At 35.4% G+C, this 51,511-nt stretch overlaps 7 protein-coding genes and 2 pseudogenes across 7 annotated transcripts; 5 read left to right on the top strand and 4 right to left on the bottom strand.

The window, feature by feature from the left end:
* Positions 1-760: 760 nt before the first annotated feature.
* On the bottom strand, positions 761-1,633 carry LOC118035650 (uncharacterized). The gene has a single exon (XM_035041259.1). It carries the CDS (start codon positions 1,631-1,633, stop codon positions 761-763), a length of 873 nt encoding a protein of 290 aa, XP_034897150.1.
* Positions 1,634-2,477: 844 nt separating this feature from the next.
* Positions 2,478-3,365, bottom strand: LOC118035648 (uncharacterized). The gene has a single exon (XM_035041258.1). The coding sequence runs from the start codon at positions 3,363-3,365 to the stop codon at positions 2,478-2,480; it is 888 nt and encodes a 295-aa protein (XP_034897149.1).
* An 11,569-nt stretch (positions 3,366-14,934) lies between these two features.
* LOC118035674 (uncharacterized) lies at positions 14,935-15,807 on the top strand. Its single transcript, XM_035041285.1, has one exon. It carries the CDS (start codon positions 14,935-14,937, stop codon positions 15,805-15,807), a length of 873 nt encoding a protein of 290 aa, XP_034897176.1.
* Positions 15,808-18,908: 3,101 nt separating this feature from the next.
* LOC118035659 (acidic endochitinase WIN6) lies at positions 18,909-20,426 on the top strand. The gene is made up of 3 exons (XM_035041265.2): positions 18,909-19,363; positions 19,539-19,692; positions 19,875-20,426. The coding sequence occupies exons 1-3, from the start codon at positions 18,937-18,939 to the stop codon at positions 20,275-20,277; spliced, it is 984 nt and encodes a 327-aa protein (XP_034897156.1). The 5' UTR covers positions 18,909-18,936; the 3' UTR covers positions 20,278-20,426.
* Positions 20,427-21,959: 1,533 nt separating this feature from the next.
* Positions 21,960-23,362, top strand: LOC118035660 (probable inactive chitinase-like protein LaCIC; annotated as a pseudogene).
* A 4,073-nt stretch (positions 23,363-27,435) lies between these two features.
* Positions 27,436-28,943, top strand: LOC118035658 (acidic endochitinase WIN6.2B-like). The gene is made up of 3 exons (XM_035041264.2): positions 27,436-27,911; positions 28,088-28,241; positions 28,398-28,943. Exons 1-3 carry the CDS (start codon positions 27,473-27,475, stop codon positions 28,798-28,800), a joined length of 996 nt encoding a protein of 331 aa, XP_034897155.1. The 5' UTR covers positions 27,436-27,472; the 3' UTR covers positions 28,801-28,943.
* Positions 28,944-34,657: 5,714 nt separating this feature from the next.
* LOC118035656 (acidic endochitinase WIN6-like) lies at positions 34,658-36,168 on the top strand. The gene is made up of 3 exons (XM_035041263.2): positions 34,658-35,117; positions 35,294-35,444; positions 35,623-36,168. The coding sequence occupies exons 1-3, from the start codon at positions 34,673-34,675 to the stop codon at positions 36,020-36,022; spliced, it is 996 nt and encodes a 331-aa protein (XP_034897154.1). The 5' UTR covers positions 34,658-34,672; the 3' UTR covers positions 36,023-36,168.
* Positions 36,169-40,105: 3,937 nt separating this feature from the next.
* On the bottom strand, positions 40,106-42,108 carry LOC118035676 (NAC domain-containing protein 6-like). Its single transcript, XM_035041286.2, has 3 exons — positions 41,764-42,108; positions 41,336-41,607; positions 40,106-40,737 (listed from the first exon to the last, which is right to left on the bottom strand). The coding sequence occupies exons 1-3, from the start codon at positions 41,927-41,929 to the stop codon at positions 40,321-40,323; spliced, it is 855 nt and encodes a 284-aa protein (XP_034897177.1). The 5' UTR covers positions 41,930-42,108; the 3' UTR covers positions 40,106-40,320.
* A 5,757-nt stretch (positions 42,109-47,865) lies between these two features.
* On the bottom strand, positions 47,866-49,727 carry LOC118035669 (cytokinin riboside 5'-monophosphate phosphoribohydrolase LOG5-like; annotated as a pseudogene).
* Between the last annotated feature and the right edge of the window lie 1,784 nt (positions 49,728-51,511).

The raw sequence follows: 51,511 nt of genomic DNA, 5'->3' as shown, positions 1-51,511 counted from the left end.
GGTGCTGAATGATTAAGATTAAACAATATTTATGAGCTAAGAGAGCAAAATTTGATGTTAGATTAACAGACTTATTTACGAGTCTACCATGTTAATCTTGCTGTATGAATCTTGACCAGACCTTGTCATCTTTCAGCACCCTTATGTTCTTAAAACATTTAATTAATTAGAATTTACATCTGTTTTTGTCCCTTGCCATCAGCATAGAGGCAATCCTATTGAAAATTGCACTTTCATTCAACTTCTACAAAAAGAGGCTGTGTTAAATGCAAGAAAATGTTGTCAGAATAATGAGATTTTTTTCTAAATACTCTGCAATATATGTTTAGTATGTGGACTGTTGTGTGCATGCAGGTAGTATGTACTGATATTCTGGGGCCTCATCTGATATGTATGGAGTATGGTCTGAAATTGCAGGAGATATGATTTTGCACAAGCTGCTAAGTAAAGGCTAGAAGTCCGTCAGATTAGGTATCGACTTCCATGTGTAGAACTGTCTCTTCCTAGCTTTCTCTATGTATTATCAGTTATGTAACCTGCGAGTGGTAGAACAGAAATGAAAGACTAGAAAATTTTGACTCAACGTTTCTCTTTAGTTTCTGTCTTTCTTGTTCAAAAAACCAACCAAGATAAAAAAAGAAATATAGAACACACCGGGACAAAATTTGAGCAACTGAGTATATGATCTTTTCATTATCTATGGAATAATACATGTGTAATTCTACAATGTACAAGTATGACTATATCAAGATTGTTCCGGTTAATGGTTTAGGATGTTTAGAAAAGAGACTCTAGTTTTGATCAGAGTCCTGGAAAGGTATTCAAGACCTTCTTCAATATCTTGAATGCACAATTCTAAGCTCTCGAGTTGGGTTTGAACACCCTTGATGTTATCGGATTTGCTTGTGTTCTGATCTACCAACGCTGATAATGCCGCATCTGCTTTAGCAAACTCATTTATATCAGCTTCTTCATCTGCAGATGCTACTTTTTTATGGTGCACCAGCTTGGAGACTAATGACCAACCAGTAGTCCTTGCCTCTGGTCCAGAGATGAAGGAGAGAAGGGAATCGAACGCTTTGAGAGAAACTACTTCAACCTCTTTCAACATGTTAAACATAATTGTAGTTTCACGGTCACCATTAAAGGCAGTGAAGGTGCAGTTTTTTTTAATAACCTTCAAGGCCTTGTGAATTGCCCTTTTCCCTACCTTCCTAGAGGTTAGATATTTCTTAACCTCACTTGTAAGACTAGTTTCAACACAACCTCTCCTGCGCAAAATCGATTGAAGTTCATGTACGCTTTCTTTTGTTTGCAACAAGGCATCTTTTGCAGTATTACACAAATCCAGGACCTGAAGAGATCCATCTAATAGCTCTTCAATCAATTTACCATTATTCTCTTGGGCTATTGCTTGTTGGTTCAGCGGTAGAAAAAGTAACTTGTTGACACAATCATGCAAATCCTGAAGGCTGCTTAGTTTGCCACCCAAGGATGATGAGGTACAGGCACCTTCAGAAGCCCTTGATCTGCATAAATGCTCATCAAGCTGAGTGATGACTGGGTTTAATCTAGAGGGAAAGCTGTTAGAACGAGCATGGAAGCCGGTTTTTTGGTTAGAAGGTGAAGCCATTTTTCTTTCTCAAAGGGTAGAGACTAAAGCTGGCGAATGCGAATTATCAATCCTTGAATTTTCCTTTCTTACGTTGCAATTGCCAAAAATATATATCAAGAGGTGAGGCAGACAAGAGGAATCTCAATAACATGATTCTGATTTGGATATTCAATTATTATCAGCTATGTCTGTCAATGTCTCATCCTTAGCCACATCTCCAACTCATTAGGCAACAACTATTGCTAATCTAATTATCACACACGAATGGCGTTGACACCAATTTTCTAGATAGAGTTGGCCTGGAAATGTCCATATTTCAAGACATTTCTGCACGAGGGGACTAATTGTTTTGTCTGCTTTCGACCACAGGGTTATATCATAAATCCTGATAACATGCAAATTGTTAATAAAATTTTTAAATGATAAACCTGATTGTTGCTCAACAAGCAGGCAAGATCCGCATACTTGATTTATCAGCTTCGCGCGGTGTTTGACTTTAGAAATTACCGTGAGGACAGTGAGTGAACGTGGTGGATGGTTCGAATGTCTCTGTGCAGCTTAGAGCATGATAAATAACCTTGCGAATAGAAGTGTGTGAATTTAAAGTTTTAAGTACATAAAATATTTTCCGTTCTGAGATTACAACCACAAGATAACTTTTGGAAGAAGAGAATGATTTCTTTGTGATTCTGGACGTGATAAACATTGGAACTGTAAATTGGCTATCATTCTATATTATTTTCACTTTCAAAAAATTAAATGATAAAAAAATTAGAGGAAAGGCATAAGCAAAAAGAGACAAGATTTGCTGAAAAGTTCATGTATTTGTCTATACTGCTTTCATGTACAAAGATATTTACATCTAGTTTACAAAGGTGTTGAGAAGCGAGACTCTAGTTTTGATCAAACGCCTGTAAAGGTTTTCGAGTCCTTCTTGAAGTTCTTGATTGCACAAGTCGAAATCTTTGAGCTGCTGCTGCACATTCTCAAGAGACCCCGTGTTATCAGATTTGCTGGTCTTCTGATAAATGAGAGTGTGCAGTGCAGAGTCCAGTTTTTCAAATTCATTCACTTCTGTTTCCTCTGCCTCACAAGCTATTCTTTTGTGATGCATTAGCTTGGACACCAAGGACCATCCACTTAGCTTTGATTGTGCTTTTGCCCCACCTGAGATGAGAGTCATGAGAGATTCAAGCACAGTGAGAGTGACTGCTTCCACCTCTTTTAGCATACTAACTACAGCTACAGCTTCATGGTCTTTGTTGAAGGGAGAGAGTGAGGATTTATTCTCCAAATATTTCAAACCCCTCAAGGCCTTGTGGATTGTATATTTCACCACCTTCCTAGAGGTCAAGTATTTCTTAATCTCACTTGAGACTCCAATTTCATTTCTCCTTCTTCTCCTCATGATTGATTGAAGTTCCTGAGCACATTCCTTTGTTTGCAACAAGGCATCTTTAGCCACGCTACAGACATCCAAGATTCTAAGGGATCCGTCCAATACGTCATCGACACATTTCTCATTCTGTTCTCGGGCTAAAGATTTTTGAGTGAGGGGAAGCAGAATCAACTTATCAACATAATCATGCAAATCTTGAAGGCAACTTAGTTTGTGGCATATAGATGATGATGAAGAGGAGGAGGAGATTAATTGAGAAGCATTCAATCTGCTGAAATGCTCATCGATTTGTGAAGATAGAGGATGTGGCCTAGAAGGCAAGCTGTTAGAGCGAGCATGGTGGAGAGCCATTTGTTTTCTTTAGAAAAGAGAAGGCCAAGAAGTTGAATTGCTGTCCTTACACATATCAGCTTGAATATATATTCCAAGGCGAGGGAGACATGACGAATCTCGAAAGCTTCGTATAATGAACCAGTAGTCATGTGATTCAGATTCAGATCTAACACCATCAGCAATGTTTATGCAGTGTCTCCCTCCAGCCTGATCACCAACTCATAATACACATTTGGTAATGATTTTTATATAATCTGCAACACACGAATGGTTTCGACTCCATTTTCTATAATACAACCGCACGTAAACAGGAACTTATTTTAAGTGACTGCATTAATTATGATCTTAACAGCTAATTTTAATTTATCGTAGAAGAGATCCGTAATCGCCATCAAGGCCATGTTTTATATCACTGCCTCCTCCCCACCATCTCTCCAACTCATAGTGCCGAATATTTTAACTCACAAATCACACAATTTCGTTGGCATCAGTGGTAATGTTGTATGATATAAGTGATGGAAATGAATTAAACTTAAACAATACAGTTTACGTAAAGAAAAAGGAAACAGATTTAAGATGGCAGAGTTGATTAGAAAGATCAATATATTTCATTAACTTCAAATGCCTATATATAGGCTTACATAGAACTTGAAATGCATTAGAACTCTCAACAAACTTGAGAGATTATTGGAATTGAAATCCTAGACTAAGCAGAATGTTTCTGCTGCAAATCCTGAAGGAGATAAACTGTTACAGAATTCAAATATGAAAAACTGATCTTAATTCTATCTTTCTAAAGGCAAAATCTCATAATTCTAACACTCCTCCTTGAGACTTGCCTTAGACAAACCAAGTTTCATCCTTAGAAATTCCAGTCTTGATCTAGGAAGAGCTTTAGACATTATATCAGCAAGTTGAACATCTGTTGGACAGTAGTGTAGCTTTATAAGCTTGTTCTTCTCAGCTTCTCTTATAGAATGAAACTTCACATTGATGTGCTTGGTTCTGCCATGTTGAACCGGATTTAGAGCAATAGCAATGGCAGATTTATTGTCACAATGAAGCTCAGTTTGTGAGCTTTGTTCTTGACCCAAATCAGCAAGCAATTTGTTCAACCAAATTGCTTGATTTGCAGCAGCTGCCATGGAGATATACTCTGCTTCAGCTGTTTGATTGTGCCACCACCTCTTGCTTCTTTGCATTCCAACAGATTGCACCTGAACCAATATTAAAAACATATCCAGAGGTGCTCTTCATGTCATCTACACTCCCTGCCCAGTCACTGTCTGCATAACCAATCAGATTTACTCCTCCTGTCTTCAAATACCAGATGCCAAGATCAGTTGTTCCTCTGATGTACTTCAACACTCTTTTAGCAATTCCCATGTGAATGTTGCTAGGTGAGTTCATAAACCTTGACAGCAAACCAGCTGGAAACATTAAGTCAGGTCTAGTTGCTGTCAAGTATAGCAAACTGCCCACTAGGCTTCTAAATCCAGAGGGATCTTCAAGTTTCTCACCATCATTCTTTGAAACTTTCTCATTTTGTGCTAAAGGAGTTGCTATTTCTTTGCATGACTCAAGCTTGAACTTCTTGAGTAAATCAACAGCATACTTCCTTTGTGAAACAAAAATACCCGAACTACATTGATGTATTTCCATTCCAAGAAAGTAGTTCATAATGCCAAGATCAGACATTTCAAAAACATCTTGCATTTCAGTTTTGAACTCTTCCAGCAACTTTGCATTGCTTCCAGTAACTAGCATGTCATCTACATAGAGTGATATCACCAGCTGCAAACCATCTTCATCTTGTTTCAGATATAGGGTAGCTTCATTTTCACTTCTTTTGAATCCTAGTTGAATCAAATGAGTATCAATCCTGCTGTACCAAGCCCTTGGTGCTTGTTTCAAACCATAAAGAGCTTTGTGTAGTTTGTAAACTTTGTGTTCATCACCAGCAAACAACAAAGCCTTCTGGTTGCTGAACATAAATTTCCTCAAGTAGTATACCATTTAGAAAAGCAGACTTCACATCTAAATGATAAACTTTCCATCCTTTTTGTCCCGCAAGAGCAAGTAGGAGTCTTATAGTGTCATGCCTAGCTACTGGTGCAAAAGTATCTCCATAATCCACTCCAGCAACTTGAGCAAAACCTTTAACAACCAATCTAGCCTTGTGTTTGAAGATTGAACCATCTGGATTGAATTTGGTTCTGAAAACCCACTTCACTCCAATTGCCTTTTTATCTCCAGGAATTTCAGTCAATCTCCAAGTCCCATTTCTTTCAATGGAATCAATTTCTGATTTCATTGCTTCAATCCAAGCTGGATCTCCTGCAGCTTCAGAGTAATTTGTAGGCTCAGCATGTATAAGGTTACATCTTTCATACACATCAGACAGTTGTCTAACCTTAAGTACTGTTGTATCTGAAGTTGCTTCAATGGCTTGTTGATCTTCATCATCAATACTTTGTACTGGTGATTCAAGGGCAGCTGTGATAGTCTGTTGAACTTCTTTTAAGTCCCAATTCCAGCAGGCATTTTCATCAAATTGCACATCTCTGCTGACCTGAATTTTGGCTGAATTCAGATTGAAAACTCTATAACCTTTTGATTCTGTTGCATATCCCACAAGAATCCCTTTTTCTGCTCTAGCATCCAGTTTTCCTCTTTTGGCAGATGGAACATGAAAATAGCACAATGATCCAAACACTTTTAAATGTTTGGCAGTAGGCCGGACTCCAGACCATGCCTCCAATGGTGTTTTGTTTTGAACAGACTTGGTTGGAAGTCTATTAAGCAGGTATACTGAAGTATTTACTGCTTCAGCCCATAGAAACCTTGGCAACTTCTTTTCAAATAATATACATCTGGACATCTCCATCACTGTTCTATTCTTCCTTTCAGAAACTCCATTCTGCTGTGGAGAGTAAGGAGTCGTCAGCTGGTGCACAATTCCAGCTTCTGAACAAAAGGCATTAAACTCCTTCGAAATATACTCTCCACCATTATCAGTTCTCAACACTTTGATCTTCTGACCACTTTGAGTTTCAGCCATGCTTTTGAAGTTTTTGAACATAGATAAAGCTTGTGACTTGTTTTCCAGAAAATAAACCCAAGTCATTCTGCTATAGTCATCAATGAATAATATAAAATACACATTATTATTCAAAAAAGCTGTGCTCATAGGTCCACATATGTCTGAGTGAACCAGCTCCAGCATGTGTGTTGCCCTTTTGGATATACCTTTAGGAAATGGTTGTCGATGCTGCTTTCCCAGTTCACAACTTCCACATGTATGAGCAGTAACATGTATTGCAGACATGTTTTCTACCATTCCAGTATCATACAGCAACTTTAATGAATTAAGATTGTAATGACCGAATCTTTTGTGCCAAAGAATGCTTTCATCAATCTTTGCACTAAACACATGTCCATTAACAGCATCAAGCTTCAAATAGAAGCTATTACCATCCATCTTAATTTTTGCTATCTCTGAATTATGTGTATCAGTGATAAAACAAAATTTCTCTTTAAAAGAGACTTCATAACCATTCTTAAGCATTTGTGCAACACTAAGGAGATTTTGATCTAGTTCAGGAATGTAAAGAACATTTGTGATGGTTTTAATACCTCTATTTGTGCTGACTGCAATAGTTCCTTTCCCCTTAGCTTGCACAATATCTCCATTTCCCAGCTTAATCTTCGGTTGAACTGATCTGTCAATAGAGGAGAAAATTGACAGAAATTTGGACATGTGACTTGTGCAGCCACTGTCTATAAGCCATGTATTCTGTTCAGAGGTATTGCTAGCTTGTGTTGCAACAAACAAATGCTCCTCCTCATCTTTGCTTTCTTCAGAAACATTTGCTTGTTGTTGTATTTGTTGCTGAGGTTGCTTCTTCTTGATTCTGCAATATTTCTCACTGTGACCGAGATTATTACAGAATAAACATTGAAGAGAAGCTTTCCCCTTAAACCAGCAATCTTTCTCAGTATGGTTAGTTCTTCTGCAATAAGAACATGGTGAGAAAGTCTGTCTTTTTGAAGGTATACTTGATTTCCTTTTAGCATACTTGACAGGTTTGTTTCTTGGTAGATTACCAACACTCCTTTCCCTGTTGTTTGCTTGGAAAGCCCCTTCAACTGCCTCATCATCTCTCATATGAACTCTTTGCTCCTGAATATGAAGTTTGCTAATTAACTCAGCAATAGTCAGACTTTGCAGATCGCAAGATTCTTCTATTGCTGAGATTTTAGCTTTAAACTTTTGAGGAACAGACATCATAAGTTTTTCTACTACCTTATGATCTTCAAATGTGTTTCCAAGAAGCCTCATTTGATTTACAACATCCATTAATCTGCCAGAATAATCTTTGACAGATTCATTGTCTTTCATCTTCATCAACTCAAATTCCCTCTTAAATGCAAGAAGTTTAACTGCTTTGACTCTGCTGCTGCCTTCAAATTCAACTTGAAGCTTATCCCATACCTGTTTTGGTGTTTCCAGATTCATAATTTTTGTGAAAATATGATCTGCAAGACCAGAATGAAGACAGGTAATGGCTTTGTCCTTCTTGAGTTTTTCTTCTTCATGTGCTTTCATTTGAGCAATTGTAGGATTTGCATTCAATGGTGGAGGATCAGAATCGGTTGCCACAACATTCCATAAGCCATGAGATCTTAGATAAAATCTCATTTTGACAGCCCAAATATGATAGAGTTCTCCACTAAAAATTGGAATTGCAGATACAATATTGTTTGAAGAAGACATTGACAAAAAACAGAAAGAAAATAACTCTCAAGTGTTTCGCTCACCCTCTCTGTGTTTGCCTCACCTTCTCTTATTGTTATCACTCAAAAGAAAGAAAAATTTGTTTGCCCCACAGCCCGTAGGATCTATTTGCTCTGATACCACTGATGGAAATGAATTAAACTTAAACAATACAGTTTACGTAAAGAAAAAGGAAACAGATTTAAGATGGCAGAGTTGATTAGAAAGATCAATATATTTCATTAACTTCAAATGCCTATATATAGGCTTACATAGAACTTGAAATGCATTAGAACTCTCAACAAACTTGAGAGATTATTGGAATTGAAATCCTAGACTAAGCAGAATGTTTCTGCTGCAAATCCTGAAGGAGATAAACTGTTACAGAATTCAAATATGAAAAACTGATCTTAATTCTATCTTTCTAAAGGCAAAATCTCATAATTCTAACAATAAGGAACTTCAATCTAAAATATGTAGACACACGAGTGGGCTTCGCATATCAATTAATGATAACATGGTCTTGTTTTATGTTCAAGTGGTATCCCGGCAATATTCAGGCAATGTCTTGTCTCCTCCCCACCAGCTCCAACTCATGAATTGAACATTTACAGGTGAATGATGCACGAGTGGATTTGAAATTGCCAAAATGTATGACAAGAGTGTAGAATTGACATACTCGTATGGTGACAAGTCAGGTCCTGTAATTATGGTTAGTAGTACTCGGTGTATTGTTTATCCTCAGAACAGTCGTAGGATTAATGAGCTCTATCCGCTCCAAAACTTGCTTAATTTACAGAAGAATACAGAACATTCATTGTTAGATAAAAAAGTTTAAATGATATACCTAGGAACTAAACGAGTGTATGTCTTGTAATTAAGAAATCTGAAGGGGTGTACAATCAAAGAATGTGGAGTACAGGAGAAGATGCAAAAGGGATTTGACTTTCTTCTGAATGAATAGATGATCAATCGATTCCATCAGGGGCATCATCTGATTTCCTCAAAAACGAGTTCCTATAATCATACATGAAAATCATCAACATTTTGAGCATTCCTAGTTCACATCAATGCCGAAGGAGATTCCTTCCTACATCGTCCACGCTTCCATATGATCTGGGTCATACAATAGCAACCAAGCCACGCACCCATTGCTAGCGATGATAATCTCATTTTAGCTGTCCAATATCATCTGATGCAGTTGGATTGGATTCTAATTCAATTCAGTTTGTTTCAATTCCTCAGTGCGACGAGCATGTGTCTAGATTGTCGTTTTTTTTTGTCAGAGTTGATATAGTTACTGTAGTAGCTAAAGTGTCAGGTGTCACGATCTTCAATTGATTTGGCAGCTGGCTCGGTTCCAGGTTATGCTCTGCTAAAGTTAAATCACCACTCACCAGCTTGTGCTTGTGTCTCTGATCCAATACTGCAGCAGGGACAGTCGGACCATATCCAGTACATTTACTTACTGGCCTCAAAGTAAAATCTTTACTACTTGGACGTTTACATGGATTTTTTAATATGACTATTTGATCTCCAACAAATGAAATAAATAGTCCCCTCTTGCAGATATGCAGCAAGAGATGGACATTGCCAAGCCACTTAAATTAAGGGAATTGGTGTCAATGCCACTCGTGTGCAATAATTAGGCTAGTGCTTTACATTGTCTATTCTGTTGGTTGTCTTATGAGTGTTGAATAAACTCAATCTAGAAGCACCTAGATGGTCAAGGAAGGCAACCACCCACCAGCCGCAGCCGCCAGCCACCAGCCGCCAGCCACCTTCACACTTGAAGGTTGAATTTTCTTGTTTTAAGTTCGTGTATAAATAGAGTGCCCAGCTTCTGTTTATTTGTGTGGAGAGAATTGAGAGGAACACTTGTAAGAGAAAGAGAGAGAGAGAGAGGGCGTGTAATTGTAAGCTTTTGTGTTGTAATTGTAAGCTTCGGTTTTGTGTAATAAAACAGTGTGTTTTATCCCCTCTGAGTGTTTCAAAGCCACCACCAGTGGCTCCTCCCACCAACAATTGGTATCAGAGCCCCGTTCATCGGAAAACAGAAGAGTTTTGGGGTATATCCGAATTTTCAAAATTGTCAAAAACAAGTTTTGATCATTCCAAAGTGTAGAGCTCATCAAGACGAACTCACTGCCGCAAAAATCAGCCAAATCGGAGTTCGGGGTAGCCCACACGCGCCTCCTGAATATTCAGCCAGATCGCCCACGCGCATCCCACGCGCCCCGAGCTTGAAGACGACTGAGCCACACGCGGGCCATATTTGAGCCGCGCCGAGCCGTATAAGCCGCATCCTAGCCGAGCCACAAGCCGAGCCGTACCTCACGCCGAGCCGAGCCGCTTTCAAGCCTCAGCCGAGCCGAAGGAATATTCCCCAGAATATTCCCGGTTCAACCCAGCGAACCGCCCGCCGTACAGAATTGGTTTTCGGACCGGTTCACCCATTTTCTGACCCGATTTCTACAAAGTCAGACAGGTTCCCTACTATTTGGACCATTCCGGATCGATCTACAGTGTACGATTTTCTAAATTCGGCTTCAAAAGAGGTGATATAGTCATTCCAAGAGTAAAATGACTACAGAAGGTACACATACACTCATCCCTAAGCTGACCAAAGACAACTATGATAGTTGGTGCATCAGATTGAAGGCATTTCTTGGGTCACAAGAGTGTTTGGATATTGTACAAACTGGTTATGATGAACCAGAGTCCAAAGAAAGAGAAGATGCTTTACAAGAGGCTCAGAAGCAAGCCTTGAAAGTCAACAGAAAGAAGGACAACAAAGCCAAGACCATCATCTACCAAGGTCTTGATGAAGACACATTCGAGATAATAGCTTCCGCTGAAACATCACATGATATATGGGAGGCTCTCCAACAGAAATACAAAGGTGCTGACAGAATCAAGAAGATTCGTCTTCAATCTTTGCGAGGTGAATTTGAGTTATTGCAAATGAAGTCCTCGGAGTCTATTTCTGATTATCACACAAGGATTATGGTGATAGTCAACCAGATGAGGAGAAATGGAGAAGCCCTCATCGATTCTCGAATCACTGAGAAAATTTTGAGATCCCTAGATCCAAAATTCAATTTTGTTGTTGTCGCAATTGAAGAGTCCAAGGAAGTGGACAAGTTGATAGTGGATGAGCTTATGAGTTCTTTGCAAGCTCATGAGCAGAAGATCGTAAAGCGAAATGGAGATAAGGCAATTGAGCATGCCTTACAAGTAAAGCTGTCTCTCAAGGACATATATGAGCAAGGGGAGACTTCATCAAGTGGCTACACCACTCAAGGAGGAAGTCAACAATCCAGAGGAGGATTCCAGAGATTCCAAGGAAGAGGTTCTTGGAATACAAGCTTTAGAGGAAGAGGTGGTAGAAACACCACCAGAGGAGGCCGAGGACAACAAACATTCACTCCCAGAGGAAGAGGAGGCGGTTACAATAACCGTGACAAGAGGAATATCCAATGTTATAGTTGCAATCAATTTGGGCACTATAGCACTGAATGCAGAAGGAAAGCTCCGTTGGAGATACGTGAGCAAGCTAACTATGTAGAGAAGGATGACAGAGAAGAAACTGCATTTCTTGTCCAACAAGGACTTGATAAGAAAAAGGAGGACATATGGTATCTAGATACTAGAGCCAGCAATCACATGTGCGGCTACCGAGAGTTATTTAGTAATCTAGATGAGACCAAGCAAGGTCTAGTTACTTTTAGAGATACCACAAAGGTTCCATTCAAAGGTAAAGGCAACATCCCAGTCAAGATGAAGAATGGCGATTCCAGCTACATCGCTGATGTCTATTATGTCCCAGCCATAAAACAGAACCTAATCAGCTTAGGTCAACTTTTGGAGAGAGGCTATACTTTTTACTCGGAGCATTGTCATCTAGCAATTAGAGACAACAATTGGAGATTAATGGCCTACGTGAAAATGTCCAAGAATAGGATGTTTCCTTTGAACATCCAGTATGATGCAGCAAGGTGCTTGAGTGCCATCACCAACAGTGAAGAATGGCTTTGGCACGTGAGGCTTGGACATCTGAATTTCACAAGTTTGAAGATGCTAGCAAGCAAAAAGATGGTCAAAGGTTTGCCTCACATTGATCATCCAGATGAAGTCTGTGAGAGTTGTGTCCTCAGCAAACATCACAGATCCAGTTTTGCTAAAGAAGTCAACTGGAGAGCAAAAAGGCCACTGGAGTTAGTACACACAGATGTGTGTGGTCCAATCAAGCCTATGTCGACTGGACAAAATAGGTACTTCCTCACTTTTATTGATGATTTTAGCAGGAAAACGTGGATATACTTTCTGAAGAGGAAGTCAGAAGTATTCAATTGTTTTAAAGATTTTAAAGCAATTGTGGAGAAGCAAACTGGTTATACGATCAGAACAGTGAGATCTGATCAAGGAGGAGAATATACAGCCAACGACTTTGAAGCCTTTTGTACACAACAAGGCATCCGACATCAGACGACACCAGCCTATACACCACAGCTGAATGGTGTAGCAGAAAGGAAGAATCACACTATTCTTGACATGGCAAGAAGTCTGCTCAAAGCAAAGAAGTTGCCCAAGCAATACTGGGCTGAAGCTGTATCATGTGCAGTGTATCTGTTGAATCGCTGCCCAACCAGAAGTTTGCAAGGAGTCATTCCAGAAGAAGCATGGAGTGGTCACAAACCAAGTGTTACTCATCTACGAGTCTTTGGTTGTGTGGCATATGCAAAGATCCCAAATGCAAGAAGAAGAAAGCTCGATGATAAGAGCGAGAAATGCATCTTTGTCGGATATGGTGAAAGAAGGATGGGATATAGACTGTATAATCCCATCACGAAGAAGGTGATTACGAGTAGAGATGTTATCTTTGAAGAAGATAAATCTTGGGAATGGAATGGTGATCAAGAAGCAGTCAAATGGATCACCACTGATTTGATCCTTGAAGGTGAAGAAGTACCAACAGTACTTGTCGAAGAACCGATTGTGCCAGCAGCTGAACCACAAAGTCCGGTGTTTATACCAGTAGCTGAACCACAAAGTCCGGTGCACAGATTCCCTGTATTCAACAGGAGGAACACACCAGGAGCATCATCATCAACACCACCATCAACATCCTCGTCAGAAGGACCAAGAAAGATGCGAAATCTTGAAGAGTTGTATGATACCACTCAGGTCATGGAAGATACAACTTTGTTTTGTTTCCATGCAGATAAGGACCCACCAGAAAAGAAGAAGGCAATAGGTGTCCAATGGGTCTACAAGATGAAAGCCAAATTAGTGGATAAAGGCTACAAGCAAAGAGAAGGCAATGAAGATTAAAGTTCATGCTTGGCATGACATCCCTCGATTGAGTTTAAGGGGGAGATTTGTTGAATAAACTCAATCCAGAAGCTCCCAGATGGTCAAGGAAGGCAACCACCAGCTGCCACCGACCAGCCACCAGCCGCAGCCGCCAGCCACCAACTGCCACAGCAGCCAGCCGCCTTCACACTTGAAGGTTGAATTTTCTTGTTTTAAGTTCGTGTATAAATAAAGTGCCCAGCTTCTGTTTATTTGTGTGGAGAGAATTGAGAGGAACACTTGTAAGAGAAAAAGAGAGAGAGAGAGGGCGTGTAATTGTAAGCTTTTGTGTTGTAATTGTAAGCTTCGGTTTTGTGTAATAAAACAGTGTGTTTTATCCCCTCTGAGTGTTTCAAAGCCACCACCAGTGGCTCCTCCCACCAACAATGAGTTGGAGCACTGCGAAAGGAGACATTGACAAACATAGCAGATATGATCTTTTGAAGAAAATCGAAATCATGTTAATGAGATTCCTCCTGTCTTTGGCACCCCATGATATATATTTAGGCAGCCAACACACGAAAGGCAAATCAAAAGATGCCTTGTTGCAAACAAAATAATGCATACAAGAACTTCAGTCGAGAGGTTGTGGTGAAATTGGTCTTACAAGCGAGGTTAAGAACTTTTTAACCTCTAGGAAGGTATTGAAGAAGGCAATTTACAAGGCCTTGGAGGATATGAAAAATAAATGCACCTTCTCTATCTCTAATGGAGATCATGAAACTACAACCATGCTTTGCATGCTAAAAGAGGTTGAAGCAATCTCTTTCAATGTGTTTGAATCCTTGATCACCTTCTCTGGACCAAGGACAAAGGACTCCTGGTTGGTCATTAGTCTCCAAGCTGGTGCACCAGAATCTTTAAAGGGAAAATATCTCTGATCAATCTGAACTTAAATTTTAAACTCCATGTCTAAGCTGCACAGAGACAGTAGAACGTCAAGCATATTTACTTACCCGCCTCAGTAATTTCTAAACTCTAACTTAGCACGAAGGCTGATGAATCACGTATACATATCTTACCTGCTTGTTGAGCAACAACCAGGCCCTGTCATTTAAGAATTTTATAAACAACTTGCACTTTTACATGAATTTTTCTGTGAACATTTGATCGCAAGCAGATAAAACAAATAGTCCCCTCGTGCAGAAATATCTAGAAAGATGGACTTTTCCAGGCCAATTCTATCTAGAAAATTGGTGTCAACGCCATTCGTGTGAGATAATTAGATTAACAATAGTTGTTGCCTAATGAGTTGGAGATGTGGCTGGGGATGAGACATTGACAGACATAGCTGATGATAATTGACTATCCAAATCAGAATCATGTTATTGAGATTCCTCTTGTCTGCCTCACCTCTTGATATATATTTTTGGCAATTGCAACGTAAGTAAGGAAAATTCAAGGATTGATAATTCGCATTCACCAGCTTTAGTCTCTCCCCTTTGAGAAAGAAAAATGGCTTCATCTTCTAACCAAAAAACCGGCTTCCATGCTCGTTCTAACAGCTTTCCCTCCAGATTAAACCCAGTCATCACTCAGCTTGATGAGCATTTATGCAGATCAAGGGCTTCAGAAGGTGCCTGTACCTCATCATCCTTGGGTGGCAAACTAAGCAGCCTTCAGGATTTGCATGATTGTGTCAACAAGTTACTTTTTCTACCACTGAACCAACAAGCAATAGTCCAAGAGAATAATGGTAAATTGATTGAAGAGCTATTAGATGGATCTCTTCAGGTCCTGGATTTGTGTAACACTGCAAAAGATGCCTTGTTGCAAACAAAAGAAAGCGTACATGAACTTCAATCGATTTTGCGTAGGAGAGGTTGTGTTGAAACTGGTCTTACAAGCGAGGTTAAGAAATACTTAACCTCTAGGAAGGTAGCGAAAAGGGCAATTCACAAAGCCTTGAAGGTTATTAAAAAAAACTGCTCCTTCACTGCCTTTAATGGTGACCGTGAAAATACAATCATGTTTAACATGTTGAAAGAGGTTGAAGTAGTTTCTCTCAAAGCGTTCGATTCCCTTCTCTCCTTCATCTCTGGACCAGAGGCAACGACTACTGGTTGGTCATTAGTCTCCAAGCTGGTGCACCATAAAAAAGTAGCATCTGCAGATGAAGAAGCTGATATAAATGAGTTTGCTAAAGCAGATGCGGCATTATCAGCGTTGGTAGATCACAACACAAGCAAATCCGATAACATCAAGGGTGTTCAAACCCAACTCGAGAGCTTAGAATTGTGCATTCAAGATATTGAAGGTGGTCTTGAATCCCTTTCCAGGAATCTGATCAAAACTAGAGTCTCTTTTCTAAACATCCTAAACCATTAACCGGAACAATCTTGATCTAGTCATACTTGTACATTGTAGAAATACACATGTATTATTCCATAGATAATGAAATGATCATATACTCAGTTGCTCAAATTGTGTCCCGGTGTGTTCTATATTTCTTTTTCTTTTTTTATCTTGGTTGGTTTTTTGAACAAGAAAGACAGTCACTAAAGAGAAACGTTGAGTCAAAATTTTCTAGTCTTTCATTTCTGTTCTACCACTTGCAGGTTACATAACTGATAATACATAGAGAAAGCTAGGAAGAGACAGTTGTACACATGGAAGTCGATACCTAATCTGACGGACTTCTAGCCTTTACTTAGCAGCTTGTGCAAAATCATATCTCCTGCAATTTCAGACCAAACTCCATACATATCAGATTAGGTCCCAAAATATCAGCACATACTACCTGCATGCACACAGTCCACATACTAAACATATATTGCATTGACCACAGCCTCTTTTTTGTAGAAGTTGAATGAAAGTGCAATTCTCAATAGGATTACCTCTATATATGTTGATGGTAAGGGACAAAAACAGATGTAAATCCAAATTAATTAAATGTTTTAAGAACATAAGGGTGCTGAAAGATGACAGGGTCTGGTCAAGATTAACACGGCAAAATTAACATGGTAGACTCGTAAATAAATCGGTTTTTCTAACATCAAATCTTGCTCTCTTAGCTCATGAATATTGTTTAATCTTAATCATTCAGCACCAAATGAAATTTAATGGAACTCACATGTTGACTGCAATTCCTGCGTATCGAAAGCAATGAAAAATTAGATGGATGCCTTTTGGTTAGGGAGAAAGTGGAATCATCCAGCAAAGTTATCCAGTCACTACCTGCAGTTCTTATCGTTATGCTACAACCCTGGCTAGAGATACTGAAGCCACTGATGTGGATCTTGTCTTCCTGTTTACCGACAGAGATTTCAGGACCTAGCATTGTCTGCATTAATAAATGACCACTCGTGTGTTGCAGATGAAATGCTAGTCAGATTAAAAATAAATGCACCTTCTCTATCTCTAATGGAGATCATGACTCAAGTTCCAGGACATTGAAAGCAATGAAAAATTATAGTAGCATTTATTTTTTAAAATATTTTTTATCTTATATTAAAATAATATATATTTTTTTATTTTTTAGAATTTATATTTAACATTAACACATCAAAACTAAAATTATCAAAAAAAAAATTTTAAGCAAAGAAAAAATAAAAAATTTCAATTTTTTTATATATTTTTCAAACGCAAGCATACTTGTGATAACTTTGTTTTTAATCATATTTTCAAGCATGTATAAGTTTAATATTAGTCATTTATCAGAGAATGAGAAAGGAAACTATTTTTTATTAGGAAATCCAAATTAAAATTAATATTTTAAAAAATAACTATTATTATAATATTAAATTAAATAGACTCTAAATATGTCACATTAAAAGGTAATTATAACTAGCAAGAAATGGAGTTTACAAAAATTACCCCTTCCATAAGAATTTGGAAGACCATGTTAATCTCAAATTAATATTTGATACCATAAGAAAAGGAAATCCTACAAGGAAAGGAGCAAATTCTAATGTTTGTAATGATGGCAATCATGTTCATTCTAATTTTTTTCTTTAAAAAAAAAGGCCGGGAATTATTGGTTTCGTTAATTTGTCGTTATTGCAACATATTTTGTGTATTAAGTTCGTGAACAAAGACATGGTGGCTCTTTTTTCTGTAATAATTAAGTCACATGGTTCAAGAAAAACAATTTTTTTTCCCTTTATCTAAATTAATTCATAGAAAATGTTTTTTTTTCTTTTTTTTTTCTTTTGGAATAAAGCACATGGTTCATGATTTTGTATTAAGTGATTAAAAAAAAATTGCTACGGCGTTGTGATTTGTTTTGTTTGAATTAACAAATGCTTATTTCACGATAGATTGACGAAAAAGGATATGGACCCGACACCTCATCCTTCTTGCTTTTGTATTAACAGTATTATTTATCTGTAAGTTAATTCTTAATTTGATATACTAGAATTAATTTTATTCTTAATTATGGAAAAGAATTACGTGGCTTACTCATGGAAACTCTCAAAAAACATGGTCTAAACTTTTAATAAAATAGAGAATAAGAATCAAAGTTTATTCTTACTTTATAGTTGGAAAAAAACAAAGTGAGAATAAAAAAAATAAAAAAATCATTCTTATAAAAATATAAGAATAAATCTTTTTTTTAAAAAAATAATATATATATATATATTATTTTTATTTATTATATATGAATTATTTTTATTGTTATTATTATTTCATCACCACTTTTATTTTACCACCACACTTTTATTAATTAACATCACAATTCTATTATACTGCCACCTCCTATGATGATGATTGCATTAGTTTTTTTTCAAATATATATTATTGTATTACTATTATTATCATCATGTATTTCTTCTTTTTATTATCACAATCACTTTTATTATTTTTACTATAGATGAAATTATTTTTTTGCTAATTATTATTTTCATCTTAAAATTCAGTTTAGAAATTTTAAATTCCATTCTCATTCCTTATTACTATTTCAAAAACTGCTTAATAATTAAAACCTCATTACGATTCCCTAATTTTCATTTGGATTCATGCAATCTCATTCATAACTTTTCATTCCTGGTAACCCAATGATTTAAAGACTTTGAACTCTCAATTTATTTTCAAGAAAAATTAAAAGAAAAGCCCATATGCACTGAATCAATCTAATTTCTTTTTTCCTTTTTTTTTTTTTTTTTTTTTTTTCTTGGAAGTAAGTTGTGGTGGTAGATGGGACAAAGATGACACTTATGTTATCGTTTTTCCATGTAAAACAACAAAGCTCACATGCACTTAATCAATCTGATTTATTTTTCTTTGTTTTTTTTTTTTTTTTTTTCCTACGAGGAAGTTGTCGTACCTTCTTGATCAACATGGAAATGATGGGGACAACGATGGCACTTTTGTTGCCTTCTCCAGGGAAAATTAACATGATGCTTTATTACAAGTTATAAGGACGGAAATGCCATCGTATACCTCTATTATTGGCTATATATACCCCCATGCTTTCACCTTCTCAACCATCAACGAACTCAAGCATATTAACAAGAAATGAGTGTTTGGGCATTCGCATTTTTCTCCTTATTCTTGTCCCTTTCGGTTAGAGGCTCAGCTGAGCAATGCGGTCAGCAAGCCGGGGATGCCTTGTGTCCAGGAGGCCTATGTTGTAGTTCTTATGGTTGGTGTGGGACAACGGTTGATTATTGTGGTGATGGTTGTCAGAGCCAGTGTGATGGAGGAGGTGGGGGTGGTGGAGGTGGAGGTGATGATTACTTAAGTGACATCATCCCAGAATCAACGTTTGATGCTTTGCTCAAGTATAGAAATGATCCTCGATGTCATGCTGTTGGGTTCTACACCTATGATGCTTTTATCTCCGCTGCTAAGGAATTCCCTGATTTTGGTAACACTGGTGATGATCTGATGCGTAAAAGGGAGATTGCTGCTTTCCTGAGCCAGACATCTCATGAAACTACCGGTAGGGTTTTACTTTTTTTATAATATCCTGCTCGTAACTTCAATTAATGTCATTTAAGATGCCTCGGTTGAGTAGACTCGGTGTAAAAACTCATTCTGTAATTAATTAAATAAGGTTATCCTTGGTTGATTAATTTCCTTGTCTCTGATTTGACAATACATGCTCCTACATAAAGGAGGGTGGGCAACTGCACCTGATGGCCCATACGCTTGGGGATATTGCTATCTTAGGGAAATAAATTGTCAAGATTATTGTGAACCATCTTCTTCCACGTATCAATGTGTTGCGGGCAAGCAATATTGTGGCCGAGGACCAATCCAACTTTCATGGTAATTCCGCGAGGCCTTGACTAGCAGAGTCGTTTGATTTAGTTTATTGGTTGTTAAGTAATTTTTTTATATGGAAAATACATTTGTGAAGTACTTTGAATCAAAAGAAAAGGCCTAATCCAGCAAAAGATTGTTAGATCTAATTGATTTGCATTGAGCTAGTTTATTAACATGTGGTGCAGGAACTATAATTATGGGCTCTGCGGAGACGACTTGAATTTGCCACTGTTACAAGAACCAGAACTTGTTGAGACTGATCCTGTCATTTCCTTCAAGACAGCACTCTGGTTTTGGATGACACCACAGTCCCCAAAGCCCTCTTGTCACGCAGTCATCACTGGAAGTTGGACACCGAACGAGGTAGACATGGAGGCTGGTAGGGTTCCAGGCTATGGTGTGATAACAAACATCATCAATGGTGGCCTTGAATGTGGTCAGGGAGGGCCAAATGATGCAAATGAGGATCGCATTGGGTTCTACAAGACATACTGTGATTCACTCGGAACGACCTATGGCTCCAATCTTGACTGCTACCAGCAAAAGCCTTTTGGATATGGACTCCTGGGATTGAAGGATACCATGTAATTTGATGTTGAAGCTATCATGTCTTTAAATAACGAGAGCTTTTAGCTTATCGACCTTTTCTATTTCCACCAGTAGGATTAAATCATGCTGTGGAAATCCAAAGCGTTTTCTATTTTCCTAATAGAGTTGCGGAGCTATTGATGGTTTTTGACGCCAGGTGCAGATAACCCATAAAACAAGATAAAAAAAACCCTAGTATCAATTTAAATTACATAGAAGAAAAAGAAGAAGTCAGGAACATCGCTGTTAGCTAGTTATCTATATATATCATCACTTAAAGATTCTTTGAAAGAGTCTAGTTAATAATCAAGGTGCAACTAGCCTCATAAAGTTCGGTCTATATTGGTGGGCAGGAAAAAGATTGAGAGTGATTTTTATTAGCAGATAAAACTGGATTTGTCTAGGTTTAATGTACCAGCAACACCCGAAAGAAAAAATACTCTTATATTTTAGAAGAAAACATATTCTAAAAAAATTAGATTTTATTTAGGGCGTGCATCTCTTATAAAAATTTAGGATAATTAAGATTTTACTAATCACTTCATAAATTACGTTTTCTAGAAATAAATACTGAAAAAATAATATTTTTCTCTACTAAAAAAAGGAAGATGAATAGAAAATATTTTTTTATAGTTTTATTGATATTTTTCTCACCAATAAATTGATCAACCCTCGGCCCACAGCAAACAATAAATCATCTCCAATTTCCAAGTTCTGAGAAGAACTTATCTCTAGTACCTGCTTTCTTGTCCTAATGTAAATAACTCCCAAATGACATAAATATGTTATTAAAGAGCATATTCCTACATGAACCCTTGTGATAGAATTTCAACGCTCGATATCTCCTCTTCTTCTCTCTAATGGATTTCCAACAAATTAACCCCTGTCAATACGACACTATCCCTCATCAACAGGTGTCTATCGCACTCTAAAGTGATAGGCCAACATCAGCTGATATTTAAAGCAAAAGTCACGCCCATGAAGCTAGAGATTATTCTATGTTATCGGGGGGAGAAAAAGAAAAAGCTAAGAAAAAGAAGGCAGAAGACTAGACCCTAAATGCCGCCATGCACTGTTCATTACTTTATTATATAGCTGCATTTATTTTGCAACTGCTTTTATATTTACGATATAACAAACATAATAAAATATTTGAAAATAAATCAAATTAGTTTTTGTATTTCGAACGATTAAAAAAATTGTGTTTTAAATATAGTTTTTACATGTTTTTTTTAACCTAAATTTTATAAAATTTTATTTATTTTTATGTTTTAAAAAAGCTTTTAAAAAAAATTTTAATTAAATAAATTTTTTTTTTATGTTTTGATATTAATTTTTTAAAGTATTGTATATGTTTTTTTTCTATAGATAAATCTCAACCATAATTTCTATAAAATATAAATTTTAAATTCAACTAACCACATTTTTTAAAAAATTTATTTTTTTTAAAATCATAACCACAAATACTATCTCAAAATCAAATATAATCTCATCTTCTCTTTAATTATTACATTGATGTTAAATCCTCTTGAGGTCAGACCATTATGGTTTAAAATCATCTAGAAAAGTAATAGATGGGATAAATGAGCAGCCATCATTATTGAAACAGTCCACAGTTTTTATTAACAAGTGACAGAAGTATTAAGTAGCCATGTTTCCCCTATATATACCAATGCTGTTACGATCTCAAAATCAACAAAATCCCAAACAAAACACTTCAAAATGAAGATCTGGGCCTTCACGGTTTTCTCTCTACTGCTGTCCCTTTTACTAGGAGGCTCAGCTGAGCAGTGTGGAAGCCAGGCTGGGGGTGCCCTGTGTCCGGGAGGTCTATGTTGTAGCCAATTTGGTTGGTGTGGCAACACTAATGATTACTGTGGTACCGGCTGCCAAAGCCAGTGCGGTGGTGCGAGCGGAGGAGACCTTGGCAGTATCATCTCAAGTGCGAAGTTTGATGAGATGCTTAAACATAGAAAATGATGGTGGATGCCCTGGCAAGATTCTACACTTACAATGCTTTCATCTCAGCTGCCAATTGCCTTCCCTGGCTTTGGCACTACTGGAAATGCTGACACTCGTAAAAGGGAGATCGCTGCTTTCTTGGGCCAAACCTCTCATGAAACTACTGGTTCGTTTAATCAGTCTCAAACCTAATCACTCAGCTTAGTTTATATACTTCACATAACATTATATATCAGAGGAATATTAGTAAGTTAATTATCATGGTTTCATTTGATGAATGTACATGTTAGGAGGGTGGCAAACTGCACCTGATGGTCCATACGCTTGGGGATATTGCTTTGTCAAGGGAACAAAATCCTGGATCTTATTGTTCTCCAAGCTCCACATATCCATGTGCTGGTGGCAAGCAATATTATGGCAGAGGTCCTATCCAGCTTTCATGGTAAGTCCAGATTTTTTATTATTGTTATCTGGTAGGTATTCTTTTCTTCATTTCTGGGTTTACATATTCATCCACCCATTTTCAAGCATTAAAAGTCAAATTGAAAGAATTCAAGTGTATATTTTTTATTTGTTTAGCACAACTTTGCAGTCAAGTTAATTTGATTTGATAAATGTGACACAGGAACTACAACTACGGGCAGTGTGGAAAAGCTATAGGAGTGGATCTATTAAACAATCCTGACCTTGTTGCAACCGATCCAGTAATTTCCTTCAAGACAGCAATTTGGTTCTGGATGACAGCACAGTCTCCAAAGCCCTCATGCCACAGTGTCATCACCGGGAACTGGTCGCCTTCCGGTGCTGATTCGGCAGCTGGTCGGGTTCCAGGCTACGGTGTGTTAACAAACATTATCAATGGTGGGCTTGAATGCGGTATGGGGTGGAAGCAACAGGTGGAGGATCGTATTGGGTTCTACAAGAGGTACTGTGACTTGCTCGGAGTTGGATATGGAAACAATCTTGACTGCTACAACCAAAGGTCATTTGCAAATGGACTCTTCGACTTGGTAGACTCCATGTAATTTTGTCGCATCCTTCTGTAATCTGTATGCCTAACAAAATATAAAAATAAAACGTTTCCTGTTCTGAGTCAAATAAAAAAATATGACTTTCTTATCTATCCATGCCTTCAAGCTTTATGCCCACTACGCTTCTTTTAAAGACAGTCAGGATATATATGGAGAATAGTTGTTTTTGCTAATAGGGTCGGGGACACAAATTAATTAAGCAGCTTAATTGATACTGTTTGTTTTTGCTTTTAAAAAGCGTTTATAAAAAGAATTTATTTTTTATTTATTTTTTTTTTAAATTGATATATTTTTTAGTATTTTTAAATTATTTTAATGTACTAATATAAAAAAATAATTTTTTAAAAAATAAAAATATATTATTTAATATAATTTTTCAAAAAATATATTTTAAAACAATTATATTATCAAACAAATTTTATAACTCTTTGGAACAACCCAAGACTTTAGTTAGCTAGAGAACTGTACTGATTTTGGATTTTAAAAAAAAAAAAAAAAAAACCTACTCCCGCTGACATAATCATAAGTATGAATTGACTTGCTAACTTAATTAAAACCCCAATCCTCAGCTATTGACTTTTTAAAAAAAAAAATTAGAGATTAACTCTCCCCAATCCATAATCAATGTCTATCTCGGGTTAACTCAGATTGGGTTATACAACTGTGCTCTTCTATGTCACTCTTTTAGATTTTGGATTAGATTATTCTAAGCTAGATTTGTACTTTCCACACTCGATTAAAAATTATGTTGACTACCTTCTGGGTCTGTCTAAGAGCCCACAACCACTTCTACGAGCCCACATCGTTGGACCAAAGGCTTGGATCGTGCAGAGAACTCATTGGTCCCCGACCTGACTCAAGTTTCCTACTTTTTTTTTTTTTTTTTTTTAATCTTTATTAAAAAAATCACATAATCAGATCCTAAATTATTAAAAATATAAAAATTAATAAACTTCCATTTCGAACCACAACACTATAAATTAATATTTCTAAATAAAACAACAAAAACTACAACATAATCCATCCATGTACATAATATAAACAACAAGAAAAGAAAAAATATATATAAAAAAGAAAAATATGATGTCAGGTATGGACAGGATGATAAAAAAGGTAACCCCGCACCCCAACTCTCGATCATAGTAAAACTTGATCATATTCTGCTTATATTAAATTTGACTAAAGTATAATATATTTATTAAAAATCTATTTGAATTGATATGATATGATGATCCAATGAATCAGATTCTAGTCACATTTAATTTCCCTCTCTCTCTCAATAACTATGTTTCTCATTAAGATGGATTAAATAAAAATCAATTAATTTTTGAATCGGAATAGAATACAGAAGAGGACATGTCACTTGGGTCTTTATTGGATGAAACAATAATTCCCAATAAATATATACGATAATCTCAGTGATCAACAAATTAATTTTTAAGACTAAATGAAGCTTTGGGTCTTGGAAGTTTTCTCTCTAAAATTATTATTGTTATTTTAAGGTAGTGTTTGAGATCATTTTTGTTTTTTTGATGTTTTTTTAAAAATATATTTGTTATATTAATTCAATCTAATCTGAAATAAAAAAGAAATATCATCACTCAACTTTTATATAATATAAAAAATTTATATTAATTTATTTTTTCTTTGTGATATGAAAAAAATTAGTAAGAGAAAAAAAAAATAAGGAAAAAAAAGGTATCTAAAGAAATTGATCAACCCTCGGCCCACAACAAACAATAAATCATCTCCATTTTCCACGTTCTGAGAAGAACTTATCTAAACTCTAAAGTACCTAGATTCTTGTCCTAATGTAAATAACTCACAAATGACTCAAAAGTTATTAAAGAGCATATTCCTACATGAACCTTTGTGATAGAATTTCAACGCTCGATATCTCCTCTTCTTCTCTCTAATGGATTTCCAACAAATTAACCCCTGTCAATACGACACTATCCCTCATCAACAGGTGTCTCCTGTACTCTAAAGTGATTGGCCAACATCGGCTGATCTTTACAGACAGCAAAAGTCACGCCCGTGAAGCTAGAGATTATTCTATGTTATCGGGAAAAAAAAGTTAAGAAAAAAAAAGGCAGAAGACAAGACCTTAGAAGCCGCCACGCACTGTTCATCACTTTATTATATATCTTCTGTTTAATTAATACATGGATATTAAATCCAGAAAACTACTTTGAGTTTGTTTAGTATTATAATAGCTGTGTTTGTGGTTATGATTTGAAAAAAGTTGTTTTATAAAAAGTATTTTTAGTTGAAGTTGGTTTGAAAAAATAGGTGTTTAGTTAAAATTGTGTTTGAAATTGAGATTGAAGAAAAAATAGTTTAATGTATTTGGTTAAGAATGTTTTTGAAATTGAGGTTATAAATTAATTTAAAAAATATATATTAATATTAATGGTTTTAAATTTAAATATTGTAGAATTAATTACTCATATTACATCATAAAATAAAAAATATTTTTTATTATTCCATTAAATTATTTATAATTTCATTACATACAAAATTCATCCGATAAGAACTACAATTTTCATAATTTTTTGAGCATAGTTAAAATATTATCAGGTATAAAATTGATATTACAGTGCGATAAATTCACTTTATACTAATGTTTTTTTTTTTAAATGTTAAAAAAAATAACACTGAAAAAAAAAAAAAAGAGAATTTCACGTGAACAGTGCAATTCTTGCACTGTTTACATACTCCACTGTTCAGTAAACAGTAGAGTATGCCTCCCCTGCTCACTAAACAGTGGACACATGCCTCCACTGTTCAGTAAACAGTGGAGGTGCATGATACACTTATAAACAGTGTATCATGGTTGGATTTCCCGAAAGCAGTATTTTTATGTTTTTTATCTTTCTGCGTTTCTCACGCGATTTGGACGTGGGACCATGCACAGGAAATAAATTTTTTTTTTTAATCAAACATTTACTTCCTGTATTTTTTAAAAAACATAACTTCTAACACGTAGCTAAACGGGCTCAAATACTCATGAGGTCAGACCACTATGGTTTAAAATCATTTAGAAAAGTACTAGATTGCATAAATGAGCAGCCGTCATTATTGAAATAGTCCACAGTTTTTATTAACAAGTGACAGAAGTATTAAGTATTAAGTGACAGAAGTATTAAGTAGCTATGTTTCCTCAACCATCGGTAACCCAGTCGTAAAACCTTGAGATTAAAAATATATTTTTTTTTATCTCAGGTTAAAATTTTATAATTATTAATATGATAATTATTAAAAATTTATATAATTATTAATTTTAAAAATTTATATAATTAGTAGTTGTAGTACACACAAGTTAACCTAGACTTTCATATTAATAATAATAAAAAAAAAATTACCATGTTTCCTTATATATACTAATGCTGTTTCGATCTCAAAATCAACAAAATCCCAAACAAAACACTTCAAGATGAAGATTTGGGCCTTCACGGATTTTCTCTCTATTGCTTTCCCTTTTACTAGGAGGCTCAGCTGAGCAGTGTGGAAGCGAGGCTGGGGGTGCCCTGTGTCCGGGAGGTCTATGTTTGTAGCCAAAATGGTTGGTGTGGCAACACTAATGATTACTGTGGTAGCGGCTGCCAAGTGAGGAGTTTGATGAGATGCTTAAACAATTTGGCTCTGTTGATAATTAATTCCACCGAGCACGTTTTATTCATTGATATGGACTTTTTAAAAGGAGCTGGACCCTCTCCATGGGAGATAATTTATTAAATAACTAAATTAATAAAATAGTTTTTTTAAATAGTATAAATATAATTTATTTTTTTTTATACGCATTTTAATGGTAAAAAAACCATTTACAAGAATCAATTATATTTTAATATATTTTATAATTAAATTAACTTTAATTATCTATTTATATGAATATATTTTTTTTATTATTATTATATATTACTGTTAAGATTTTTGATTTTTAAAGTTGAGGCACAAATGTTTTGAGATTTGCAGGGTTTGTTTTTTTCTTGTTCTATTTTTAATGAGGGAAATAAAGAAAAGAGGGAAATGATGGGGACAAAGATGGCACTTTTGTTTTGTTACCGTCTCCAGGGAAAACATGATGTTTTATTACAAATTATAAGGACGGAAATGCCATTGTATACCTATATTATTGGCTATATATACCCCCATGCTTTCACCTTCTCAATCATCAACGAACTCAAGCATATTAACAAGAAATGAGTGTTTGGGCATTCGCATTTTTCTCCTTATTCTTGTCGCTTTCGGTTAGAGGCTCAGCTGAGCAATGCGGCAAGCAAGCCGGGGATGCCTTGTGCCCAGGAGGCCTATGTTGTAGTCAACATGGTTGGTGTGGGACAACGGATGATTATTGCGGTAATGGCTGTCAGAGCCAGTGTGATGGAGGAGGCGGGGGTGGTGGAGGCGGGGGTGGAGGTGGAGGTGATGGTTACCTAAGTGACATCATCCCTGAATCAATGTTTGAAGATATGCTCAAGCATAGAAATGATCCTCGATGTCATGCTGTTGGGTTCTACACCTATGATGCTTTTATCTCCGCTGCTAAGGAATTCCCTGATTTTGGTAACACTGGTGATGATCTGATGCGTAAAAGGGAGATTGCTGCTTTCATGGGCCAGACATCTCATGAAACTACCGGTAGGGTTTTATTTTTTATTTAATTTCCTGCTCGTAACTTCAATTAATGTCATTTTACGATGCCTAGGTTGAGTAGACTCGTTGTACAAACTCATTCTATCATTTATTAAATAAGGCTACCCTTGGTTGATTAATTTCCTTGTCTCTAATTTGACACTGTATGCTCCTACATAAAGGAGGGTGGGCAACTGCAGACGATGGCCCATACGCTTGGGGATATTGCTATAGCAGGGAAAAAGATTGTTCAGATCATTATTGTGCCTCATCTTCCAAATATCAATGTGTTGCGGGCAAGCAATACTGTGGCCGAGGACCAATCCAACTTTCATGGTATTTCCGCAAGGCCTTGACTAGCAGAGTCATTTAATTCAGTTTATGGAAAATATATTGTGAAGTGCTTTGAATCAAAAGAAGAGGCCAAATCCTGCAAGACATTATTAGATCTAACTGATTTGCATTGAGCTAGTTTATTAACATGTGGTGCAGGAACTATAATTATGGGCTCTGCGGAGACGACTTGAATTTGCAACTGTTACAAGAACCAGAACTTGTTGAGACTGATCCTGTCATTTCCTTCAAGACAGCACTCTGGTTTTGGATGACACCACAGTCCCCAAAGCCCTCTTGTCACGCAGTCATCACTGGAAATTGGACACCGAGCGCGGAAGACGTGGAGGCTGGTAGGGTTCCAGGCTATGGTGTGATAACAAACATCATCAATGGTGGCCTTGAATGTGGTCAGGGTGGGCCAAATGATGCAAATGAGGATCGCATTGGGTTCTACAAGACATACTGTGATAAACTCGGAACAACCCCTGGCCCCAATCTTGACTGCTACCAGCAAAGGCCTTTTGGAAATGGACTCTTGGGATTGAAGGACATCATGTAATTTGATGTTGAAGCTATCATGTTTTTAAATAACGAAAGCTTTTAGCTTATCGACCTTTTCTATTTCCACCAGTAAGAATAAGATGTTTCTTTTGTCCCTTCCAGGCAATCGGAAAATAAAGAAATAGTTATGTATTTACAAAATACCGTCTGAGTTCATGGATTAAATCATGCTATTTATGCCAGTATAGTGTTTATACAGGTGAGGTGACGAGAAAAAATAAATGATATTTTTTAGACTTAAATATTTGTTAAACTCTGTTTAAATTTGTATTAAACCTGTGTTGTCTAGATATATATAAAATTTAAAGAGACAAGTTTATATAGATTTTTTAAGATAAATATATTAAAAATATTTAAGTTATAAATATATTTTATATAAATATCTCTTTAATATCCAAATTTATAAAAATACCTATTAAAATATGTAAGTTATTGTACAATACTATAATAATAGTGAGAATTAAAAAAAAAAAAAAAAAAAAAGACCAGGTTATCCGACGCTAGTGGGCCTGGCTAGACTCACCAAAGTCCAAACTATCTAATATGAGCTTATCCGAATCCTGATTGGACTCGGGCTATTCATGGATGATTAAGATTGCGAATGATACTTTTTATATATGATGCCACGTGTAAATTACCAATCTTGAAACGATATTGTTCAAGTGCATGGGCAAGCAATGTCCCTTTTCACTTTTTGAGGTATCTCTCTCTTCGAAAAGTCAAACACAGTAGAGTTGATAACTCTACAGGTTAATGCCTATCCATGCCTTCAAGCTTCATGCCCACTGCGCTTCTTTTATCAGAGATTTAAGGAATCCCGAATCCAAAATCCAAACAATCTATACCACCAGTTACATTAAGTAAAAAATAAGTAAAGAAATCCAACAAAAAACCCAAAATCATGTGCAAACCATGAACTTATAATCAGGCAGCATGAAGAAGGGAGTTACTGCATCAGTATCTTAAACCCAGATGCCCATACATATATGTCATGCTCCCTGTTTCTGATTATTCAGATCTAAAATTGATCAAAACCCGCCTGTTACTTGTACCCACACGAAGAGAGAGAGAAAAGTAGTAATACTAATAATAACAATACTGACCAGCTAGAACTGATAAGGTCTCTCCGATTAGGAGAAGCCACGTTTCGAGGTCCGGAGCCATGAAACGCATACGGGTGTGCTTCTTCTTCTTGAACCACCACCATATCCCTCTTCTGTACTTCACCACCACATCTGTTTGCCATTTCCAGTTTATATCCTTCTCTTCTTCTCCGTATAGTTTGAGACACAGACAGAGATTGAGAGAAGGAAACTGTGCGTGGATTCGGTTTCGCTGAGATTTGACAAGTTTCCTTCTTTCTCAGCTTTTTAATTGGTTAGCTTTGCTTCCATGGAATCTGATTCTCTCCCTGTTTGATTCGATCGCTACACTATTCAATTTCTTTCTTCCAAATCACAATATTTGAAAGCCTAACGTTGTCGGTTTATAATTAAATGACTGTTTTGTCCCTGGAAAGTGTTTTTTGTTCCCGGATGAGTATGAAAGCGTGTGTGCCGTGTCTCGGGAAAGGGAAAGGAGCCAGGTTCCTTTACCTGGCTCTATCTTCCACGAGAAGTAAAGTTAATGGGTTGTAGGGGTATTTTTGGTATTGACGATGGGACTTTCTGTGGTCTTCAGCTTAGGCTTTGCTGTGCTGTTTGTATTTTAAAAATATTAAGTTTTTTATATTTTAAATTAATATTTTTGTTGTATTTTTAGATTATTTAATGTAATAATTTCAAAATTAATTTTTTAAAATTAAAAATTATTTTAATATATTTCTGGAAAAAAACCCAACAAAACATACTAAATTTTAAATATTTTAAAGTCTTTTTTATCTATCCATGCCTTCAAGCTTTATACCCGCTGCGCTTCTTTTATAGACAGTCAGGAAATATATGGAGAATGGTTTTTTTTGCTAATAGAGTTGGGGGCACAAATTAATTAAGCAGCCCGAAAATGGACGGGAAAATTGATTAGAGCAATTTATAACTCTTCTGTGTAGTTGTAAACTTGGAACAACCCAAGACTTGGTTAACCTAGAGCCCGTACAAGTTTGGATTAAAAAAAAAAATTGAATTAAAAAAAAACTTGACTGATCTAATCATAAATATGAATCGACTTGCTAACTCAATTAAAACTCAATCCTCAGCTGTTGACTTTATTTTTAGAAGAAAAAAAATAAACAAACATTATTATTTTAAATTTTTAAAAAATATAGTTTGGAGATTAACTCTCTCAATCCGTAATCAATGTCCGGCTCGAGTTAACTCATATTGGGTTATACAACTGTGCTCTTCTATGTCACTCTTCTGGATTTTGGATTAGACTATTCTAAGCTAGATTTATACTTTCCACACTTGTTTAGAGCTTTTAAGCTTAAAATTATAATGACTACCTTGCATATCAGGCCTTTCTAAGAACCCACGACCACTTCTAGAAGCCCACATACTTGGCCCAAAGGCTTGGATCGTGTAGAGGAGTCATTGGTCCTGGACCCGACTCAAGTATCCTTCTCCTCTCTTTTTTTTTAATCTTTATTTAAAAAATCACATAATAAGATCCTAGATAATTAAAATGTAAAAAATAATAAACTTCCATATTCTAAACACAGAAATATAAATTAATATTTCTAAATAAAACAACAAAAACCAGACCATAATCCATTCATGTACACAATATAAACAAAAAGAAAAGATAAGATATATTTTAAAAAATATGATGTTAAGTATGGATAGGATGATAGAAAAGGTAAACCCTCACCCCAGCTCTCCAGTAGTAAAATATTGTTGTTGTTCATTTTTTGATTTCCACATAAAAAAAATTAAAAAAAAAAACATTTAACAATGAGAAAAGGACATAAAAGATGCCTAGAAAATAGTCAAAGATTAGTTGAGAAAATTTAAAAATACAAAAAAATAATCCAATAGTATATTTTTTTATTGATGAAGATCCTATCGACAAAGAAAAATTCAATCCGATAAGGGATGATCCAAAACCAGATGTTTAAGGACTCAATTAGATTTTGTTAAAAGATTAATCAAGTTTATGAAAGGTTTAATTGTAAGAAAAATTAATTTTTAAGTCAATTTAGATTTTAATTGAATAAATTAAATTTAAAAGGCAATTTGATCGAACAATGAAAGAATTAATAAGTTTAAGGACTTAATTAAATTTTAATTTAATTAATACAATCAAGAACTTAATTGAAAAAACACTAAACTTTGATTTATCAAGACTTTGAGATTTGCATTTTTTTTTTGTTTTTAAAAAGAAAAACAAAGGAAAGAGATGTTGGCTCGGTAAGTTATTAATTATTTTCTTACTTTTATTTTTATTATTTGAGGAGGGAGTTTTTAATTATTTTCTAATTGATCTCTGCTGCTAAATTTTGTCAGGTATAATAAGGTGGGTGTTACATTGACACTTGGCATCTTAATGTGTTTTGCCACTTGTGTAGAAAAAATCAATCAGAAATAAAATAAACAATTCATGTTTTACTAGAGAAATTTAAATATAGAAAATTAAAGAGATTAATACACCTTAAGTTAATATAACACGAATTTTCATTAGGATATTTCAATTATTTTTATTTTATCTATTAATTTGATAAATTTTATTTCATATTTTGAAAAAAAAAAATCATCTTTTCGAAAATACTGGATCTTCCAATCCTGTGGTGGTGATTATTAAACTAAGAACCATTGATTTTTGCAAAAAAAAAAAACAAAAAACAAAAGGCCACCCAAAGAGCTGGAGCTGGACCACTGGTTGGATTCCTCAAGATATTTTAATCGTTTTTTATTTTTCTATTATTATGATATATTTTATTTAATATTTTGAAGAAACAAAATCATCTATTCGAGATATTGGATCTTCCAATCTTGTGGTGATGATTATTAACAAAGCAGAGTTTCTGGCTGGACTCTTCACGTTTGTTTGGAAGTGATCACATTTTATCTTTCTTTTTTTTGGACACAGCAAGCGGTGTCGCATTTTGTTCCACACAGCTGCGATGCTTAGCTTTCAGATTCGTCCGAAGGCTAAAATCCATAATCTATTTCATGACATTTATGTCTGCTTTTCTTTTAAAAGTCATTTTACATTTCAAAATTCACAAAAGTGTTGTGGATTCTTTATCTCGATTCAGGCTTAATGTTGATTATTGTGTTTTTTCTTCTTCTCTACATTCTGTGAGATCCTTAATTATATATGAACTCCAGAATTTTTAAGAAGTTATCTTTCACACTTTCTAAATTCTATTACCGGATTGGTTTTGTTTTGAGTTTAATTATTAGTTAGTTAATTTTAGTATATTATTACTGGGATCTTTCAAGCTTCACCATTACTTTTGTGGGATTTGTCAGTGATTTCTTACCTCAAGATGTTTTGAATGATTACCTTTGAAACCCTCGAAATTCTATCATTCATTGAATAAGTCGTGGGTTAACAATATTTTACATAGTTGATTTAAGTATACAAATACTAATGATATCTTTACAAATTTTATTTATTTTTTATATACAAAATATATAATACCTGCAATATCAAATAGTTTTTTTTTTTGTCATCCATATAATCGAGGAATTACTAAAATAAAATTTTATAATATTTTAAAGAAAAAACATTATAGTGTCAAATTAGATACTCTAAGTTTTGGGGGTAGAATAATAAATTTATTTAAATTCTACATAAATCTTCCGGTATAAACTAAAAAACAAAAACATAATATTATTAATTTTTTAAAAAAAAAATTAATCAAATATAAAATAATATTATCAGTAATAACATTAAAAAAAAACATAATTATCAAAATAAATTTCTCTCATAAAATGTATTTCAATACATTAATAGCTAAAATTTATTTTAGTTTTAATTACAACTCCAACAGAATAGCTATATAAATAACTAAAATGTTTTTTCTTGTTCTAAAATATTATTTCTACACTTTATTGTAGAACAACAAAAAACAAGAGAAAATACATATACTGAGCCAGCTACTTTTCTTTTTCTTTTTTTAAATTTAAAAGCAGAACAAAAACAAAAACCAGCAAATCTCAAAGCCTTTATGCCTCAACTTCAAAAATAAAATTTTTAACAGTCATATATAAAATTTAAAATTTAAAATATTTATATAAATAAACTTAAAATTTTAAAGTTTTAAATTTGAACTTAAAATTATATCTTTTAACTTTCAAATTACTTCATTAATTTTATAAATTACTTTTATTAATTATATAATTAATAACTTCATGACTATATTATATAAAAAACAATTAAATTAGTTATATAATTATATTAAAATTAATTTAATTATAAAAAATATATTAAAATATAATTTATTTTTTACTATTAAAATGCATATAAATAAAAAAAATTATATTTATTTTATTTTAAAAATTATTTTATTAATTTAGCTATTTAATATATCATCTCCCATGGGAGATGGTCCAGCTCGTTTTAAAAAGTCCATATCAATGAAAAAAACGTGCTCGATGGAATTAATGAAATCAATGCACATGGCAGGGTAATAATAAAGCAACTTGGACGCTAGCTAGAGAGAGCATCCTAGGGTACGGAACAATACAAAACAGCGGCAATCTGATTTTGTTTTTTTCCTGCGAGGAAGTTGTGGTACCTTCTTGATCAACATGGAAATGATGGGGACAAAGATAGCACTTTTGTTACCGTCTCCAGGGAAAACACGATGTTTTATTACAAATTATTAGAAGGACGGAAATGCCATCGTATACCTATATTATTGGCTATATATACCCCCATGCTTTCACCTTCTCAACCATCAACGAACTCAAGCATATTAACAAGAAATGAGTGTTTGGGCATTCGCATTTTTCTCCTTATTCTTGTCCCTTTCGGTTAGAGGCTCAGCTGAGCAATGCGGCAAGCAAGCCGGGGATGCCTTGTGCCCAGGAGGCCTATGTTGTAGTTCTTATGGTTGGTGTGGGACAACGGTTGATTATTGTGGTAATGGTTGCCAGAGCCAGTGTGATGGAGGAGGCGGGGGTGGTGGAGGCGGTGGTGGAGGTGGAGGTGGAGGTGATGGTTACTTAAGTGACATCATCCCAGAATCAATGTTTGATGATATGCTCAAGTATAGAAATGATCCTCGATGTCATGCTGTTGGGTTCTACACCTATGATGCTTTTATCTCCGCTGCTAAGGAATTCCCTGATTTTGGTAACACTGGTGATGATCTGATGCGTAAAAGGGAGATTGCTGCTTTCCTGGGCCAGACATCTCATGAAACTACCGGTAGGGTTTTCTTTTTTATTTAATTTCCCTGCTCATAACTTCAATTAATGTCATTTAGGATGCCTAGGTGGAGTAGACTCGTTGTACAAACTCATTATGTAATTAATTAAATAGGGTTATCCTTGGTTGATTAATTTCATTGTCTCTAATTTGACAATGCATGCTCCTACATAAAGGAGGGTGGCCAGATGCACCTGATGGCCCATACGCTTGGGGATATTGCTTTCTTAGGGAAATAAATTGTCAAGATTATTGTGACCCATCTTCCAAGTATCAATGTGTTCCGGGCAAGCAATACTGTGGCCGAGGACCAATCCAACTTTCATGGTAATTCCGCAAGGCCTTGACTAGCAGAGTCATTTGATTCAGTTTATAGGTTAAGCAATTTTTTTTATATATGCAAAATATATTGTGAAGTACTTTGAATCAAAAGAAGAGGCCAAATCCTGCAAAACATTATTAGATCTTGATTTGCATTGAGTTAGTTTATTAACATGTGGTGCAGGAACTATAATTATGGGCTATGCGGAGACGACTTGCATTTGCCACTGTTACAAGAACCAGAACTTGTTGAGACTGATCCGGTCATTTCCTTCAGGACAGCACTCTGGTTTTGGATGACACCACAGGCCCCAAAGCCCTCTTGTCACGCAGTCATCACTGGAAGTTGGACACCGAACGAGGTAGACTCGCAGGCTGGTAGGGTTCCAGGCTATGGTGTGATAACAAACATCATCAATGGTGGCCTTGAATGTGGTCAGGGTGGGCCAAATGCAAACGAGAATCGCATTGGGTTCTACAAGAAATACTGTGATAAACTCGGAACAACCCCTGGCCCCAATCTTGACTGCTACCAGCAAAGGCCTTTTGGATATGGACTCTTGGGATTGAAGGACATCATGTAATTTGATGTTGAAGCTCTCATGTATTTAAATAACGAAAGCTTTTAGCTTATCGACCTTTTCTATTTCCACCAGTAAGATTAACAAACTGTTTCTTTTGTCCCTTCCAGACGATCGGAAAATAAAGAAATAGTTACGTATTTACAAAATACCGTCTCAGTTCATGGATTAAATCATGCTGTGGAAGTCTCCTACGCCTTTTCTATTTTCCTAATAGAGTTGCGGAGCTTTTGATGGTTTTTGACGTCAGGTGCAACTATAACCCATAAAACAAGATAAAAAAACCCTAGTATCAATTTAAATTACATAGAAGAAGAAGTCAGGAACATCGCTGTTAGCTAGTTATCTATATATATCATCACTTAAAGATTCTTTGAAAGAGTCTAGTTACTGCATCAGTATCTTAAACCCAGATGCCCATATATGTCATGCTCTCTGTTTCTGATTATTCAAATCTAAAATTGATCAAAACCCGCCTGTTACTTGTACCCACACGAAGAGACAGAGAAAAGTAGTAATACTAATAATAACAATACTGACCAGCTAGAACTGATAAGGTATCTCCGATTAGGAGAAGCCACGTTTTGAGGTCCGTAGACATGAAACGCATATGGGTGTGCTTCTTCTTCTTGAACCACCACCATATCCCTCTTCTGTACTTCACCACTACAGCTGTTTGCCATTTCCAGGTTATATCCTTCTCTTCTTCTCCGTATAGTTTGAGACACAGACAGAGATTGAGAGAAGGAAACTGTGCGTGGATTCGGTTTCGCTGAGATTTGACAAGTTTCCTTCTTTCTCAGCTTTTTAATTGGTTGGCTTTGCTTCCATGGAATCTGATTCTCTCCCTGTTTGATTCAATTGCTACACTATTCAATTTCTTTCTTTCAAATCACAATATTTGAAAGCCTGACGTTGTCGGTCTATAATTAAATGACTTTTTTGTCCCTGGAAAGTGTTTTTTGTTCCCGGATGAGTATGAAATCGTGAGTGCCGTGTCTCGGGAAAGGGAAAGGAGCCAGGTTCCTTTACCTGGCTCCTTTCCCGGGCTCTATCTTCGACGAGAAGTAAAGTTAATGGGTTGTAGGGGTATTTTTGGTATTAACGATGGGACTTTCTGTGGTCTTCAGCTTAGGCTTTGCTGTGCTGTTTGTATTTCAAAAATATTTTTAAAAATATTAATTTTTTTATATTTTAAATTAATATTTTTGTTGTATTTAATGTAATAATTTCTAAAATAATTATTTTAATATATTTCTGGAAAAAAAACCCAACAAAACATACTAAATTTTTAAATATTTTAAAGTCTTCTTTATCTATCCATGCCTTCAAGCTTTATGCCCACTGCGCTTCTTTTATAGATAGTCAGGATGTATATGGAGAATGGTTGTTTTTGCTAATAGAGTTGGGGGCCCAAATTAATAAGCAGCCCGAAAATGGACGGGAAAATTGATTAGAATTACATTGACTACCTTCCATATCAGGCCTGTTTAAGAACCCACGACCACTTCTAGAAGCCCACATACTTGGACCAAAGGCTTGGATCGTGTAGAGGAGTCATTGGTCCAGGACCCGACTCAAGTATCCTTCTCCTCTCTCTCTCTCTTTTTTTAAAAAAGCATTTATTAAAAAAGCGACATAGTAAGATCCTAGATAATTAAAATGTAAAAAATAATAAACTTCCATTTTCTAACCACAACACTATAAATTAATATTTCTAAATAAAACAACAAAAACTACAACATGATCCATTCATGTACAGTGTACACAATATCAACAAAAAAAAAAGACAAAATATATTTTAAAAAATATGATGTTAGGCATGGATAGGATGATAGAAAAGGTAAACCCTCATCCCAGCTCTCTTTTAGTAAAATATTGTTGTTATTCATTTTTAGATTTACACATAAAACAAATTGAAAAAAAAACATGTAGCAATGAGAAAAAGACATAGGGATGCCTAGAAAATGGTTAAGGATTAGTTAAGGAAGTTCACAAATACAAAGATCAAAATTTAACAGTATATTTTTTATTGATGAAAATCATATTGACAAAAAAAAATTCAATTCGAAAATAAATAGTCAAAAACCAGGTGTTTAAGGACTTAATTAAATTTTGTTGAAAGATTAATCGAGTTTATGAAGGGTTTGATTGCGAGAAAAATTAATTTTAAAGTCAATTTAGATTTTAATTGAAAGAAATTAAATTTAGAAGGCAATTTGATCAAACAATAAAAGAATTAATAAGTTTGGGGACTTAATTAAACTTTTATTTAATTAACGCAATCAAGAACTCAATTGAAGAAACTCTAAACTTTGATTTACGAAGGTTTTGATTGCAATAAATTAAAGTCTAAGAAACAAAGTGAAAAGACATGTGCACTACAAGGAGCTTAATTAATATTTTCTGGGTAATTTTGAACAAATTAAATGTTGAGAGTCAATTAAGGACCGAATTGAATAATTTAGAAACCAATGACTACTTTGTAAATGGCGCTGAAATATAGGAGTCCAACTGCATTTTATCCCGGGGCAAAATTAAAAAAAAAAATGAGAGGGAGATTTTCCATGAATAAGGGTCCAATCGAAAACATCCAGAACTTCAGGGGGACAATTAAAATTCGCCATATCAGTTAAGGAATTTCAAAGGGCACTCATCTTCTTCAGCAGACCAGATCAGACCAGACCAGACCAGGAAGAAGAAAAGCCGCCCCACGATGCGTCTCCATTAACACTGTAACGGTCCTGAGAGTCCGCTTCATATTTCTGGGCGAACGCATGGCATTCTCTGGCTTTATAAAAGCCAGACAAAGGCCACGCAAAAGATTGACGGAGAAAACAGTTGAGAGAGAAGAGAGGTGAACGAACCCGGACGAAAAACACAGAATACATAACGAGAAAGCAGGCAACGAGTGAAAAACCAGGGGAAGGAGGACGAAGAGAAAAAAACCAGAGAAACAGAAAAAGAACAAACAAAAAACAGAGACAGAGACAGAGACAGAAACATAGAAGGAGAGAAGTTAGCTTTGGCCAGTGAGCACACCTTCGCCATCGTCTTCTTCATGAAGCTCCAGCACCAGGGAGACACTTAGAGAGACAGGGAGAACAAGACAAGAAAAAAGAAACCAAGCAAAGAAAAGCAAGACCAGAGGAGACGCGCGAAAAGAACAGAGGCAGAGGGGAAGAAAGTAGCTTTGGCCAGTCAGCACACCTTCGCCATCGTCTTCGTCGTTAAGCTCCAGTATCAACACGTATCGCGGTTATCATAATGAGGGTTAATTGTGCGATGGAGGCCTCTGTTGCAGCCAATATGATTGGTGTGGCCTAAGCTAACATTAATCATTCTGGCTAATTCAAATTTTATTTATTTATTTTTTAACCGATATTCCATAAAATATTCAAAATTTTAAATTTGTGATCCCAAATTCGGTCACTTTTTTTTTTTTCAATGTAATCGAATTATGTTTTGTTATGTATGCTTTTTACCGAATATTTCCAGTAACAAATCCATCACTAAGCATGTTTGTGAAGGATTTTTGCTTGTTTATAACTGAAAATTCAATCATAAAAATAATTATAATTATGATTATTTTTTAAAATATGTTTTAATAAAAAAAAATATTAAAATAATATTTTAATTTTTTATTGTATAAAGAATATTCTTTATCGTGTAAAAGAATAATGTCACTTAAAATTTTAATTTTTTAAGTAAAGTCTCAATAATATTTTTTTATAATATTCTTTAATACATTATCTTTAAATAAAATCTTTTTAGATTTAAAACTTGTATTGAAATATATTACCTCATATTTAATTTTTATTAATTAAAATAAAAGTAATGTGGCCAGTATATTTTATGTGGCAAAGGTCCAGATTACTACAGTACCGGCTGGCAAAGCCAATGCAGTGGCCATCACCACAGCCAATCTGGTGGTGATGTTTAATGGTAGAGGGTAAAAATTAAAAGTTCATTAGTTACTGTATCACCGAGTAATCATCACCGTAAAGAACCGGCACCTGGGCCCATCGGTATGATCTAACAAGTAACAGCGTACCATTTCAAAAACAAAAGGAGAGTATTCGAGTATTGATTCTCCAGGGCTCTTAAATAAGCCCTTCATTGACAAAGATAATCTAAGTGCTTCCAAGACATTAAACTCACAGTTATTGCCTCTATCTTAACAACTCAGCTTAAACAGCGTTACTGGCTGAGCTAGGTGAGACGACGGTTCCTAACTAGCTAGGATGTGAAGAAGAAGGTTATATACAAAACAAAAATTCTGAGCTTAATAATCAGGGTTATTAGAAATTCAAAATGTCTGCATAATGGGCAAAATTTGGAATCCAAGGACTATTCAGGGACCAGATGGGATCTTGGTTCCACTCCATGCTCAATTTGCTGGGAACTTGGAGCTCTGGTAACATGTCCTTCCCCGTAGGTAAGTGGAGACTTGGCCTTTTAATCTCGTTTGGTTTTTCATATCTAACATTGTTGCTGTCTTCTGTTTCTTTCTTGAAAACCAAATTCTGCGCAGGCATTAATACCGGTGGCACTGGATCTTCAAGTTGACTGCAAAATGACATGGTGTCCAAAGACGATGGTGGTGGGGATGAAGATGGAGACGCATGAATTGTCTTCATTTCTTCTTCCATTGCTGCCCTTTGCTCTAGAACTTTCAAGGAAGTTGCCTTCCTATATATCTTGCACAAGACTATGTCCTGCATTGTATGTCAGAAAATTAATACAAGTACAGCGAAGAATCACCATCTCAAGTCATTCCAAAAAATGGGTCCATTATTCTTTGTATCTTTCGTTGTCAACAGAAAAAAGAATGAGGTTACTGAGAAATTTCAGAAACAGCAAACACTTCAAAATAGAATGGAATTGAATGATACAAGTCCTTCTGACTACAGCTTACAGCAACATTCCACATGGAAGTAACACAGAACTTGACCTTATTTGATACATCTTGGTCCATTCTTTGCAAAAGGTAAAATCTTCATTGCAGTGAGATGTTGATTCTTTGAAACCAACAACAACTGTGGGAGGTTTCTTGGCCACATTCATGCCTCGGAAATCGGAATTAGCCTAACAACTATGTGAAGGTCTTTTTAATTAGTTCTCTTTTCCTTTTGCCTTTTCTTTTAAATTAACAAGTCATGATAGTGATTATAAGTAAAAATAATTTAAAACTAACTTGTCTCCCCCCCCCCCAAAAAAAAAAAAAAAAAACACAAACACAAACACTTCATTCAATCAAGAGTTAATAAAAAATCAAAGCTAAGATACACACATATATATATGTATGATAAGTACCTTGGGCAAGGGGCATGAATATTCAGGCAGGCGATACTCGTTCATGACCCAATCAGTCTTGTTCCCTCTTGGTGCTCTTCCCTTATAGAAAACAAGAGTCTTTCTCAATCCGATCATCCTCTTTGGGTCCGATAAGCTCACAATTTTCCGGTCAGAACCAGTGGCTTTCCAAAACCCATTGTGAGTAGTCCTATTAGGCCTTCCTCCACTACCATGCTTCCTGTCTCTAGGCACAAAGAAATACCACTCCCTTTCCCCAACATTTGACAATCCTATACCACAACAACATTAACATTGATGTAAGCATGCAATTTGACAATCCTATACCACAACAACATTAACATTGATGTAAGCATGCATGTTTAAGCTAACTGCGTTGTAACATGAACTAAAATTATTAAAAGGGAGTGAGCAATATATATGCATACCAGGCAAGTCCCAAGGATCATGACGATAGATGTTGAGGTAGCCGATAACATCAAGACGCATTTTTTTACCAAAAACTATATTTTTAAGGTAGAAATCAAGAAGTTCCTCTTCAGTTGGGTGGAAACGGAAGCCTGGAAGATCAAGCTTTAATGCCATTTCAGCCATGGTGTGATGCTGGCTGTCTGTAGTTTCTAGTCACTAGTGTGTAGTATTAGTAGTGGTAGTAAAGCTTGCAATTCTCAATATAAAATTGGAAAGGTTGCTCGATGGACACGCTCCTTCCTTGCAAGGATATTTATAAAGGGTGAGATATGTATAAGGGTGAGATATGTTGGTGATGTTGGTCGATAGAAAAAACATTAAAAGAAGACCTGGTCAGGAAGAAAAAAATGGAGATAGCTGGGAAGCTCGGAAGATCGATCAATGGTGGAACCCACGCGGTTTATCATAAAGTCCCCAGTGACAAACAATGTGAGGGGACACTCATGACATGTCTTTTGCGATCTTGCTTGACCTCGTTTTTATGTTCTACGGATTTTGGCCATTTACTTGGAAATTACTGGGCACGGGGGATTTTTTTTCCAACAAAAACTTGCACCACATATTTTGGTTTTTGAACAAAATGTTTTTTTTTTTTTTTCTGGTTACAGATTTCAGATTTCAAACAGCATCTTAGAACTTTCATGGTCAGCTAACCTTTCTTCATTCGTCAGTATTGTACGTAGATACTCTTTGAATTGGTCATAGCAACTAGATGTTTTGCTTCCTGTTGATTTTTCCGATTCTGGCATTGAAATGTATGGCAAGCTCCTAGCTGGTCTTTTTACAGGTATGAGTATATGTGGTCGTCATATTGATTTTCTACGTAGAGATCTGTCCATGTACTATGGGTACCTCGCTGTTAATTGTCTTTGCTTGCCAACTAAACTACCTTGATACACGTATACGATCCATGCTCCGTTTGTTTTTATAATTTAACCTTCATCTTACCCATGTGATTTTAATTAAGTTTCACTTAATATTCTCTTGAATTTGGTCATAAAAAAAGATATAGCCTGTAATTATTATATTTTTTTTAAAGCGTAAAATCTACGACAATACAGACACACACTAAAATACAAATAAATTACTTTTTTTTTTTCTGGGGGGGGGGCTCCAAGCATTGCTACACGACAATGAGGTTTTCCACAATTGAATGGAGATTGATTGCGCTTTTCATGTTCTAATTAAGCTTGTCCCAGCATTAATCATGTGGGAGCATGATTCATGAAGTTGTAGCTTTTATTTAATTTTCACATTTGGAAGCCGGACAATAATCTCTAGCGTTACACGGTTAAACTATTGAGAGTTATTCAATTAGATCTTACAACGAGAAATTAATATATAAAAGTTCTTAAAACGTAGTGGGTCTATATATTAAGTATTAACAAGAATGAATCATGAAGAATAAATGGCCTCATTTAGATTCAAAGGAGACTCCGCGTTCTTTAAATTCCTTTCACATGATGCTTAATGGTAAAGTTGGAGATCAACGAAGATAATTTTTCAATATCATATGTGGACAATTTGACTTGGAAGTCTCAAGTCTTCTCCAGAGACTTGAAGAAAGTCTTTTCCCTGTAGGTAAATGAGGGTCTCTAGCTATGCCGTTGCTCTTACTGGAATTCCAATGTTCTTCCATCGATGCTCCCTTGGAGAATCTTGGGGACCCCCCTCTCTTCATTATTTGCCTCTCTTCATTATTTGCTTTGTTATTGATTTTGATCCAAGGTTGGTACGCAGGTGTTTTATGTAAATTACTAAGATGAAACAGTGGAATCAGCTTTCCATGAAATTTCCTGGAAGTTCCTTGACACTTGGAGTTCATTAAATGTACAGAAAAAAGATGTTTCCCATTATATAGCATGATTGAAAGCTGAAGCTCTATTTTTTTTATAAAGTTTCTGATCAAAAGATTGCTTGTATGTTATCGTCTCGGATGTTAATTATAGCTCTTTAGCCCGAATAAATTCATTTCATGTATAGAAGGATGCATGGAAGACTCAATTACATCAAGTTCAATGAAAAAAACACAAAGGTCCAAGAAGGTCATGAATTGAAGATGGCACAACGAAGACAAAACTTAAATACCTGTTTGATATTATCATGATTTGTTATTGAATTGGGTTAAAAATAAATAAAGAGAAAATATCTAATAAAGAGTTATTTTATATATATAATTATATTTTTATAATAAATAAAGATTGATTTTGAATATTAAATAATTCTTAACAACTTTTTTAAAGACAATCATGCTAGAATTATTATTTTTTTTTATATTATTATTATTAACATGCATTCCCACGGTCCTGAAAGACCCATTATCTTTTATTTGTGTGTGAATCGAACATTGGTATTAGAATTATTGATGATACTTGAGATGTGATTTCTCGTGTTGTTTTGCTACGCGGTTGGATTGTATTTTTATTAAAACTTATTTTTTTTATTTTAAATTATATTTTTATAATAAATAAAGATTGATTTTAATATTAAATAACTCTTAACAACTTTTTTAAAGACAATCATGCTAGATTCATTGTCTTTTACTTGTGTGTGAATTGGGCATGGGTGCTGAAACTATTGCTGGGACTTGAGACAAGATATTTTGTCATGTTTTTGCTACCGCAAATTGGACTTATTTTTTTTATTTAAAATAAAAATTTTAATATTTTAAAATAATTTTAATATGCTAATATATATATATATATATTTAAAAATAAAAATACATTTAAAAAAAATAACCGTCAATACGATAACAAATCTACACGAAAAAACCTCCAGTTGAGGCGCAATTCAGGATACGTAATCATTAATTAGATGCAAGTGTCAAAGCACAAGGGACCCATAAATACTAATTGAAAAGAACTTCCACCACGATTTTTAGTGCTTCATGTCAAGATTCTCGTATTTGCAGTACAACAAATCTTGTTAGAAATTCGAGTGTAGCGTAAGCTAGAAAAATTGCAAGACTCCACCGAATCAGCATTGAAGTTTAGGTTTGGCTATGAACACCCGCAGTATTAGTAGCATTTCAGTTTGAATTTTTTGGGCATTGACATTTTTAAATGCTTGTGATTCAAGAACAGTGACTTCTTAGTTCTGACAAAATGGAAAGCATCTTGACAGTAAGAGCCACAAATTGTGGCTTCCATTGTCCCAAAGTTTTGGAATTGAATCCCATTATGGACCCCCGGGGGGGGAGGGTAGAAGGCAGCCATCAAATTGGACAAAAGCCATCAAGATTTGTTGCTGGGTTTGTCTTCAAAAGATAACAGTCCTCCTACTACGAAATTTGATCTGGGTCTTAGCCCAAGACTGAATGGATCCCTGCCCCCTAGTTTCTGGAAGGAGAGAATAGCCGAATTACAAGAAATTTGTCCTTAAAGTTAGGATTGAACTAGAGACAATCAACAAAGACTTTAAATCCGAAAGGATTGATTGAAGTCCGGTGTGCGGTACAGGAACGAGGGAGACAATAAAGAAGAGGAAATGATGAACTTGTCAGGGTTCGATGGGGCGGCTGCAGGCCCTTGGATATATATATATATATATATATATATATATATATTATATATATATATATATATATATATATATCGGATAAGGATAATGTCATCTGCATCTAATAGATATTAACATGAATGCATCTGAACAGGTAGAAATTTTTTAGATTTTATTGTGTTCGGGTAAAACACGAATGTAAAAGATTGGGTATTTGTTTGGGTATAGATACGGATATGCCTACTTATAACTTGAATTTAATTTAAAATGAATAAATAATCTTAAAGTTTTAAAAAATACATGTATATAAATTAATTATATATTAATAGTTGTTAATTATAGCATTTGAATTCGGGTTTTCAACATCAAATATTCATTTGCGGTTAGGTTTTTAATAATTATACTAAGTTGAGAATTGCACCCTTTTTTTTCTATAATATTTAGAGTGATACTCGAACTAGATTTTGTACACGAAGACTGTGTAATTAGTAATTAATTTATATTTAAGAGAAATTGCTAACGCTAACATAAAATTAAAACCCACTTGCAATTTGAGGCAACAACTCAAGGGTTATTGATGGTTGTTGTCATAGGCAATTTTGTGGGTTAGCATATTGTGAAAATTTGCTTCCCTCTTCCCTTTCAAGTCTGTAGTTGACTCTGGTTTCATAGACATCTCCTTTTCCAGGCCTCCTTTCTAGTTTCCCCAAAGTTGTAACATTTACAGACTTCAGTTTTCACTTTCAGTTTCATGTGGTACTACTGCACGCTTCCATACCTCAAGTTTCCCATGTTATGTTTTTTTTTATTATTGAAATATATATTAATTTAATTTTTTTTTTTAAATAAAAACTTTGAAACTTCGAAAGACATGGTCCAGCCGCAATATCATGGTCCCCACTGGAATTGCTCCCTGTTTCTGCATCATGATCGTCTTGCCTTTGCAGGGATTGGACCAGCTTTGAGAGCAGGAGAAGGCCAAAATGGCAGGCACAAACTGCAAAAAACTTAAAGCGGTCTCCAACTACAGTCACGTTGCCCCAAAACCTGGGCCTTATGATACTCCTCGATACACTTCTTTGGGTGATCCATGCTAATGCTTTCCATGTCTTTTTTGGACCAGACAGGCAAAATGGCTGGCTCCTTTCTGTCAAATGGCAAGTAGAAACTGTCCCCCAAGGTTAATGGGCACTGGAATTGCCTCATGATCCATTCTTCTTGCATTTCTTGATTGTGGCACAGGCTTATCTGGTTCAGTCACCATGCGACACGCATGTATCCCACTTACAGAAAGAGATTGCATTAAGCCACTTAGAATTTGCTAAGTTGGAGCTTCATGGATAAGCACTCTGTGAGCTAACCTAAATTTGTTCCTCCCTCGGCCTGTTATTAGCCTGTCCAAAAAACGTTGTCGACTCCTTAAATCAGGCCCAAATCTAGATGATGCTCCGTTGGGTCGATTTTTCTGATAAACACATGGTGTTATCATTTATCTATCACTGGTCCTCGAAAAGTTTTTCCAGAGTCTTAGCAGTAAGTTCCCCAAGCTCTGCAGAATCGATTCCAGGGAGTTTTGATGGCGTGAAAAAAATATTTTTCGACTCCAGTAGTAAATGGATTTAATCCTTTCATTAAAACACCCTCTAAATTTACCTCAAGACTTATTATAAATATATTCAATACCCAATTATACCAATATCCTAATCCAAAAAAACAAAAATTAATAAATAAAATAAATACAGTTTTCGTTATAGTTACAAGAACCGACCAGAAATCTACTCAACACAAGCTTCAACGGATCAACCTAAACTTTGACTTAAAAAAAAACCCAAAACACAGTTGTTTTTGTGAGTGAAAAAAAGGGGTGGTTTTGCATTGAAAAACCCACGGGTTTCAGAATCACCCAGTTGACCTGTGAGGCTGTGTTTTATAAATGGACTTGCAAATACTTGAGAATTGGACAGGTAAAATCACTCGATAAAAAGAATGAAGTTACCACAAGTCTCCAACTGTCCCATCCCATCCACAGGAAATTTGTCAAGTAACCGTACCAGATACAAAGGCAGTTCCTGAATTTTCACAAAAGTATTTGCTGCTGGTAGAAGCGAGGGGTAAGGATTTGAGTGACTTCACAATACTACTTCACCATTACCAGTAGCAAGAGGCGAGTACATAAACCAATAAATAAAGACAAAAGAAGCTAGTTTGGTGGTTTGTAATGTCATCACCATGATTGGTCAGTTCTTTTTGTTTCAGGCTATCATTAACTCTCTCTTTTACAGTAGCACAAAACAAACAGCCTCTGGAATCTCCAGCTACAGTTCAAAAAATCCCTGTCCAAGCGCTACTGAACTGTAGCAGGAGTAGTATTCCCTGATCACTCATACCCGACCAGCCAGCCCGGCAAACACCAAGCTGGTACAAAGCACTCTACACGTCCACCCACCAACGCAAGCCCCACCATTTCAAGGTCCCCAAGGTTATGTCAAATGCACAAAGCACCACGCAAGATAACACTAAAGGCATGTAGTTGGCTATGGAGAGCATTGTCCATGGAGAATAAAGCTGCTTTTTTTTTTTTTGTAATTTTGCTTCTTGTTGTTTCTATATATATATATATATTTATAATCATTTGAACATAAACATAATTCAAGTACAAAACATTACTCCTACAATCTTAATACCCCAAGTAAAATTTTGACTGCCTTTTTCCTTTGATGAAGTGCTAGTAAAACAGACACAAAAGACCCACTTTTGTCAGTTTTCACTCCCCTCTAAGCACCCAGTCATCCATACCGAACCAGACCATTATGGAATCGTCGGTATGTGACCCAAAATCAAGACCAAAAACAAAAGAAAGGAAGCCTAAAGCACCTTTTTATCCCTAACTCCATATCTTCCTTTATAATGTCTCTCCTTTATAGAGCAACTTCGGTGTGCAAAGTTGTAGCATTGAACCCCCACCTGTTGTTGCTGTTGCTGTGGTGATTGTTGCCGCTCAATCTCCCAGCTTGCCTTGGCTATAAACTCCATCAAGCACAGGCACGTACTCCTAATCAAACAAAAGACAGGGCCATCATTCACAGGTAAACAACACAAAAGAAAACGAAGAGGACACCAGGATGGAAAACTGAGAATGATTATTTCTTCAAACATCAGGTTGTCTTTTCCGTAAATGAACTCGTCCAAATTGTATGACCTCTGAAAAGAAAGCAAAACCTCAGTAACCCACCTCAAGTTTTTGAACAAGTTCTTTGGCATTTGGTGCAGAGACAATGATGTTGCGTTGGGAAGGCTTGATAAAGCCATCATCCACGGCTTTGTCAATGAAAGTCAGAAGATAATTGTAGTAGCCATCAACATTAAGCAAACCCACCTGTGCTTTTTTGGAAACAGAGTCAAGAGCTTGAAATAGAGAGCCATGACGCTTTGAGGAGCATACAAGGAAAACTCACAGGTTTGTCATGGATGCCTAACTGAGCCCAGGTAGTCACTTCTAATAACTCCTCCAGAGTGCCATAGCCACCTGCAACCAAAGTAAAGGGATGAAGTAGAAATTAAAAACACCAAAAACATCATTGATCACTACGAGAACTAAAAAAGAGACGAGTTCGCGTGATCTATTTATACATAAAAGAGAGAAATGCATGGGACCTGGTAACGCTATAAAACAATCAGAATTGCGGGCCATTTCTGCCTTTCTTTGGTGCATGTCGGCTACTGGCTTTACCTCTCCAACGGTTTCTCCTGTGATCTGTGGTTGCACACACATACACATATATAAAGATACAATCTTTGCACACAATTAAGCTAAAAGTTGCAAACTTTAGACCCCCCAAAACTGAAAAACTACCACCAACTAGAACAAAACATAAAGAAAATCCATCACAAATGAGATCTTGCACCTCTTTGCTCATCAAAGTTCTTGGTATGATCCTGTAAACAAAACCAGTACTAAAATTAGGCTACTCATGCAAGAAGATGAGAAACCAATCAACATAATAATCTACCCAGAGAAAAGCAAAAGAAGGAGTGAGTATATATTGTACCCAAGAACATTGCCTCCACCACTATGAACAGCTTGAGAAACCAAGCCCATCAATCCAATGCTTCCACCTCCGTACACAAGATCTAACCTTTTTGCCACCTTAAACGGAAAACACAAAAAACCCTTTAAATACCGAGCACATGAGCCCCGGTTAACACAAAGTGAAAACAGGAAGTGTAATTTACCAGCTCTTGACCTAGTTCATTGGCAGCATCTCTGTAGCATTTTCTCTTCCCGGTACTGCTACCACAAAACACACAAACCCTCTTGAATCTTGATGGTTTCAATACCTTTCCCTCCATTATCCTATTCTGTTTTTTTGCGAAATTTAGCTTCTAGATCAATCACTACAGAAACTAAAAAAGCGCGTGAAGGTTTTGTGCGTGAGTACTACAATGTTAAATGAAACAGAACAGCCACTATTTATAGACACAATAAAACTATATTAAAAATAAAATAAAATTCACCAAAAGAAAATAAAATAATAAAAAAAGGAAAATCAAAAATCAAAATGCCACATACACACCAAACAACATTGATAAAGGGATTGTAACGAAGGAAGACAAAAGGGGCTTAAAGGGACAAGCAGAAAGAGCAGTCTCTGCTATCCACCCATGACTTACACGTGGCTTACTCTGATGCCTTGAATCATGAAGGTTTCATGCTCCACAGACATTATCCAATCTCCACCCATCTCTCCCTCCCTGTGACATTTTTAATGCAATGCAGTCATAACTTGGAGGCTAAAACACGTGCAGGGGCTCCCTGCTCTAAAATCAAATCAAGATTGATATTATGCTATTATTTTAAGTATCGGACTTCAGATTTATCTAACATATGGGTCAAGCAATTTGGAGGATAAGCCATAGCTAGGTACACAGTAGCATAGTTGTCATGTCCAGGACGAGGTTCAGATCGTGGGATTGATTGTTTCGTGTATAAACTGGTAGGTTAATTCAGATTTATTCTAAAACTAGTAATAAAAAATATCATTTTGGATAAGATTATTGGAAAAGAAAACTTGAAAGATTTTACTTCAGATAAAAAAAAAAAAGTGGAGCTGTCCTGTTCAAGTTGTTAGTTAAGGGTTAAAAAGTTATCGGCTATTTTTCAAAACAATTAGGGGAAAAAACGCCAATGTGCAAGGGTTTAGATTAGATAAGAGGCTTGGCCTGGTGATTCTGATAAGTTCGTAATCATAGAATAATCCTTGTGTTGCTTGTATATTTGCCTGATGTTATCATTCCCAAAAAAAAAAGCCAATCCACTTGCCTTTTTGTCCACGAACAAAACACAATGCTCTGTCTCCCGAGTAAAAGTCTTTCTAAAAAGAAAAAGGAAAGGAAGTGAAAAACTCCTAGAGCATGAAGAATCGTGGGGAAGAACTTGGCATTGGGAATGAAGACATGTTAGAAGTGCTTGCAATTTTCACAATTGTCATTTCGAGACCATGTTCCATGTACATGTAATAGCTGGTTATTTTACCTGTATATTGTCACGAGTCAATAAAAGTTTTTAGCAAATAAAATAAATATGCAAATTTTTTAAATGTTTTTTTAATCTAATTATAAATCAAAAGACATATGCATGTATTTAATTAAATACATCAAGAATTATTTATACTAATAAATATAAAAAATAAAAATTAACATGTTTATTCAACTCGTTTTCTCATTTCAGATCTAATATAAAAAAAATTTCAACATGAAAAATTTATATATTTTTTGACTTCAAGTACAAAATATAAATAAAATGAAAAGATTGATATTTATAAATAATAAAATATAATAAATATCACATTCTTTGATAAAAATATTTAAATTCTTAAGTTGACTTTTATAGTACCAGAAAAATTAAAAGTAATGTTTCGATTGCTATAAATTAAACATCATTTTCTTAGTTGTTTATGTAATAATTTTTCATGAAAAAAAAGTGTGAAGGAAAAAAAAAACAAATTACAAGAATATAAAGATAAGAATAAAAAAAATATTAATAAACTTAGTTTAAAGCGGTAAACATTCGAAGTGTTGAAAAATAAAAAATAAAATATATTTTTTTAAAACTTGAGTTGTTCGAGTCGACGAGATGAATTACACTATAAATTTGTTAAATAATATTGATATTAACTTCCGTGGACAAGGAACCCCATATTAATTACT

This window comes from Populus alba, chromosome 9 (genome assembly GCF_005239225.2).
Source record: "Populus alba chromosome 9, ASM523922v2, whole genome shotgun sequence".
Taxonomy (NCBI): domain Eukaryota; kingdom Viridiplantae; phylum Streptophyta; class Magnoliopsida; order Malpighiales; family Salicaceae; genus Populus; species Populus alba.
The sequence above is the reverse complement of the archived record's forward strand: the minus strand, read 5'-3'. Positions and strand labels throughout refer to the sequence as shown.

Excerpts from the sequence above, each read along its gene's own strand:
- LOC118035674 (XM_035041285.1), top strand. The coding sequence starts at position 14,935 with ATGGCTTCATCTTCTAACCAAAAAACCGGCTTCCATGCTCGTTCTAAC.
- LOC118035650 (XM_035041259.1), bottom strand. The coding sequence starts at position 1,633 with ATGGCTTCACCTTCTAACCAAAAAACCGGCTTCCATGCTCGTTCTAAC.
- LOC118035659 (XM_035041265.2), top strand. The coding sequence starts at position 18,937 with ATGAGTGTTTGGGCATTCGCATTTTTCTCCTTATTCTTGTCCCTTTCG. Across the intron at positions 19,364-19,538 it reads GACATCTCATGAAACTACCG|GAGGGTGGGCAACTGCACCT; the intron begins GTAGGGTTTTAC and ends TCCTACATAAAG. Across the intron at positions 19,693-19,874 it reads GGACCAATCCAACTTTCATG|GAACTATAATTATGGGCTCT; the intron begins GTAATTCCGCGA and ends CATGTGGTGCAG.
- LOC118035656 (XM_035041263.2), top strand. The coding sequence starts at position 34,673 with ATGAGTGTTTGGGCATTCGCATTTTTCTCCTTATTCTTGTCCCTTTCG. Across the intron at positions 35,118-35,293 it reads GACATCTCATGAAACTACCG|GAGGGTGGCCAGATGCACCT; the intron begins GTAGGGTTTTCT and ends TCCTACATAAAG. Across the intron at positions 35,445-35,622 it reads GGACCAATCCAACTTTCATG|GAACTATAATTATGGGCTAT; the intron begins GTAATTCCGCAA and ends CATGTGGTGCAG.
- LOC118035658 (XM_035041264.2), top strand. The coding sequence starts at position 27,473 with ATGAGTGTTTGGGCATTCGCATTTTTCTCCTTATTCTTGTCGCTTTCG. Across the intron at positions 27,912-28,087 it reads GACATCTCATGAAACTACCG|GAGGGTGGGCAACTGCAGAC; the intron begins GTAGGGTTTTAT and ends TCCTACATAAAG. Across the intron at positions 28,242-28,397 it reads GGACCAATCCAACTTTCATG|GAACTATAATTATGGGCTCT; the intron begins GTATTTCCGCAA and ends CATGTGGTGCAG.
- LOC118035676 (XM_035041286.2), bottom strand. The coding sequence starts at position 41,929 with ATGGCTGAAATGGCATTAAAGCTTGATCTTCCAGGCTTCCGTTTCCAC. Across the intron at positions 41,608-41,763 it reads TGATCCTTGGGACTTGCCTG|GATTGTCAAATGTTGGGGAA; the intron begins GTATGCATATAT and ends GTTGTGGTATAG. Across the intron at positions 40,738-41,335 it reads ATTCATGCCCCTTGCCCAAG|GACATAGTCTTGTGCAAGAT; the intron begins GTACTTATCATA and ends CATACAATGCAG.
- LOC118035648 (XM_035041258.1), bottom strand. The coding sequence starts at position 3,365 with ATGGCTCTCCACCATGCTCGCTCTAACAGCTTGCCTTCTAGGCCACAT.